At 35.0% G+C, this 56,215-nt stretch overlaps 2 protein-coding genes and 1 pseudogene across 2 annotated transcripts; all 3 read right to left on the minus strand.

The window, feature by feature from the left end:
* Positions 1-8,309: 8,309 nt before the first annotated feature.
* On the minus strand, positions 8,310-23,082 carry LOC120134300 (annotated as a pseudogene).
* A 25,824-nt stretch (positions 23,083-48,906) lies between these two features.
* On the minus strand, positions 48,907-50,785 carry LOC120134153 (2-phytyl-1,4-beta-naphthoquinone methyltransferase, chloroplastic-like). The gene is made up of 8 exons (XM_039150627.1): positions 50,625-50,785; positions 50,467-50,531; positions 50,296-50,386; positions 50,130-50,218; positions 49,817-49,950; positions 49,657-49,718; positions 49,376-49,475; positions 48,907-49,150 (listed from the first exon to the last, which is right to left on the minus strand). The coding sequence occupies exons 1-8, from the start codon at positions 50,775-50,777 to the stop codon at positions 49,050-49,052; spliced, it is 795 nt and encodes a 264-aa protein (XP_039006558.1). The 5' UTR covers positions 50,778-50,785; the 3' UTR covers positions 48,907-49,049.
* Positions 50,786-51,299: 514 nt separating this feature from the next.
* On the minus strand, positions 51,300-53,400 carry LOC120134301 (protein trichome birefringence-like 2). Its single transcript, XM_039150747.1, has 5 exons — positions 52,661-53,400; positions 52,371-52,563; positions 52,080-52,270; positions 51,841-51,999; positions 51,300-51,680 (listed from the first exon to the last, which is right to left on the minus strand). The coding sequence occupies exons 1-5, from the start codon at positions 53,398-53,400 to the stop codon at positions 51,338-51,340; spliced, it is 1,626 nt and encodes a 541-aa protein (XP_039006678.1). The 3' UTR covers positions 51,300-51,337.
* Between the last annotated feature and the right edge of the window lie 2,815 nt (positions 53,401-56,215).

Here is a 56,215-nt window from a genome sequence, read left to right on the forward strand (position 1 = left end):
ACATTGAAATCTATGGATTATTATTGTTGGTACACTGATTTATTGTTGATGATTTATGGACTTTGATGACTGGTATATGGATATTGATTTTGGGATGGATTGAACTACAATTGTATAGCTCTGATCAAGCTAATAAACGGGTCTAATTTGACTCTTGAGGGCCCCAAGATGTTTCATTAGGTCGGCTTTCCTTTGTTGTGTGCTTAGGGTAAGCTATATGGACTTATTGACTTGGGCTTATCCTTAAGTCGGCTTTCTTTTTGCTATGTGCATAAAGTAAGCTATATGGAAAATAATTTTGGGAACTACTGATGGTGTACCAGAAAAGGGTTTAAACTATGATTTTCAAAAGTTAAACTCTTTTACGAATTTGTGAGATTTACTGGACTATGATTTGTTTAATGTACCTATTGTGATTTTATGGTAATGTTGGGACACACTGAGCCTAGCTCACATTTCGAAAATATTTTTCCCCTTTCAGATACTGTTGGTTAGATACCTCGGTTCGAGCACTTGGAGGATCAACATATCTCTTGAAGTATATCTGATTGTAATATTTTAAACTTGCAAGTTGACTTTATTCTAGTGACATGGACCTATTTTAAAGTATTGGATTTTATAATGATGATACTTTTGCTATTACTATTCAGTTTATCGTGGTTTTGATTTTTAAGATATGTTTTAAATTAATTTATTACTGATTGGTTTTATATTTAAGAGTTGAGTTTTAATAGTATAATTTATTATAATTTCATGTCATGAATAATGTGGTTTTACATTGATTGGATAACGGTTTTGGAAAAATGTCTTTGTAATCCACTAGACTTAGTCGAAACGCATAGGCCGGGTCTAGGGGGGTTACATTTATTGGTATCAGAGCCTTAGGTTTTTAACCCTCGGACCGTGTATGAGTCCATATTGAAAATACGGTTTTGAAATATTTTACTAAACAAGTTACAAAGGCCATGTCACAAAATTATTAAGATTTTTAAATTGTGTTCGAGACTCCAAGTGCTTATATAATCCTAAGTTTTATCTTCTGTAGTAAACTTGAGATCCATCAAAATGAGTGCTAGACGTAGTCGTCGAACTAGCCGTGGACGAGGTCGAGTGGCTAGATTTGCATATCCGATTGATGAGATACGGGTAGATCCCCCACCTCCGATAGGTGATCATGCTCCTACGACCCCAACGAATCTGCCTTATGCCACTGGTATTGGCATGACTACACCGATCATAGGAGCGACCAATATTGAGTCAGAGTCTACCGGAGTTGCTTTGGATGAGAATTTTGGTAGACAATTTCTGCAGTTGATACAGGAAGCAGTCAGAGCTATTGGTGTTGTATCATAGGTTCCTATTTCGCAGACTTTGATTGCCAATGGAGTTAGAACTTTTGGGGGACAGATTGGTGGAGCTCCTACTGAAGCTGAGGATTGGCTTCAGGATACAGAGAGACGAATAGATCAGTTGGGTTTAGACTCAACTAAGAGATATCAGGGTGTTGTGGCGATGTTAGATGGCAATGCCTACACTTGGTGGGAGTCAGTGACCAGTAGTGTTCCTACCGATCGTTTGACCTGGAATTTCTTTAAGGATCGATTTCGGAGTCGTTTTCTGGGAGAGCGCTACTTAGCTCAGAGATGTCAGCAGTTTCAAGACCTGGTTCAGGGAGACATGACTGTTTCTGAGTATGAGATCGAGTTCTTTAAGTTGCTGAAGTATGGATTCAGTATGGTACATACTGAGAGAGATCGATGTCGTAAATTTGCCCTTGGACTCAGATACGAGCTGCGTAGGCAAGTTGTAACCCATCAGGATGAGATATTTGATGTGCTGGTGGGCAGAGCCAAAGATGCTGAAGAGGTGGAGGTTTTAGCTTCTGGTAGAGAGCGTGTTGAACTGGAACGATCTAAGAAATTTTCAGGCCCGATGGAGTCATCAGCACAGTCCGGGAAAAGGACTCGTACTTCAGTCCCTCAGAGAAGCAATACACGTTTCAGGCCTGCAGCATCCTCACCGTTAGTTGGCAGTCGAGGCGGTTCCTCGTCGTATTATCATGGGTTCCTCTGTGAGTTTTGTGGTAAACAACACACAGGAGAGTGTCGTAAGAAGATGTGTCTTTGCTATCAGTGTGGATCTAGTGGACATTTTCGGAGGGATTGTCCTCAGCTAGCTTCATTTGAGCAGACCGCTACTCAGACTCCTGTGCGTTCTCAGACTACAGTACAGACTCCAATTAGAGATCGTAGCCAAGTAAAGGCTCATGATTCAGCGTCCAGGACTGACAGTAGAGCCCGACCTCAGCAAAATAGAGGGCCAATAGTTTCTGAGGCTAGACAACCAGCTTTGGTTTATGCCACTAGACGTCGAGATGACAGAGATGAGCCTGAGGTTATTGCAGGTACATTTACTATTTATTCTATCCCATACTTTGCATTACTGGACAATGGCTCCACTCACTCCTATGTATCGAGCTCGGTATCTCGAAACCTTCAGATTCCGATCGAGAACACTGAAAATACTGTTACAGTTACGAGTCTAGTAGGACAAGCGGTATTAGTGAATAAAGTATTTTGGCGTTGTCCTCTCGAGGTTCAGGGAGAAATTTTTCTCGCTGATCTTATGGAACTTCCTTTAGAGGAGTTCGATCTAATTCTTGGGATGGATTGGTTGAATAAACACAAGGTAAATCTGGATTGCGAATACAAGCAGGCTACTCTAAAGACTTCAGATGGTCGGACCGTTGTGTTAATTGGTGAACGGCGTGGCTATCTCTCCAACATAGTTTTAGCGATGGAAATTGATCGTATGATCCGGAAGGGGTATGAGACTTTCATTGCTTGTATTTTGAACACTAAAGGTTCATTGTCCACGATCGAAGAGATCCGTACAGTTAGCGAGTTTCCTGATATCTTTCCAGAGGAGTATCTGGTTTACCTCATGATAGAGAGGTAGAGTTCGAGATAGAGACTTATCCGAGATTTGCACCTATTTCTATGGCACCTTATCGCATGGCTCCAAAATAACTTAAGGAGTTGAAGGTCTAATTGCAAGAATTATTCGATCGAGGATTTATTCGGCATAGTACTTCACCATGGGGAACTCCAGTTCTGTTCGTGAAAAAGAAGGATGGGCCGCTAAGATTATGTATTGACTATCGGAAGTTGAATCAGATGACGGTCAAGAATAAATATCCACTACCCAGGATTGATGACTTATTTGATCAGTTGCGAGGAGCTACTGTATTCTCTAAGATTGATCTTCGTTCGGGTTATTATCAATTGAAAGTTAAAGGATATGATGTTGCCAAGACGGCCATTCGCACTAGATATGGTCATTCTGAATTCTTAGTGATGCCTTTTGGTTTGATGAATGCTCCTGCAGCTTTCATGGATTTGATGAATCGGGTGTTCCGACCATATTTGGATCAATTTGTGGTGGTCTTTATTGATGATATTCTGATCTATTCTCGTACTGAGGCAGAGCATGACGAGCATTTGAAAATCATTCTGCGGACTTTGAGAGAGCATTATGCCAAACTAAGCAAGTGTGAATTTTGGCTTCAAGAAGTGTCGTTTCTGGGGCATATTATTTCTGCGCGAGGTATTCAGGTCGATCCAAGCAAGATCGAGGCTATTGTGAATTGAAAACGACCCAAGAATATCTTTAAAATCCGCAGTTTCTTGGGCTTGGCTGGTTATTATCGATATTTTGTTGAGGGCTTCTCGATCATTGCTTCTCCTTTGATAAATTTATTAAGGAAGAATGTGTCGTTTTACTGGGGTGAGGCACAACAGGAGAGCTTTGAGAAATTAAAGGCAGTATTGACTCAAGCACCAGTGTTTATTCAACCAGAGTCCGAGAAGGATTTTACAGTGTATAGTGATGCGTCACACTCATGACTTGGCTGTGTTCTAATGCATGAAGGTAAGGTAGTGTCTTATGCATCCTGTCAGCTGCGACCGCATGAGTGTAATTATCCTTCTCACGATTTGGAGTTAGCAGCAGTGATTTTTGCCTTGAAGATTTGGAGACACTATCTTTATGGAGAGAAGTTTTACATTTTCACGGATCATAAGAGTTTAAAGTATCTTCTGACCCAGAAGGAGCTTAATTTGAGACAGCGACGCTGGCTAGAGCTTCTAAAGGATTATGATTGCGTGATTGATTATCACCCTGGTAAAGCTAATATTGTAGCGGATGCTTTGAGTCGAAAGACGATAACAAAGTTGAGATCTTTAATGGACAGGATGAATTTATATGACGATGGCACTCTGTTAGCAGAATTACAAGTTAAGCCAACCTTGGTTGATGAGATCAAAGCTAAGCAGCCCCTTGATAGCTCCTTGCTTTCCATCTTTGAGCAAGTAGAGCAAGGGACAAGCTCAGATTACGCCCTTGATCAGGATGAAGTTTTATGCTTCAAAGGTCGGTGTTGTGTGCCGGATGATGTTGAGTTGAGGCAGACTATCCTCACAGAGGCTCATAATAGTCCATATGCTATGCACCCCGGTGGAGATAAGATGTATCGGAATTTGAGAGAGAGGTATCATTGGGTCAGCATGAAGAAGGACATCTTGAATTTTGTGGCGAGGTGTTTGACTTGTCAGTAAGTTAAGGTGGAACATCAACATCCATCAGGTTTGTTACAACCTATCAAGATTCCTGAATGGAAATGGGAGCGTATTACTATGGATTTTGTTACTGGTTTACCTATGACTCCTTCGAAAAAGGACTCAATTTGGGTGATTGTTGACAGACTTACAAAGTCAGCTCACTTCATTCCTGTACGGGTAAATTATACGTTGGACAAGTTGGCGAGGTTGTATATTTCAGAGATTGTTAGATTGCATGGTGTTCCGTTATCTATCATTTCAGATCGAGATCCGAGATTTACTTCGAGATTTTAGAAGGCGCTACATACGGCTTTGGGTACGAGATTGGATTATAGTACCTCCTTCCACCCAAAAACTGATGGTCAATCTGAGAGAGTAATTCATATTCTGGAGGATATGTTACGGGGTTGTGTAATTGATTTTCATGGTAGCTGGGAGAACTTTTTGCCTTTGGCTGAATTCGCTTATAATAACAGTTACCAGACCAGCATTCGTATGGCACCCTATGAAGTACTCTATGGGCGTAGGTGTCGCACCCCGATTTGTTAGACTGAGTTGCGTGATAGGAAGACTTTGGGACCTGAGTTAGTGCGGGAGACAGAGGATACAGTCAGATTGATCCGTGACCGTCTGAAAGAGGCATTTGATAGGCAGAAATCTTTTGCAGATCAGAGAAGGAAAGATATACAGTTTGAGGTTGGAGATCAGGTCTTTTTAAAAGTTTCACCCTGGAAGAAAGTATCGAGATTTGGACGTAAGAGTAAACTGAGTCCGCGATTTATTGGGCCGTATCGTATTCTGAAGAAAGTTGGACCTGTTGCTTATCAGCTCGAGTTGCCTTCCCATCTTAGTCGTATTCATGATGTTTTTCATGTGTCTATGTTAAGGCGATACCGTCCAGATCCAAGTCACATCATTCAGGTTGAGGAAGTAGAGTTGAGACCTGATTTATCATATGAGGAGGAGCCCATTCAAATCTTAGAAAGAGATGAGCGAGTTCTTCGGAATAGGCGTATTCCAATGGTCAAAGTTCAATGGAGTAACCGAGGCCTCTCAGAAGCTATTTGGGAGACATTGGAGTCAATGGAGGCTCAGTTTCCTCAACTGTTCTCATAAGGTAAATTTCGAGGACGAAATTTCTTGTAGAGGGGGAGAATTGTAACAACCCGAATATTTACAAAATAATATTTAATTGAAATTAGAGGTTAATAGTGAAAATTGGTAAATTGTTGGTGACTAAATCAAAATTTATGAGAGTTTATAGGCCATTTTAGAAGTAAAGGAAATCTATGGACCAAGCCTTGAATTTACCCTAAAACTGTCGGCAGCTTTGGGTGATTATAAGCGTGCATTTGGTTCTGATTTTCAGAACCAAAATGCTCCCAATTTTCCTTTCCCATACGCCGTTTCCAACTCCGATTCCGACGCCGTCCAAATTCCGATCGTCGTTTTAAAACCACCGTTGTGTTCATCATCGAGCGTGGAACAAATCCTTCAATTTAATTGAAGCGAAACGCTGCCAAACGTCGGGAATTTACAGTCAAAGTCTCGACGTTTTTGTTAGCTCTATCGTCGGGAAAATCTTAAATTCACCACCGATCGTTGCTCCGTTTACGACACCTCCTGCACCATCGTATTCCTTGTGTCGTTTCGAGTTCGCCGGTGTCAACCTTGTTCACCGTCGACGGCGGCGCGTGAGGAGGTGGAGAAGTCAAAGATTCGACCGAGTTGAAATCGAGCTCTCCGCCGTTCAAAAATTTGAACCGATCTTTGTAAGTATCTCGAAATCGCTTAAAATAATTTTTAGAAATTTTTCCAGAATTTTTAGACCCCCGGAGGAGGCCTCACACGCCGCCGCAGGGAGAGTGGAGGGCTGGAAACCGGTTTGACCGATTTTCAACCGGTTTGACCGATTTTCAACCGGTTTGACCGGTTTCGACCGGTTCGAAACGGTTTGACTAGTCTGAACCGGTTTGACCGGTTTGACCCGACCCGACTGACCCGACCCGACCCGACCGTTGACTTCCTTTGACCAAAACTTAAAATGGCTTTGACCGACCCTTAAACGATCGTAAATCTTTTCTGAGTATACCTATTCTGATAGTTTTCGACGTCCCGAATCCGTTTTCGAAGTCCGTTTCGTCAAATTCGAACCCGAAGGCCTCCAAATTGACGGTCAAAGTGGTTAACTTTGACTTTGACCAAGAATCTGAATTTTCAAAAATTCATACTTTATGTTTTTCGACGTCCTGATTCCGATTCCGCAATCCGTTTGGCCAATTTCAGACTCAAAATACCCCAAAATGATAGTCAAACCCGAAAAATGCTTATATATTTAAGAATTTTAGCTTTGAACAATTAAGTAAGATTTGGGGCTGATGAATTATTATTGTTTGAAGGTACAAGAGACTCTCCGGATTGTTCGACAGCTCGACCCAGCTCTTCTAGATCAGTTAAACCACGTATACCAGTATTCACCCGTTCGAAAACTGTAGCAGAGCGTGGTGAAACCAACAATCAGTAGATCTACTATCTGAACCCATTATCGAGGTGTGTTCCTGTTTACTACATAATGGTTTTATATGTTTTGAAATATGGTACATTGAAATCTATGGATTATTATTGTTGGTACACCGATTTATTGTTGATGATTTATGGACTTTGATGACTGGTATATGGATATTGATTTTGGGATGGATTGAACTACAATTGTATAGCTCTGATCAAGCTAATAAACGGGTCTAATGTGACTCTTGAGGGCCCCAAGATGTTTCATTAGGTCGGCTTTCCTTTGCTGTGTGCTTAGGGTAAGCTATATGGACTTATTGACTTGGGCTTAAGGATACAAGCTTCATAGCCTATCCTTAAGTCGGCTTTCTTTTTGCTATGTGCATAAAGTAAACTATATGGAAAATAATTTTGGGAACTACTGATGGTGTACCAGAAAAGGGTTTAAACTATGATTTTCAAAAGTTAAACTCTTTTACGAATTTGTGAGATTTACTGGACTATGATTTTTTTAATGTACCTATTATGATTTTATGGTAATATTGGGACACACTGAGCCTAGTTCACCTTTCGAAAATGTTTTTTCCCTTTCAGATACTGTTGGTTAGATACCTCGGTTCGAGCACTTGGAGGATCAACATATCTCTTGAAGTATATCTGATTGTAATATTTTAAACTTGCAAGTTGACTTTATTCTGGTGACATGGACCTATTTTAAAGTATTGGATTTTGTAATGATGATACTTTTGCTATTACTATTCAGTTTATCGTGGTTTTAATTTTTAAGATATGTTTTAAATTAATTTATTATTGATTGGTTTTATATTTAAGAGTTGAGTTTTAATAGTATAATTTATTATAATTTCATGTCATGAATAATGTGGTTTTACATTGATTGGATAACGGTTTTGGAAAAATGTCTTTGTGATCCACTAGACTTAGTCGAAATGCATAGGCCGGGTCTAGGGGTTACAATAAATGTTCTACACCCTGTACGATCTTTGGACCATATTCTTCTCCTAAGATGTTCCCCGAGACCCGCTATAGGATAGGAAAACAAAATTGCATTCTACGATAACACTATCCCAAAAATACAATGAATATGCATTCATAAAGAGTAAAGACGAGCTTTTAGTTGAATCATTCAACTATCTTTAATCTTTCTTTCTGCATTTTGTTGTATTTTTATTCGTTTTCAGCCTCTTCTTCAGTGTTGTTTGTTACTTTTGTTCCTTTTGCTCATTTTACAATCTGGGCATAGGCAAAAACACTGCCAAAGGAATATAAATATACTATAAAGAAACAACGGGAAGATCACATCTGAGGTCTTGTCTGGACAACAAAGACCTTCCCCTCCCAGATGACACCTTCAATGTCCTGCGGAGATCCATAGAGTTCCTCGGTAGCATGTCCTGCACGAGCAATACTGGAAAGGATTTCTTGCTGAAACTTGCCATCGTTTATCAATGGGTCGGACGAGTAATCGAGCACCACTTTCTCTTCTTCATCCATGGGCACACTGCATAAAAACGATACTTATTATTAGCATACATGAAAGTTAACAGAGAATTAAGCACACAATCATGAGAGATGATTTCTTGAGATATTTCCTTCAATTAATGCGGTGAAATAGAATAGACCTGTTATCAGATCCGAATTGCAGAACTATCCCGAAACGAAAAACCAACCACATCAAGTTATATGTAACACGGTAGTATTTCTGCGTAAGAGTTCAGAGGAAATTACCTATCATAAAGGCCAGTACCCGCATAACCTTCTAGATTTTCACCATTTGAATCAGATCGAAAGATAATGGAACACCTTATGAAGAGACCAATTGATTTGCTTGGATATCCCAAGACCAGAAATATCATGGAAATTATTAGTGGAGATAATAGTTGCTGTGCGACCAAATCTAATTTTATGTCGATAATTGTTGCGGAAGACGGCTATCGGATAGAGCAAAATCGCAACTGATAATTTGAGAAAATAAAAATTGAAGATAAAAGAGACACAAAATTTACGTGGAAAACCCCTAAATAATATAGGGTAAAAACCACGGGCAACGATAGAAGAATTTCACTATGAGAAAATAATAATTGCAACCTCTCTAGATCTACCAAGGAGAAAACAATGATAATTCTCTCTAGATAAAAAGGAGAAAACAACTCTCAAGAAAACTCTCTAAATTCTCTAGTATTAGAAGAAATCTAGAATGCTTTGGGATGGTTTTAAAGCTAAATGAGCTAGGGTATTTATAGTCGAAGCTTAAGGACTAATCTTGTAAATATCCTAAAAGTACAATTACTAAATGTGTAGTTTTACCATCCATGAATTTCAACCAAAATTGCAGCCATCTTTGAATCAATAGCCGCTGGCTGCTTTGAATTTTAGATTCACCAATTTTGATTTTTCACAATCTCCCACTTGAAGATTTGATTGAAACAATCATATCTTCACACCATTCTTTCTACCTTATACCATCATGTTGCTTATATTTCTGACAGGCCACAAGAGGATCGACACCAGGTAAATTTATCAACGTTGATTGTCTTCGTCATGAAATCTACTATGTTGTCTTTGGTATGGATCTTCTGTATATCTACCGTCCCTTCTTTCACCTTTTCACGAATGAAATGGTATTGAACTCGTATGTGCTTTGTCCTTGAATGAAATGGTGGATTCCTTGCTAGATGCAAGGTGCTTTGACTGTCACAAAATAGAGAGACATACTCTTGATTGTGCCCAAGCTCCTCCAATAGCATCTTCAACCAAATTTCTTCTTTACTGGCTTGTGTAGCTGCTACATATTCTGCCTATGTTGTGGATGTAGCCACAACTGACTGCAATTTTGAAACTCATCTTACAGCTCCACCAGCAACTTTGAACACATATCCTGTAGTAGATTTGCTTTTTTTCCAAATCCCCTGGATAGTCAGAATCTACATACCCATTTATTAGTAAGTTTGATCCTCCATAACATAATGCAACATTTGAGGTCCCTTTGATGTATCTCATGATCCTCTTTACTGTATTTCAATGCTCTTTGCCTGGATTCGCCATGTACCGACTAACCACTCCCACTCCTTGTGCAATGTCTAGTCTTGTGCATATCATAGCGAACATTAAACTTCCCACTGCCGATGCATACGGCACTCGAGACATCTCCATCCTCTCTTCTTTACTGCTAGGACTGATACTGGAGGATAATTTGAAGTTAATAGGAAGAGGGGTAGAAATTGGCTTACAATATTGCATGTTGAATCGTGATAAGATTTTCTTCAAGTAATTCTTTTGTGAAAGCCAAATCTTCCTATTACTTCTGTCTCGGTGAATTTGCATCCCTAGAATCTTGTTTGCTGATCCCAAGTCCTTCATCTCAAATTCCCTAGCCAATTGTGCCTTCAATTCTTCAATATGATCTTTTTTGGGTCCTGCAACCAACATGTCATCCACATACAACAACAATATAACAAAATCGTTATCACCAGACCTCTTGAAATAAGCACAAGGGTCTGCATTAAGTCTGTTGTATCCAAGGCACATAATGAAGGAATCAAATCTCTTATACCAACACCTCGACGCCTGCTTTAGACCGTACAGAGATTTGTTCAACCTACAAACCAAGTTCTTCTTTTCTTTTTCTTCAAAACCTTCAGGCTGGAGCATGTAAATCTCTTCTTCAAGATTTCCATTAAGAAAAGTTGTTTTAACATCTAGCTGCTCTAGTTATAAGTTCAATGTAGCACACATTGCCAAGACTACTCGAACTGTTGTTAGTCGAACCACAGGAGAAAAAATTTCATTGAAATCAATACCTTTTTTTTGAGCATATCCTTTGACTACCAGTCTTGCACAATACCTCTCCACTTGATCATCATCATTTCGCTTAATTTTGAAGACCCATTTGTTACCAATTGGCTTCCTTCTTTGTGGTAGTGTCACAAGGTCCCATGTATTATTTTTATTAAGGGCTTCAATTTCTTCTTGCATTGCCATCATCCACAGTGAAACATCTGAGCTGTTTATTGCCTCCTGGTATATTGATGGCTCACCGTCCTCTGTTAAAAGTCAGTATGCAATATTTCCTTCTATAACATAATCTGAGTGCCAATTGGGACGTCTTCTCACACGATCTGATTGACGAGTTGTTGGAGCTTCAGAACTCTCTGGTTCTTGTTCATCATGTGCTGGTTCTGCTTCAGAAGAATCTCCTTGTTCAACCTCATTTTCCACATCTATCTGTGTAGTCTCTAACTTTTCAGCGCTATCATCGTCTTCTTTTCTTTGTAGTTTATCTTCTACAAAGATAACATCTCTGTTGATGATCACTTTGCGGGCAGTGGGATCCCATAAGCGATACCCCTTTACTCCATCAGCATACCCCAAGAATTTGCATTTCCTGGATTTTGGATCCAACTTTGAAATTTCTTGGGAGTTGTACATCACGTACACAATACTTCCAAATACATGGAGGTTTGAATAATCAACTGGTTTACCATTCCACATCTCCATTGGTGTCTTCAGCTCTATTGCAGTTGATGGAGCTCGATTCACCAAATAACAAGCGGTATTGACTGCTTCTGCCCAGAATGATTTTTCTAGGCCTGCATCCCTCAACATTGCTCTTGTTCTTTCTAACAAGGTTCTGTTCATCCGTTCTGACACTTCATTTTTTTTAGGAGTGTTCGCCACTGTGAATTGTCTTTTGATGCCTTCTTTTCTGCAAAAGTCATCAAATTCTTCGCTTGTGTATTCTCCTCCATTATCTGTTCTGAAACACTTGATTTTATTTCCAGAATCAAGTTCCACCCGCGCCTTGAAGTTTTTGAAAGTTGAAAACACGTCTGACTTTTTCTTAATAGGGTACACCCAATATCTCCTGGAGCAGTCATCAATAAATGAGACAAAGTATTTTGCTCCACTCAGGGATGTAACTGGTTCTTGCCACACGTCAGAGTGAACCAATTCTAGAACACTCTTGCCTCTAGAATTTGATGTGTTGAATTTCAACCGGCGATGCTTACTTGTTATGCAATGCTCACACAAAGGCAATGATACCTTTGTTAAGCCTGGAAGTAGCTTTTGCTCCACAATGACTTTCATTCATTGTTCTAACATGTGTCCAAGTTTATGATGCCGTAGCATTGCAGAATCTGAACTACATGAGGCAACAGAGGCTTCTGCTTCTAGCAAAGTCTCTCCCTTCAGCATGTACAAGTTTGCTGCTATCTTTTCGCCTTTCAGCACCACAAGCGCTCCACGAAACACATTCATGATTCATTTCCGTGTTTTAATCTTGCTTGCATTATTATCCAACAATCCGTAGGATAATAAATTTTTCTTCAGGCCTTTCACGTGCTGCACATCTCGAACAACTTTAATTGTTCTATCATACATCTTTAATTTGATGGTTCCCACACCAACGATCTCTAAGGCATGATCATTGCAACTATACATAGATCCTCCTGAGATAGGTTCATAATAATGGAACCATTCTCTTCTTGAGGTCATTGTACTGATGGTTATCATATTCTGCATTACTTTGTTAATAGCATAATGAATCGCAACTTCGTAATTATCACGCTTTGCTATCCGGTATTGACGCAAGCATGTTTTACCTGAGGAGAGTTGAGATTGTTTTTCTTGCAAACAAAACTCAAAGCACGACCTGGGTAAGCTCCAACAAGAGTTTCTCCGAGTCCCTTCACCGCCTATAATCAAATGGAGAGCAAATGATTCCTTTTTCATCCTCAAGCTGAAACAAATAAATAACACGAGACCATGATGGAAGATGATAAATGCATACCTCGGTATATATCTCTGACAAGTCCCCTGAAGATGGATTAGTAGTATGGATACAAATGCATAATCGTCATTGATTACTTCCTGAACCAGGACAGCCATAGAGGTAGTCGTGATCTAGTTTGACTTTCCTGGTGCTGAAATATGCTCTCTCATTCCATTTCGAAGCCCATACCTAGACCGAATGCAAGAAACAAATAGATCAATGCTATACATCAAAATGGAAATCCGTGACGTCGAGTATGCCAAGAACTTAAATTTAAAACTATGTGAAGAGAGAACAAATTTTGAATGACATGATGTAGAAATTAAAATTTAGAGGGATACGCTCTTCGTTGGAAGAAAAATGGCATACCTTCTTTATAGCAGTCCATGCTTGCTCCCACCTCTGTTCACCTTCATCTCCAGGCCAAGTCATTCCAGAACTTTGCATCTTGGTCTTCAGCTCTTGCACCTGAAGTAATAAGAAATCAAAACAAAACTCGTTGGTTGCCTCTCAAAGAAATATCCGATTCAGGCGCACAGTCATTTTCTTACGCATATGATTGAAGTTAGGGTGGCAAAAAATTCTTGAGAAAATTTATATTCAAATGGAGCTATAGGTAATGGTGGAAGAATGAAAAGGAAAATTTTCTTGGTCGGAAGATTTGGGCATAAGAAAACTTCTGATACAGTGAACAACAAACACTTTTTTGTTTCAACCTATTATCACTGCTTCTAATGATTCTATCAAATAGGGACTGAAAGCATAATAGAAAAGAACATATGAAGCTCAACCAGTAAAATACATACCAATTGGGGCGGTGCCCTCAGCTGTAGGACCGTCTTACGAATCTCCTCAAATGCACCAGTGTCTCCTAACTTTTTCTTCAAAATTTGCAACTTTTCATCCACTTCCTGAGAATTTAATATCATTAAAAATAATATTATAACTAAATATGTACTAAATACTGTAATTGGGATGAACAATTATTATTTGATAATTTGATATTATTAAAAACCAAATAAAATAACATTACTGAATCTAATTTATAATCGCATTGTGGAAAACTGAGATTAGCAAATATATCAAGATGATGAATTTTAATTTATCCTAAAATATATGTTCTAATTATAGTTTACTTATATTTTAAGATTAAGTTTTATCTTCTTAAGAAGATAAAATATGCATTTTTAGGAGATGAAGATTAGGAAAAACTACCTAGTTGTATTCTACTAGTGTAATTTTCAGCCTATAAAAACAGGCTGCTTTCTTCTTTTCAGTAAGCAAATTGGAACAGATTCACTGTTCTTTCTTCACACGATAATATCTGTTTCTTATTCCTTAAAAATTCTACACGCATTAATGGAAATCATTAGAGAATATATAATTTTAAATCGTATTAATGCCTAGCATAATTGAATATATTTTTTACAGTTATAATTGGAGTTATTAAATGGTTGCAAAATTTTTCCCTCCTGTTAAGAAAAATGTTAAATGAGTTCCTGAAAAAACTACATTCAAAAATGGAATTATAACCCAAAAATGAAGTCGCTGTAAACAAATTGCATCAAAGCATGCGCTAGAAAAGCAGGGAGATATTGTTGAAGTTCGGAATTATTATAACCTTTTTTAGTTTATCTGCAATAACCTTCTCAAATACTGCAAATGGAAGGGCAACTGACGTGGGAATCCCAACCCAAGATGGCACTTTTCCTTTTAGATATGAGATATTGCGTGATTTAGCACCAACCTTGGAGACAAAAAATGTCCACATGCATAAATTAGACATACGCCATTCAAAAACATAGGTCAGAGACATGGCAACGCGGAGACGTTTAGAAGGTTTAATACTTGATCTCAGTTGTAACTAAGTAGGTTAAGAAGGAAGAACAAATTAAAGTTTTGGAGATAAAATGAAAATAATTTGAAAGCCTAACCATCTCAGGAGTAAACTCCTCTGCTGATATGGCATATTTACCACCAAATTGCTTTCTGACCAAAGTGATAGATGATGGAACATCTCCCTTCAAGTCGCTTGAACTTGAATCAGGTAGCTCACCTTCCTTAACCTCACTGAATGAATGCATGAAAAGGGAGCAATATTCAAATTATCTTTGCTTATATATAAAAAAGGGGTTTGTTGTTGCGGAATACGACTATCGGATAGAGTAAAATCGTAACTGATAATTTGATAAAATAAAAATGAAGATAAAGAAGACACAAATTTTACGTGGAAAACCTCTAAATAATGTAGGGTAAAAACCACGGGCAACTGTAGAAGAATTTCACTATGAGAAAATATGAATTACAACTTCTCTCGATCTAACAAGGAAAAACAATAACAATTCTCTCTTGATAAAAAGGAGAAAACAACTCTCAATAAAACTCTCTAAATCCTTTAGTATTGGGAGAAAGCTATAATGATTTGGGATGGTTTTGAAGCTAAATGGGTTAGGGTATTTATAGTCGAACCATAAAGATTAATCTTGTAAATACCCTAAAGTACAAGGACTAAATGTGTAATTTTACCATCCATGAATTTCAACAATTTCGGTGTGCATCGAAAGCCACCGAATTGCAGCTTAAATTTGTCAAATTTGGCAGCCACCGATTTTGACTTTAACAATCTCCCACTTGAAGATTTTTGAAGATTTGATTGGAACAATCATATCTTCACACAATTCTTTCTACCTTGTACCTTCATGTTGCTTACATTTCTGACAGACCACAAGAGGATCGACACCAAGTAAATTTATCAGCATTGATCGCCTTCATCATGAAATCTGCTATGTTATCTTTGGTATAGATCTTCTGCATATCTACCGTCTCTTCTTTCACCTTTTCACAAATGAAATGGTACTGAACTCGTATGTGCTTTGTCCTTGAATGAAATGTTGGATTCCTTGCTAGATGCAAGGCGCTTTGACTGTCACAAAACAAAACGACATACTCTTAATTGTGCTCAAGCTCCTTCAATAGCATCTTCAACCAAATTGCTTCTTTACTGGCTTGTATAGCTGCTACATATTATGCTTCTGTTGTGTATGTAGCCACAACTGACTACAATTTTGAAACCCATTGATAAGTAAATTTGATCCTTCGTAACATAATGCAACATTTGAGGTCCCTTTGATGTATCTCATGATCCTCTTTACTGTACTTCAATGCTCTTTGCATGGATTCTCCATGTACCGACTAACCACTCTCATTGTTTGTGCAATGTCTAGTCTTGTACATATCATAGTGAACATTAAACTTCCCACTGCTGATGCATACGGTACTCAAGAAATCTCCATCCTCTCTTTTTCACTGCTATGACTCATATTGGAGGATAATTTGAAGTTAATAGGAAGAGTGTTAGAAATTGACTTACAATCTTGCATGTTGAATCGTGACAAGATCTTCTTCAAGTAATTCTTTTGTGAAAGCCAAATCTTCCTATTACTTCTGTCTCCGTGAATTTGTATCCCTAGAATCTTGTTTGTTGATCCCAAGTCTTTCATTTCAAATTCCCTAGCTAGTTGTGCCTTTAATTCTTCAATATGATCTTTGTTGGATCCTGCAACCAACATGTCATCCACATACAATAATAATATAACAAAATCGTTATCACCAAACCTCTTGAAATAAGCACAAGGGTCTGCATTAAGTCTGTTGTATCCAAGGCATATAATGAAGGAATCAAATCTCTTATACCAACACCTCGGTGCCTGCTTTAGACCGAAAAGAGATTTGTTCAACATGCAAACCAAGTTCTTCTTTTCTTTTTCTTTAAAACCTTCAGGCTGGAGCATGTAAATCTCTTTTTCAAGATTTCCATGAAGAAAAGTTGTTTTAACATCTAGCTGCTCTAGATGTAAGTTCAATGTAGCACACATTGTCAAGACTACTCGAACTGTTGTTAGTTCAACCATAAGAGAATATTTCATTGAAATTAATACTTTCTTTTTGGGCATATCTTTTGACCACCAGTCTTGCACGATACCTCTCCACTTGATCGTCACAATTTCGCTTGATTTTGAAGACACATTTGTTACCAATTGGCTTCATTCCTTGCGGTAGTAACACAAGATTCCATGTATTATTTTTATGAAGGGCTTCAATTTTTCTGATTGACGAGTTGTTAGAGCTTCAGAACTCTCTGGTTCTTGTTCATCATGCGTTGGTTCTGCTTCAGAAGAATCTCCTTGTTCAAACTCATTTTCCATATGTATCTGTGTAGTCTCTGACTTTTCAGCGCTATCATCATCTTCTTTTATTTGTAGTTTCTCTTCTACAAAGATAACATCCCTGCTGATGATCACTTTGCGGGCAGTGGGATCCCACAAGCGATACACATTTACACCATTCTAGTTGTCATATTTGAAATCTACCGACCTTTCATTGATAGCCGCTAGACGACCGTCTTTCCTCAGGATGACATTCATCTTCAATTTTCACAATGAAATATTTCTTCCATTGAACTTTTCAATATCAAATTTCGTTGTCATAGCTTCTATTACGGATAACTCCCACTATTTCACTATCGTGAATAGTTCTCTGGAACCTTCAAAGAATGAGTAATACCTTCTTATTTTCTTATATTGGAGGATCCACCTTTTGGTGGCAACTGCAAAAACAATAAGTATATATTACACACTTTAATCTGACTTTTGATACCAATTGTTGCAGAATACGACTATCGGATAGAGCAAAATCGTAACTGATAATTTAAGAAAATAAAAATGAAGATAAATAAGACATAAATTTTACGTGGAAAACCTCTAAATAATATAAGATAAAAATCACGGGCAACTGTAGAAGAATTTCATTATGAGAAAATATGAATTACAACTTTTCTCTATCTAACAATGAGAAAACAATAACAATTTTCTCTTGATAAAAATGAAAAAACAACTCTCAAGAAAACTCTCTAAATTCTCTAGTATTGGGAGAAAACTAGAATGATTTGGTCTTGTAAATACCCTAAAATACAATGACTAAATGTGTAATTTTACCATCCATGAATTTCAACAATTTCGGTGTGCACCGAAAGCCACCGAATTGCAGCTTAAATTTGTCAAATTTAGCTGCCACCGATTTTGACTTTAACATTTGTTTATCTTCACCTCATGGTTTCATGATGTTTTAGACATGTTCAGAATTTAAGGTGCAGATTGCACTACCTATAAACTACATCTGCAGAAGAAGGTTTTAGGCGCAACAGTTTCCCTTTCTTTGCTTGGAGGTCAGCCAGAATATTCGGATCAAAGCATGTAGCAAAGCAAACCTGCAGTTGGAATTATGTCCACCTTAAAACACAACCAATTATCAGCTACAGAGAAATCTCAAAGAACCAGGTAATCACCTTGCAATTTTTTGCTCGGACAGAAACATGAGACAAAACATCAGGCATGTCAGGTGTCAACACAGCAACTGCACCATCTGGAATTTCTTCCTCTCCTTTTATACTTTTTGCCACTAAAATAGTAGGTCGGTCATAAGATTTATTCTGTACAGAAAGCAGCTCGTCCACAACATCAACATATCCAACAACTTCAACTGGACTGATAACCTGCCAACTGTTACAGGACATGAAACGTTATATTAATTTACAATAAATGACAGGCTCAAGATGGGAAGACATTTTTGCTCAAGTCTGTTGCCTAAAAATTTTTGCACTGCAAACTTTTTATGGTAATGAATCCGCAGACAAATGATTATATACCAACCTGCCAAGATGAGCAGTTTCCCGAAGAACAGGATCAAGTCTGTTGACTAGCGTGGATAAAGTTGCAGCTGACCCAGCACGGATAATTTCTTCAGTAAATATGCTGATCTGGAAGCAAAATCAACCAATGTGCTTTATCTTTCAATTTTATAATGTGACCAACATCAAGTAACTGCAAAAATTTTAAGTGGCAAAGTTTGAGATTTGAACGGAGTAATAACATACCGCCCACTGATCTACTCCAAGCAACGATCCAAGATAGTCTGTTGATGGTTGCAAAATTCGCTGGTACAACTCAACCTTGCTAGCCAGTGCAAGGCGAGTTCTGTCTAGTACTGATTTTGCATACAGTGCCCAGTGAGCACTTTGACTCTTGCACATGCTTATGGAATGATGCCATCCCTGCATAAGTGATGAAGTAGAAGTTATTATCCACAATTTACAAACACAGGGACATCTCTATGATTACATGCCATAGTCAGCATTTTTCATGGAATTCTTGAACTCTCTCTTTCTGGAAGAGGAACATTGGACTAGTAAATTCAACATCTGTCCGGCACTGTATTAATAGTTGACTGAATTTTTCAAGTTTCTAAGGTTATTCTGCAACTTCAAGCAACGGGCTGTCAAATTCCTCAGAAAAAAACTGCATGAAAGAATTCCAACTAGAATACGGTGTTTAACATTCTCAGCAAGCTTTCGTTTTCTGCTACACTGTTTCACCATGCTCTCTTCTGAATCTTCCGTGCTCGCAAAAAGAGACTATTGTACTACTTAACACCAGATAAAAGAAATGTTATCTTGTAACGTAGGCATTTTACAAAGATTCACCTTGAAGTCTAACTTCAAAGGTCAGTATCATATTCCCTATCATCTTCTACCACAATTTGACATGCATTTTGACAGAATCTTTGGCAGAGATGAGTAAATGTTTGTCAACAATCAAATTTGCCTCAAAAAGGTTGATAACTTTAGAATCAGTTGATGCTCTTAAGAAATAAAACACAACCATACCTTCAAACAATAGACCAGATCCTCATTGTCATCTGATGAAAGTGCAAGGTTTTTTAGAACAAGACTGATGAAATACATGATTTTCTGCACAATGCAAAGCCTAATCAGGAATTCATATACATGATAGATAGAACAAATATTATCCACCACGCCATGTGATAAATATGCAAAATCAGTGAACAGCATCTCACAGAAATACTGAATGTAAGATACATAGTTCAAGGTGAAGGTGCAAGATTTACCTCAGGTCTAGCGTTATTTAGCTACTCGTAACCTCTTTCAATAGCTGTCCTAACAGTAGAGTCAAGGGCAATGTCTAAAAACAACATATCTTTTAAACGATCGCTAGACTTGAATGACAATGGTCTAAGCTCTTGACGAGCCTCAAGCGAGCCCTGTCAAAGGGGGTTTGAAAATGGTATATCAGAGAAAATAAATGGGCATAGTTATTATAGATTTCCAATCAAATGTTCATACCTCTAGCAAGGCTTCTACATTTCTCTCTTCGACGTGTTCAAGAACAAATCGAAGCAATTCCTGTTATGAGTGTATCTTGAATATTTGATCAACAATTTCAGGGAATACAGAGAGAGAGACAAGGGGAGAGAGAACTTGAAACCAAACTGAAGATAAAGTTAAACTTACTGGAAATCCTGATGGCAAGCCAGGTATAGGATTTATTTGCACCCCAACCATGAAACCTTGACCCTGAACACAGAGAAAGCTCCTGTCAAATGCTGACAATAATAATTTGTCAGGCAAATTTCACCTTATTTATAATATTACCTCCGCTTTGTAGCCCATGCAATTTGCAATAGCAGACTCGAGATCTGCACCAGAATGAACCGCCTATGCATAAATCATAATTAGATATAAATTATCAATGAAATGCGACATCATGTAAGCCAAGGGAAATAAATTGAAGAAAATTAATTCAACAGAATGGAGAGAAGATTAAACATAAACCCATAAGCCCATGCCTTAAAAAAAGGGATCTCTATGACAATTAAATAAAAATACAGCTAAGGAACAGAATGATAAGTCTTTAGAAGCTGTGTGAGAACGGATGCCTATTAGAAAATCCTGTTAACACATTAAGGTGCCAATGACAGAAGGAACACTATAATGGAAACAACCATGAAGGTTAAACCAACAGACCTTCAAGGTTCTCATATAATGTCCAAGATCACGCAAAAGACCATCCTTCTGATCTCCCCTAAAACTTGGCTCAGAATGGATAGCACGGTCATAACTTAAGAGGCGCTCCTTTGTTATTCCGTTATCATTTAGGGTCTTCAATAGACACTGATGTGAAAGTCACTTTTAATATAATCCATTAACGCCTGCAAGCATATGGTCTATCAGCTGATGGAAACTACAAAAGAATTTTCACTAAATTCAGGACTCTGACACCTGACAGATTACAACATCATCCGGACTGGTATTATTGTGTAACTCTGGTGCCATTCCTCCATCATTCCTCCTTGCAATCATTATTTCTCTGAAAGAGATGTAACTTTTATATATATATTCACATGAGTTTAATAAAAAAAATATTCACACGAGTGGTAGGAATTTAAAGGTGAGAATTGGTAAATTTTGATTTTATAATTGACAGATTTAATGGTGGGAAAATTTTTGAGGGGATTTTGGTAATTTGATTTTATAATTCTGAAATTTTTGGGGGAAATTTTCAGGCCGGGTGGGAAGGATTTAATGCCCAATGAAATGGTTTGGGTTAATTAGGTCCGCAATCCTCCAACAATCAACACCTTTTATTTTGTTATTTTTTTTATTTTTTTCATTTCAGTCATGGTTTAATTATAACCACTTATTGAATTTTTTAATTCAATGCAATTTAGTCCTGTATACATTTTAATTACTTTTAATTTTCCCTTCTTTCTTTAATGTGCATAATTATTAAATGTCAATGTTAATTTTAAAATATTTTATTTTAGTCACTTATGTTTCATGATATACTTGTATATATATATATGCGTGTGTGTACATACATCATACATATATATACTTATATATATAATTATGTATATACTTTTATATATATACACACACATTAGTATATATGTATGATGTACGTACGTAATTATATATATATATATATATATATATATATATATATATATATATATATATATATATATGCATATGTATATATACATATATACTAATGTATATACTTATATATACTTTATAATTTATATACTTTATATATATATATATATATATATATTATATAGTTTATAGTTTATATATTTATACTATATAATTTATATATTTATACTTTATACTATATATACACTTATATTATATATATAGTATAAGTATAATGTATACTTATATTATATACTTATATAAATATATATTTATATTGTATGTATAAATATAATGTGCATTATGATATATATACATGCATCATATTATCATAACATTCATCATATATATTATATTATAATTGTTTCAATTTTTTTCTTCAATTTTTGAAATGAATGCAATTCAATCCATAACATTCATCATACATTATATTTTTATAATGTAATGTACATTATATATAGATGTATGATGTATCATAACATTCATTATACATATAATATATATATATTATAATTGTTTCAATTTGATCCTTGCATGTTGTTTAATTTATATAAATTATAGTTTGTAATTTCATGTTTAATCAATTTAATCCTTCAAATTATATTATAAAATCTAAAAATTTATAAACTTTTGTTCCTCAACTTTTTAAATGAAAGCAATGCAGTCCATTTTTATATTAATTTCAACTTCATATTTTACAATTATTTCGATTTGATCCCTATGTGTTGTTTAATTTGTTTAAATATTAACTTGTAATTTCATAGTTGTCCAATTTAGTCCTTAAAATTATATTTGTATATGAAATTGGCACATACTTATTTAAATTTTTATAATTTCCTTCAAACTCAATAGATCAAATAATAAACTTCATTTTGAACTCTATAAATTATATCATAATCTCCTAACCCTTAAACTTTTTTCACCAACTTTTTAAATGGATTCAATTTTGTCCATTTTTATATTAATTTCAACTTAACATTTTATAATTATTTCGATTTGATCCCTCATCCATGTGTGTTGTTTAATTCATTTAAATTATAGTTTGTAATTTCATGTTTGTTCAATTTAGTTCTTAAAATTACATTTTTATTAAAATTTAACTATAATTATTTATATTTTTTGTAATTTACTCCAAATCATATACAATTATAAATTATAATTCGTCGTTTATGAAAAACGAAAGATAATTAACCCAAAAATAAACCGACCTGAATTTTGTATGTCAATGATGTGACTAGATCTGAACGAGAGCTGCCTGAAGTCCATCCGAATATGAATTAACCTGGTATTTAATTGCTTCAGACATCAATTGTTTTGACCTGAATCGACATCGATCTGAACTGAAATTAACCAGATTCGAACCCGATTTGAATACGATGTCAAATCAACCTGAAAGTGACCTAAACTGATTTGACCCGGACCCGACCTAATCCGAGTCGAACAATAAAATTAACCTGACACGACTTGTATCCGATTTGACATGACCTTACAAGATCCGACCGAAACCTGAACGATTACATGATTTTACATCCCTAATTAAATTAAATTTTATTTGAATTGGAGATTTTTTATTTGAATTTTGATTTAATTTTTAAGGTAAAAGATATATATTTATTTTGATTCGACATAAATATACATACTTTTTGTTTTATTAAATAAAATAAGAATCTAATTGAAAATAATATAGAGAATATTATTATATCATTTATACCTAAATATATAATTATCATATTTTCATTCTTATTCATTGAATATATGTTTTATTTCCTTGCTTATATTTATGATTATATGAACGGTTTGAAATAATACACGTAAAGTTCAGTATTCGATTTTGTTTACTCTTTTTTATACTAGTAGGTTTGTTGGTAAAGGGAGCACTGTAAGCAAGCAATTCAAACATCACAATTTCAAAGTAAAATAATGTTCTTTTAGACCTTATTTATGTACAGCTCTAATTTTGAATTTATAAAAACATATAATTTATTTTGTTTAAACATGGTGACTCAGAGTTTCATATTTATAATGAGAAAATTTTATATTGGATGTCAAACACTGAAACACACCGCTAATTAAATTATCTTTATTAAATAAAGATTAAAAATTCTAATGACATATTGACAATTAATATTAAAATTTAATTTTAATTATAATAAGCATATAACTAAATCATATTTTTTTATTAAAAATATAATTAATTTAGAATTTTATTTGTTTAAGATTCAAACACTTAATTTATATAAATTTAAAGATTCATTACCAACAACATCAAGAACTCTAGAAAATCGTTTTCTTGAAAAACATCTTTGATGTTCACTTCATGATCGTCTCGAAAACTCTAGAAAGAAGCATTTCGACAAAGATCCACCCGACAATCATTGATATGAACAATCCTCTCCATCAGCAGCCCAGTCACAGGACTTGAAGGGTACTGCTCTGCAATTTTCAAGTTGCAGAATGGATGAACCAACCATGCTTTCATTATCCTACGGCATTCCATAATATCATCCTACACTCCCACTCTGAATATTTTAGTCATATAATCAATGGAACAATATATATTTCAAGATAAGGAACCTTGTGATATTGGTTTATGAGCTTCATAATTTTGGTGAGATGGAGATTATAAGACGATGGGATTAACTCTTCTAGATTACATATTATAAGAAAATAGTTCTCCGACAATGAAAACGGTTGTTTGACGATGAACCATGGTCGGTGACGATTAGTTATTGATGTTATTATCGGTGATAAATTAAGTGTCTGAATCTCAAACAAATAAAATTTTAAATTAATTATATTTTTTAATTAAAACAACCATGTTCTTATTAAAATTAAAACTAAATTTTAATAAAAGATTAATTGTAGATATGTAATTAGGATTTTTAATATTTTTGGACAATTTAATTAGTAGTGTGCTTCAATGTATCACATTAGTGGTGTATTTCGGTGTGCATATTCGAGCTAGACTCATCCTTAATAATGATTATTTTATGTTAAACATTTTATGGAACTGAAGTCTTTTGGAATGATTGTCTGAATTGTTTTACCGAAAGATTTTAGGGGTCGCTCAAAAGGCTCGAGTGTGACATCATACATTTTATGTATGAGAGTTAACGATGATGATGTAAGGGGGTATTGTGTTGATGCAATAGTATATATAACCATACAACCGTATCGATTGATGTTGGACCATAAAAATGTCCAAATCTGTTACATTGTCCAAAGGATTCCGTATCTATGGGTTTTATAATTTATTTGTGGTGAGCATCCGCCTCCGCTATGTTATTGCACGTGGAACCCAATAATTTATATAGGAAACTGTTGAAAATTAATTGTGCAAGTGGCACCGAAAGGTTCCACTATCTCCACCGAAAATAATAAATCAAAAAAATGAGTTGTAATTGTTGAAAATGTGCAAGAATAAAATATTTAATTTAGTCACTTTACTTTTAGGTATTTATAAGATTAGTCATTAAGCTTCAACTATAAATACCCTAGTTCATTTAACTTTAAAGTCATCTCAAATCATTCTAGCTTTCTTCCAATACTAGAGAATTTAAAGAGTTTTTTGAGAGTTGTTTTTCTCCTATTTATCAAGAGAGAATTGTCATTGTTTTCTCCTTGGTAGATAGAGAGAAGTTGTAATTCCTATTTTCTCATAGTGAAATTTTTCAACCGTTGCCTGTGATTTTTACCCTATATTATTTAGGAGTTTTCCACGTAAATTTTGTGTCTATTTTATCTTCAATTTTTTTATTTTCTCAAATTATCAATTGCATTTTTACTTTATCCGATAGCTGTTTTCCGCAACAGAAACGTGACAGGAGAATTTTGGGGGGGGTGTATTTTTGGTTATCTTTGCTTTGGTTTTGTTCTCCAAATTTCTAAATTAAGAAGATTAAATTTAGATATGGATCATTTAAAATGTAATTGAAATTAAGAACGGAAATGGAACGAGTCAGATAGAGTTTTTGATAAATTTGAATTTGAATTCAATTTAAATATTATATTCCTCACCCGTTTCTTAATTTGGATTTAGGGAATTTCCACCTAATCTGTAATTTAACTCAATCTTAGGATAAAATCTTGAACCTGCATCCAATTCAACTTCATTTTTATTTGGTAAAATATGTATTTAATTGAAAAAAATAGAATATATATTAGTACAATTAGCCCTAAATATATAAGGGATAACTATACTATTATTTCAAGTCAAAACGGATCGAAAATATTTCACCCTAAACTTGAACATATCCTTTAGAAAAATTGACCAGATCAAATCTGAATTAAAACCCCCTACACTATAAGGGCAGGTCGAAACAAAATTCGATAGGCTCGAATCTCATGTTCATTCATAGTTGAAAATTTTCTTTCACTGCGTATAAATATTTATTTGAGTCAATTGCATCATCATCCTCAAACGATAACCCTCATTTAAGAGTGATAAATAAATTTTTTAACATTTTAGTTTCATCTTCAAACTATGATTTTCATTTTAAATCATGCCTCAAACTTTTGAACATCACAATTCAATCCAAAAACTCTAACCATTCTAAATTTATCTAAAATATTTGAATGTTTTAATTTCATTAAAAAAATTGAACGTTTTAACTTCATCCATAAACAATGAATATATATTAATCATTGAACGTTTTGATTTCATTCATAAACTATGGATATATATTAGTTAATGTTAATAATACCGTTAAAACTTTGTTAACTAATCTATCATGTATACACACTTTGTTTGTAACATCATCAATACCGGGTTAGTGACTAAATTGTAAAATTTTAGAATTTGGTGATAAAAGTAGAATAGTTGAATAGTTCAATGATTTATGTGGAGATATTTCCTGAAAGTTGTTAGTAATTATTAAAGGAATTAAAGGGTAAAATGTTCATTTGACTTAGAAATGAATAAGATAATGATATATATGGGGATAAGGTTGAGAGATTTCTCCAGAAATCTCTTCACTCTTCATTTTTCATTCTTCTTCTTCTCCAACGTGAGACATCAAAGCAAAGGTGAGTTTTCTGATTTCTTGGTTGTTTGTTAATTTTAAGAGTGGGTTTTGATCATTAGATGATAACTAAGCTTAAGGAAAGTTTAAGTTATCTTATAATCAAAAGATGAAGAAGTTATGAAAGATTAAAGAAAATGAGTTTTTAAGTGAGTTTTTGAAATAGAGTTGATAAGTTGAATTTGAAACTAAATTTGACTCGTCATAGGTGTGAATAAGAAATTATAAGTGTTAAATCAAAGTTTGGATAACATGGAAAATTGGTATGATTCTTAGCCTTGAGAATTTGGATGAAATATGGAAGATTATAAGGTGTTGGAATTATAAGAATTGGTTAAAGTTGTTATAGATGAATTTAGTAGCATAATAAGGATTTTATACATGAAAATTTGGGTGAAGTGCTGATGATTTTCGGATGAAATAGTCTATTCTGGGCAGGTGCATCGATGCACTATGAGTATGTACCGATGCACTAAGATAAATTTTGAAGGTGCATCGATGCATGGATATTTCGAAGCTATTTTGTGTACCGATACACTCATAGTGCATCGATACACTCCTAAAGGAAAAGTGAATTTTTGGTTCATTAAATTAGCCTGAGTTATTAATATCAAGTTATAAGGTTTAGGTTTCTGACAATCGTCTCAGAAATTATGTTTATGTAGATATTGAGACTAAACAAGTTCTGGAACAATCAAAGAATTATGATCAAATCAAAGCAAGGCTAAGGTGAGTGCAATTTAAATTGTATGTATGTTATTGAACATACATTGGCTTGCGATGAGCCAGTGACAGAGTTACTATGGTAAGAAGTAACTTCTAAAATGTTATGTGATTATTATGTGTGCATTAGTACATAGAAATGAATGTATGTTCTTATATGTTACATGATTTACATGCTTATGTGAAAATGCAACATGTGATATAGGTTACATGATATGACATGCGAGTTTACATGAACAAATAAGAAATGATATAAGCCATATGAAACGATCTACGTGAATACATGCACTTGTGATATATGTGATATTGATATAAGTAATTATAGGAATATGTAATATAAGTATAATATGAAATGTGACCATGTGATATGAATGTGATATGTGAACATAAGTGACTAATTGACATGAGCTATGAGACTATATGAAAGCAAGAACATGTGACATGAAATACATGATAAGAAAATATGATACTCTGTAAGGGTATTAAATGATATGAAATAAAAGGGTTATGAGTTATATGCATATGAGATATATGTTTACACATATGTGGTATGTGACAGAAGAGAAGGAACATGTGATTATAAGATCAATGATTACACGTACATATGATACGTGACTGAAAAGAAACGATATGTGTTTATAAGAGAAAGGATATGAATAAGTAATGTGAACTGTTATAAATGATAATGCCCATGCTATGGGATATGAGAGCTAGGGGTATAGTTGGTATGCCAAGGGTCGAGGGATTACCTATGTTCTTCGGGACATATGGACTGTTTACCTATGTTCTTCGGGACATATGGATTGTTTACCTATGTTCTTCGAGACATATGGATTGATTACCTAGGTTCTTCAGAATCTATGGACTGGTCATTCGGGATATTTATACGAGCTGTGGTGACAGCATAATTATGCACAACATCCATGTACTCACATACCTTAAGTTCTCAAAAGTATACATGGGCTAATACATAGATGTTGAGTTAATCGATCGATGGAGTTGGCTAAGAGGGGGGTGAATTGGCAAATAAAAATTTCGGTGGAAGCTTTACAGAAAATTGAAAAGATTTGTACAGCGATTTAGAGTGGTTCGACTTTCTCAACCAAAGTCTACGTCCACTACCTTAGCTATCCACACTAAGGATTTTCCACAAATTCACTAATTTGTCTTTCTTTTGAGGACAAAGAGTAACCTTACAAATCCCTCAAGAATTATACCCCAAATTCTTGAGAACACTCTCTCCCAAAGAGAATAATACAAATTTTACAAACTTACAAGAAAATCCTCACAAGGCAAGATGTTTGCACAATTCTAGAATAAAGAAAGAACACTCAAGAATAATACAATTGAGCACAATAAGTGTTCTTGAAAGCAAAAATTAATATTGAATGAAATAGGCTTGAAAATGCCTAAACTTGAGGTTTGATGCTTTCTCTTTGATTCTCTCTTGATTCTTGTTGATTGTTGTTTCTTGTTGTTGATCAATGGCTTCTAAGCTTGTTTAAATACACTTTCAAATGATTCTGAAAGTTGGGGATGATTAGTGGAGTCAATAGAGTCGTTTTAGTGTGAAATCAATTAATAAAACAGCTTGGAGCGTGGGGGAATCGGTACCCCCTCATGGGGAATCGGTTCCCTAAGTGTAAAATTTAAATATTTCGACCGTTAAACATGGGGAATCGATACCCCCTTGGGGGGGAATCGGTTCCCTCCGAGCATTCTGTTTTTCTCAGAGCCAAATCATTCAGGGGGGAATTGGTACCCCATTGGGGGGGAATCGGTTCCCTCTGAGCAATCTGGAATTTTTGGCTTTGAAATGGTTTGAAATATTTTGTAAAATTGTTTTGAAATTATTTTGATATTAAAACTTAATTTTACACTTGAGTAAGGATAAAAAATGACATTTGAAAGATTTGGAGTAATATTTTGATATTCGAATAATTATATCGAATATACTTAGAAAATCTTTTGGAAAATCTTAAAATTTATTTAACTTAATTTGTTATATCGAAATATCAAAATGTTTTCAACAATCTCTCCCTTTTTATATAACAAAACATTTTAGTAATTTTAAGATTTTGAAATCAAGTTTTGAAATTACTCCCCCTTATTCTAACACTTCTCCCCTTAAAAATACTTTAACATTTATCCCCCTTTTTGTTAAATCAAAAAGACTTTTAAAAGATTTTAAACAAGTGTTTGAAAAAACATTTAGCCAATTGATTATAAATAAATATAGCGTAAGCTGCTAAGATCACAATCAAGAGAAACGTTAGCCATTAGTTTCATAATCAATATTCATAAACAATGTGATATGGCGAAATTGGTCATATATCTAACATGATGTAAATGATGCAATAATGAATAAATTTAACCAAACCAAATATATAAGTTCAAACATCCATAAAACATCAACCAAATTCAAACATCCAACAATCAAAATTAAAAACAATCCAAAGTCATTCAAAATGTTGAAACAATAAACTCCATGTTCTATTTCAAAGTACTAAAGCGTGACAAATACTCAAGCATCCGTATGAGGATCGGGAAGAGGAAAATGAGCTCGCATAGCGGCCATCTCGTGCGAGAGTGCATTAATGTGTTTATTCATAGAAGCGTTGTTCGCACGCATCTCCCGGAGAATCTCTAATTGTTGAGCTCTTATTGTGGATAAATGAGACTCTATGGAAGTGAAGCGAGAATCCATGGATGCATACCGGAAATCAAATGTCTACATAAAGGATTGAAAGTATGGAGGCATTTGATCTTCTGGTCGTGTTTGTTCCTCTGGTGGAGCTTGTTCCTCGTGCTGTTCTTGTTCATCGTCGGAGTCATCGGCTTCCGGAGGTTGTTCATGAATACGAACCCAAAGACCAGTCTCTTCATTGAACTTCCATCCCGATTTGGTTAAAGAAAAGAGGTTGATTTGGATTTTTAGGGGAAATAAAGCATCAAGACCAACTCTAACCCCAGCCTTTTTAAATAGATTACTAAGAATACAACCGTAAACTAAATAAGAACATAATTTTTTTATTGGGAACAAGATTTACGGTTTCGGAAAGTTCAGAAAAGATAATCTGTGGAAGGTTGATTTTGAGATTATTTTGGACACAATGTAGCCAAAATAAATCTAAGGCTCGAAGAGTATAGTAACGACCTCCGGATGGTCGAAACCACCAAGAGATCATAAGGTGAAGAAAACAGTCGTGAAGATCTAAAACACTTGCACTATCCATTCGTTTATACTGAGATCCTACCGTTAGTTTTTCATTATCTAACCCGTTATTATCTAATCCTAATGCTTTGGCTATGTATTCCGAGTCAAGATGAAGGAATCGTCCTAGAAGATAGGATCAGATTCCTATGGTTAAGGTTTTATCTTGGTTTTGAATGCAAACAACATTAGAGTAGAAGATATGAATGAGTTGATGGTAGACTATTGGTTCAAGCTCGAAGAGTTTATCAAATTTCCACTCTTGAAGAGTAGGAAGATGTCGAAAATTGATGTCTAACATGGCTTGAAGAGATGGGATTCGTTCGTCCCGGATTTTGTAGGACTCAAAGTATTGACAAAACCTAAAGTAGAGATTTTGTCTACGACCGGGTTCATTGAAGCAAGAATTGTGAATGGTCATGTTTGGATCATCGGGATTAGGAATAGGAATTTGTTGGATAGGTGGAGGATTTGGAGGTGAGTTTGGAGGTTGGGTAGAACGATTAGAGGAAGGTCTAGAACGTTTGTGAGACATAATTTAAGGTAATCAGAATGGAAGAAATAACCTGCAATTTTAAGAACACATGTATGCAATATAATCAATCCCAAAACTCAATTGAGTCCTCAATATTTCAAGGTTCTCTAAACCAAATCTAATGGGTAAAGTTTTTGAAAACTATTGAAAAATAAGGGTTTGAAAATCAATTTACACATAGTTTTCATAATAACAACATAATTAAATCAAAACACAACAATTTGAAAACTATTTTTTTTAATTTCAAAAATTTTAAAAATTCTTGTGTTTTTGATAAAATTAGTTGTATAATCTAGTTTCTAATCACTAAACAATCAATTCCCGATCTAAAGTTCAACCTAGAACTAATTAAAACTAGTTTTATGTTCAAAAATTGATGAAATAGAAGTTTTAGAAAAATACCTTGAAGAATTTTGGATTTGAGTGAGATTAGATGAAGTTTGCACATTTTTTATGATTCCAACAGGTTTAGGAGATGATATTTGAAGAGAATTCCGATTAAAAACGTTGCTTTGATGAAGTATGGAGATAGGGTGAGAGTAGAGAGGAAAATGACTAAGAGAGAAGAAGAGAGGGTTTAAGAGTTTAGGATGTTCTGCCCGTGTCAAAATCCATAACCCCAGGGGGTATCGATTCCCCTAAAGGGGGTATCGATTCCCCTACAGGAGGTATCGATTCCCCTAAAAGGGGAATCGGTTCCCCTTCAAGGGTTATCGATTCCCTCTGCACCAAAACTGATAAAATCTGATTTTAAACACTCAAGATGCTAAATTAATTTTCTCTAGTGGTATTGGCAACTAATATATTGAAAATTAATCATGTTCAATCCATCAAATTAATCTTTAAATTACATTTGAACATAAAGTTAATTTTCACCAAGAATCATAAACTCCCCCTAACTAAAAGCAATGAATGCAATCAAAAATTACTATTATAAGCATTTTTCATTTATTCTTAAAAGTACTAAAATTATTTTAAACACTAAGAGAAGATAGGTCAGTTAAACCTAATTCTCTCCTAAGTGTCCAAAATCTTTCCTTATCTAAAGGCTTTGTAAAGATATCCGCTAATTGATGCAAAGTATCAACAAATTCTAGAACTATATCTTCCTTAGCGATATGGTCTCTAATGAAGTGATGTCTTATTTCAATGTGCTTAGTTCTAGAGTGTTGGATGGGATTTTTAGTGAGACAAATAGAACTAGTATTGTCACACTTGATAGGAATTGTACCTACTTCAATTCCATAATAAAAAAGTTGTTGTTTCATCCATAAAACTTGTGCACAACAACTACCGACTGAAATGTATTCTGCTTCAGTGGTAGATAATGCAACACAATTTTGTTTCTTTGAAAACCAAGAAATCAGAATATTTCCAAGGAATTGGCAAGTACCGAAGGTGCTTTTCCTATCTAATTTGCATCTTCTGTAATCCGCATCAGAAAAGGCATGCAAGCTAAAGCTAGAGTCTCTAGGATACCAAAGTCATAAACTAGGAGTGTCCTTAAGGTATCTAGAGATTCTCTTAACAGCTAGTAAATGTGATTCCTTAGGGCATGATTGAAATCTAGCACATAAGCAAACACTAAACATAATGTATGGTCTACTTGCAGTTAGATAGAGCAAAAAGCCAATCATTGACCTATATAATTTAACATCCACACATTTACCTCCTTCATCCAAGTCAAGCTTTGTAGAAGAGCTCATTGGAGTGTCATGAGGTTTCCCATTTTCCAGTCCAAACTTTTTGAGCATGTCTTTGATGTATTTAGCTTGATTGATGAAGATGCCATCTTTTCTTTGCTTGATTTGAAGTCCCAAGAAAAATGAGAGCTCCCCCATCATGCTCATCTCGAATTCACTTTTCATTAGCTTAGAAAATTCTTGGCAAAGAACATCATTAGTAGAACCAAATATTATATCATCAACATAAATTTGAACTACTAATAAATCTTTACCTTTATGCTTTAAAAACAATGTAGTTGTTGAGTTAATCGATCGACGGAATCGGCCAAGAGGGGGGTGAATTGGCAATTAAAAATTTCGTGGAAGCTTTTGCAGAAAAATTGAAAGTAATTGCACAGCGATTTACAGTGGTTCGACTTTCTCAAACAAAGTCTACGTCCACTACCTTAGCTATCCACACTAAGGATTTTCCAACAAATTCACTAATTTGTTCTTTCTTTTGAGGCCAAAGAGATAACCTTACAAAATCCCTCAAGAGTATACCCCAACTCTTGAGAACACTCTTTTCCCAAAGAGAAGATTACAAATTTGCAAACTTACAAGAAAACCTCACAAGGTAAGATGTTTGCACAATTCTAGAACAAGAAAAGAACACTCAAAGATAATTACAAATGAGCACAAATGGTGTTCTTGAAAGCAATATGAATATTGAAAGGAAAATTGGCTTGATTTGCACAAACTTGGTGTTTGATGCTTTCTCTCTTGTTTGTCTATGATTTCTTGTTGATCAAGGGCTTCAGAACTTGTTTAAATACACCTTGAATCTCTTCTGAACATTGGGGATGATTAGTGAAGATCATATAGCCGTTTTAGTGTGAAAACAATTAATAAAACAGTTTGGAGCGTGGGGGGAATCGGTACCCCCTATGGGGAATCGGTTCCCTAAGTGTAAAATTCAAATATTTCGACCGTTGAACAGGGGGGAATCGGTACCCCCTATGGGGGAATCGGTTCCCTCCCAGCATTCTGGAAATCTCGGAGCCAAACCATTAAGGGGGGAATCGGTACCCCCTTGGGGGGAATCGGTTCCCTCTGAGCAATCTGGAATTTTTGGCTTTGAAATGGTTCGAAATACTTTGAAAGATTATTTTGAAATTGTTTTAAGATTAAAACTTAATTTTACACTTAAGTAAGGATTAAAAATGATTTTGAAATATTTTGAGTAATGTTTTGATATTCGAATAATTATATCGAATATACTTAGAAAATCATTTTGGAAAATCTTAAAATTCATTTAACTTAATTTGTTATATCGAAATATCAAAATGTTTTCAACAATCTCCCCCTTTTTTGATATAACAAAACATTTTAGTAATTTTAAGATTTTGAAATCAAGTTTTAAAATTACTCCCCCTTACTTTAACACTTCTCCCATTTATCATTTAAAAACACTTTAACACTTCTCCCCCTTTTTGTTAAATCAAAAAGACATTTTAAAGAATTTAAACAAGGTTTTGAAATCATTTAGCCAATTGATTATATAATATAAGCTGCTAAAATCACAAGCAAGAGAAACGTTAGCCATTAGTTTCATAATCAATATTCATAATTAATGTGAAATGGAAAAATTGGTCATAATGCAACTAATATGTAAATGATGCAAAAATAAACATTAAGCTCAAAATGAAAGTGAAAATCAAACCAAATATATAAGCATATAAGTTCAAATATCCATTTATCCAACAAATTCAAACAACCCATAATAAAACAATCCATGAACATCAAAATGTTTCACAATTAAAAGTTCTGAGTTCGGGACGATAAACCCATTGACCCAAATACCGAGTTTGATAAACAAATTACTAAGGAGACAACCATAAACCAAGGTTTCTATTCTTGGAAGGAACAATGTTTATGGAAACTCACTAAAAATGATCTGTGGCAGATAAATCTTCTTTTTATGTTGGATACAATATATCCACCATATATCTATGTTCCTAAGGGAGGAGTACCTACCTCCGGATGGTCTAAACCACCAAGAGATCAAATAATGAAGGAATCTATCACGATGAGTTCTTAGGGTACTCTCACTATCCTTAGACTTATAGGGTGAATCCACAGTCTCTTTTTTCATTAAACCTGAGGTATCTAGTCCAAAATGGGTAGCGATTGTGCCGGAGTCAATAAAAATGAATTGTCCTAAAATAGGATCAAATTCCTATAGTTTCAGATCGGAGCTCGTTTTGGACACATACCACATTGGAATAGAAAAATACGGACTAATTGATGATAAACCAAAGGTTTGAGTTTAAAGAGTTTATCAAACTTCTAGGATTTAAGAGTAGGAAGATATTAGAAGTCCATATCTTCTATAGCTTGGATCGAAGGGATACACTCTTCCTAGATTTTATATGACTCAAAACAAGTATGGTACATATGGTATAGATCTTGTCCATAACCAGGTACGTTGAAACAAGAGTTCATAATGGTCATATTTGGTTTATTTGGATTGGGTGGAGGAATAAGAGGTCGGTTTTGACTTGAGCGACTAGACAATGTCCTAGGTCGTTTAGGATTTGACATGGTTTAAGAATCGGAATAGAATATGTAACCTGCAAATTTAAAAAACACATGTATGTAATTCAATCAATCCCAAAACTCAATTGAGTCCTCAATATTTCAAGGTTCTCTAAATCAATCCTAATGGGCAAAGTTTTTGAAAACTTTTAAAAAATACGGTTTTGAGAAACAATATAGTTTTCATAACAACAACATAATTCAAGTAAAACACAATTAATGCCCGATCTAAAGTTTATCCTAGAACTAATTAAAACTAGTTCTATGTTTATAAATTGATGAAATAGAAGTTTTGGAAAAATACCTTGAAGGATTTCGGATTTGAGTGAGATTAGATGAAGTTTGCACATTTTTGATGATTCCAACAGGTTTAGAAGATGATATTTGAAGTGAATTCCGATTAAGAATGTTGATTTGAGGCAAGAATGGAGATAGGGAGAGAGTTTAGAGGAAACGGCGGCAAGGAAGAAAAGGGTTTTGAATAAAAATAAGGGTTCTGCCCGTGTTTAACTAGAACCCCAGGGGGGTATCGATTCTCCTGTGGAGGGAATCAGTTCCCCTTTAAAGGGGGAATCGGTTCCCTCAAGGGGGGATCGATTCCCTTTGCACCAAAATGCTAAAATCCGATTTTAAACACCCAAAATGCTAAATTAATTTCCTCTAGTGGTATTGGCAACTCATATATTGAAAATTAATCATGTTCAAACAATTCAATTAATCTTTCAACGATATTTGAACATAAAATTAATTTTTCATCAAGAATCATAAACTCCCCCTAACTAATAGCAATGAATGCAATCAAAAATTGTTATTATAAGCATTTTTCATTTATTATAAAAAGTGCTAAAATTATTTTAAACACTCAGTGAAGATAGATTGGTCAAACCTAATTCTCTCCTAAGTGTCCAAAATCGTTCCTTGTCTAAAGGTTTTGTAAAGATATCCGCTAATTGGTGCAAAGTATCAACAAATTCTAGAACTAAATCTTCCTTAGTGACATGGTCTCTAATGAAATGATGTCTTATTTCAATGTGCTTAGTTCTAGAGTGTTGGATGGGATTTTTAGTGAGACAAATAGCACTAGTATTATCACACTTGATAGGAATGGTACATACTTCAATTCCATAATCAAAAAGTTGTTGTTTCATCCATAAAACTTGTGCACAACAACTACCGGCTGAAATGTATTCCGCTTCAGTGGTAGATAATGCAACACAATTTTGCTTCTTTGAAAACCAAGAAATCAGCATATTTCCAAGGAATTGACAAGTACCGGAGGTGCTTTTCCTATCTAATTTGCATCCTCCATAATCCGCATCAGAAAAGGCATGCAAGCTAAAGCTAGAGTCTCTAGGATACCAAAGTCCTAAACTAGGAGTGTCCTTAAGGTATCTAAAGATTCTCTTAACAGCTAGTAAATGTGATTCCTTAGGACATGATTGAAACCTAGCACACAAGCAAACACTAAACATAATATACGGTCTACTTGCGGTTAGATAAAGCAAAGAGCCAATCATTGACCTATATAATTTAACATCTACACATTTACCTCATGCATCTAAGTCAAGCTTTGTTGAAGAGCTCATTGGAGTGTTATGAGGTTTCCCATTTTCCAGTCCAAACTTCTTGAGCATATCTTTGACGTACTTAGCTTGATTAATGAAGATGTCATCTTTTCTTTGCTTGATTTGGAGTCCCAAGAAAAATGAGAGCTCTCCCATCATGCTCATCTCAAACTCACTTTGCATTAGCTTAGAAAATTCTTGGCAAAGAACATCATTAGTAGAACCAAATATTATATCATCAACATAAATTTGAACTACTAATAAATCTTTACCTTTTCTCTTTAAAAACAATGTAGTGTCAACCTTTCCTTTTAAAAAACCTTTTTCAATTAAAAAATTTGACAATATTTCATACCAAGCTCTAGGAGCTTGTTTTAAACCATAAAGAGCTTTTGTCAATTTTAAAACATGATCCGGAAAATTTGAATCTTCAAAACCTGGAGGTTGTTCCACGTACACTTCTTCTTTTATAAAACCATTTAAAAATGCACTTTTAACTTCCATTTGATATAATTTAAATTCATTGAAACATGCAAATGCTAATAACATTCTAATTGCTTCCATCCTAGCTACGGGAGCGTATGTTTCATCATAGTCTATGCCCTCTTCTTGATTATAGCCTTGAGCAACAAGTCTAGCCTTGTTCCTCACTATATTACCACTTTCATCAAGTTTATTTCTAAAAACCCATCTAGTACCTACAGTAGATTTATTACTAGGCCTTTCAACTAATGTCCATACTTTACTTCTCTCAAATTGATTTAATTCTTCTTGCATAGCCATAATCCAATGTTCATCTTTTAATGCTTCTTTGATGTTGTTAGGCTCTATGCATGAAATAAATGCAACATAATTACAGATATTTCTAAGAGAAGATCGAGTAGTTACCCCTTTTGATGGATCACCTATAATTTCACCATCCTTGACATAGTTGTACTCTCTTGGAAAAGATACTTCCCTTTCTTCACTGGTTGGATTCTCGAGGGGATCATGAGTTTCCTCATCTTTTGTTTCTTCCTTTGATGATGATTCTCCAACGTCATATCTAACGTCATTTACTTGTACAATACCTACATCATCATTAACAGAAGAATCCTTCCTCGGAAGGGGATTATCATCGAAAACAACATGTATAGACTCTTCTACAACTAAAGTTGTTTTATTAAATACACGATAAGCTTTAGAATTTAAGGAATAACCCAGAAAAATTCCTTCATCACTTTTAGCATCAAATTTGCCAGGGTTTTCTTTACCGTTGTTTAAAACAAAACATTTACATCCAAAAGGAAAATAGCTAATGTTAGGCTTTTTATTTTTGAGAATTTCATATGGAGTTTTCTTTAAAATTGGCCTAATCATTACTCGATTTACAACTAACAAGCGGTATTTGTGGCTTCCGCCCAAAAATATTTTGGCAATTATTTCACAAAGCATGGTTCTAGCCATTTCTTCTAAAGTTCGATTTTTCCTCTCAACAACTCCATTTTGTTGAGGGGTTCTAGGTGCTGAAAAATTATGGCTAATACCATTAGAATTACAAAACTCAATAAATCCAAGATTTTCAAATTCAGTTCCATGATCACTTCTAAAACTAGTGATAGAGTAACCTTTTTCATTTTGAATTATTTTTTAAAATGTGATGAAATTTTCTAATGCTTCATCTTTAGTAATTAAGAATAGAACCCAAGTGTATCTAGAATAGTCATCTACCAAGACAAATGCATATTGTTTTCCTCCCAAGCTAGTAGTTCTAGTTGGCCCAAAAAGATCTAAATGGATCAATTGTAATACTCTACTAGTTGATACATCATTAATAGATTTAAAAGAAACTCGTTTTTGTTTTCCTTTAGCACAAGCATCACAGATTTTATCATTATCAAATTTAAGCTTAGGCAACCTTCTTACTAAGTCTCCTTGAATTAACCGTTGCAAAACACTCATACTAGCATGACCTAGTCTCCTATGCCATAACCAACTATCATGCTCATCCTTAGCAACTAGGCATAAATTAGTCATATCAATAGAATCTAAATGCACCATGTAAATGTTTCCTATTCTATGACCAACAAGCATAATCTGATTAGATGCAATGTCAATGACTTTACAACCATTAATTTCAAATAAGACATTGAATCCTTTATCGCATAATTGACTAATACTCAATAGATTATGCTTTAATCCATTCACATATAAAACATTCTTAATTTGTATGCAAGAGGTATTACCTATTGTACCAATACCTTCAATGTGACCTTTTGAATTGTCTCCAAAAGTCACTTCTCCTCCATTTTTGGCGTTAAGCTCAATGAACCGGCTTTTGTCTCCGGTCATATGTCTTGAGCATCCACTATCAAGGTACCATGAATTTGAATTTGTTTCTCGTGCCTTGTAGCAATGCTCCTTTCCCTACAAACATAGATTAATTTTTGATTTTTGGTACCCAAATTCTTTTGGGTCCATATTCATTAGTTTCCAAAATCCTAGTCCCCTTAGGTATCCATTTGTGTAGGATATTTTTCTTTAGTAGTAATGAGTTCTTTAGGAACCCACATACTTCTAATGATTTTCCATTAGAGGTTCTTTGGGGACCTCTATGATTGTAGTTTCTAAAACTTTTTCTAACAAAGTTGGATTTTGAATTTCCACCTTTTTCAAAATGTTTTGTTCCAACTTTATCAAAAGAAGTTTAAGATCATCAATTTTCTTTTGATGATCATCATTGATCTTTGAAAGTAATTTTGCAAATCTAAATTTTTCTTTTCAAACTCTTCTAGTTTGATTTGCAAATCTTTGATTTTACTTTCAAGATCGTTGTTGGTTTTGGATATGAGTTTGTTTTCATTTTTCAATTTTGAAACATCATTTTTATATTTTAAAAACAATTTCTCATAATCCGAAGCCAACCCATTGTACTCCTCAAATAACACATCATAAGATAAATCATCAAAATCGGATGAGTTAGAGGTTACCTTAGAATCTTCCTCGAATGCCATCAAGCACAAGTTTGCTACTTCTTGTTCCTCTTCATCGGAACTTTCTTCATCGCTCCATGTAGCCACATGAGCCTTGTGCTTATTCTTTGATTGACCCTTTTTCTTCAATTGTGGCCAATCATATTTGACATGCCCCGGCTTTTTACATTCATAGCAAATGATTGGGTCCTTCTCTTTTGGTTCATTTTGAGGCCTTCGTTTCTTTTGAATTTTCTTCCTTGGTAAGGTCTCATCATTTTTCTGAACCGTTTGGCAAACAATGCCATTTCCTCGTCATCATCATCATTATTAGAATCACTCTCATCTTTTGTGGATTTGAGAACAACTCCAATATTTTTCTTCTTCTCCTTTTCCTTTGGTGTCTCTTCAACTTTATCAAGGTCCACCTCATCTTCAAGCATCATCTCATGAGTGAGGAGTGAACCGATAAGTTCTTCAAGAGTTAAGGACGATAGGTCCTTAGACTCGATGATTGACGTCTTCTTTGATTGTCATGATTTTGGGAGGGAGTAGACTAACTTCCTCACAAGCTTTTCATTTGAGATGATCTCTCCATATGATTGAGACCATTGACAATCGTTGAAAATCTATCCGTCATAGCTTTGATGTCTTCATTTGGTTTCATCCTGAAATTTTCATAGCTATGCGTTAGAATACTAATTTTTGATTTCTTTACCTCATCTGTACCTTCATGTGTGACTTGAAGCTGTCCCATTTCTTTGGCGGTTGTACTCGATGAACTCTTCCGTATTCATCTGGTCCAAGAGCACAAATAATATGGATGGCTTTGGAGTTGAGCTGGAACATTCTTGTCTCTCCTTCACTCCACAACCTTGGATGAGTGAGAGGTTTGATGTATCCTTCTTCTACAGTATTCCATGCTCCCGTGTCACTTGCTTGAATGAAGTACATCATTCTATTCTTCCAATAGGCATAGTTAGCTCCATTGAAGAAAGGAGGCTTGTTGACGGGCATCGAATCGAGACCGGAGTCGAAGTTTGAAGCGGAGGCCATTGATGACTTTAATAACGATATACTCTTCCCGAATCGACTCAAGAGGCGATTAAACCTTTAAATGAGTTAGGCTCTGATACCAATTGTTGAGTTAATCGATCGACGGAATCGGCCAAGAGGGGGGTGAATTGGCAATTAAAAATTTCGTGGAAGCTTTTGCAGAAAAATTGAAAGTAATTGAACAGCGATTTACAGTGGTTCGACTTTCTCAAATAAAGTCTACGTCCACTACCTTAGCTATCCACACTAAGGATTTTCCAACAAATTCACTAATTTGTTCTTCTTTGAGGCCAAAGAGATAACCTTACAAAATCCCTCAAGAGTATACCCCAACTCTTGAGAACACTCTTTTTCCTAAAGAGAAGATTACAAATTTGCAAACTTACAAGAAAACCTCACAAGGTAAGATGTTTTCACAATTCTAGAACAAGAAAAGAACACTCAAAGATAATTACAAATGAGCACAAATGGTGTTCTTGAAAACAAAATGAATATTAAGGAAAATTGGCTTGATTTGCACAAACTTGGTGTTTGATGCTTTCTCTCTTGTTTCTCTATGATTTCTTGTTGATCAAGAGCTTCAGAACTTGTTTAAATACACCTTGAATCTCTTCTAAACGTTGGGGATGATTAGTGAAGATCATATAGCCGTTTTAGTGTGAAAACAATTAATAAAACAGTTTGGAGCGTAGGGGGAATCAGTACCCCCTATGGGGAATCGATTCCCTAAGTGTAAAATTCAAATATTTCGACCGTTGAACAGGGGGGAATCGGTACCCCCTATGGGGGAATCGGTTCCCTCCCAGCATTCTGGAAATCTCGGAGCCAAACCATTAAGGGGGAAATCGGTACCCCCTTGGGGGGGAATCGGTTCCCTCTGAGCAATCTGGAATTTTTGGCTTTGAAATGGTTCGAAATACCTTGAAAGATTATTTTGAAATTGTTTTAAGATTAAAACTTAATTTTACACTTAAGTAAGGATTAAAAATGATTTTTGAAATATTTTGAGTAATGTTTTGATATTCGAATAATTATATCGAATATACTTAGAAAATCATTTTGGAAAATCTTAAAATTCATTTAACTTAATTTGTTATATCGAAATATCAAAATGTTTTCAACAATAGTGTCAACCTTCCCTTTTGAAAAACCTTTTTCAATTAAAAAGTTTGAAAATCTTTCATACCAAGCTCTAGGAGCTTGTGTTAAACCATAAAGTGCTTTTGTCAATTTAAGAACATGATCCGGAAATTTTGAATCTTCAAAACCTGGAGGTTGTTCCACATACACTTCTTCTTTAATAAAAACCATTTAAAAATGCACTTTTAACATCCATTTGATATAATTTAAATTCATGAAAACATGCAAATGCTAATAACATTCTAATTGCTTTCATCCTAGCTACGGGAACATATGTTTCATCATAGTCTATGCCCTCTTCTTGAGTATACCCTTGAACAATAAGTCTAGCCTTGTTTCTCACTATATTATCACTCTCATCAAGCTTATTCCTAAATACCCATCTAGTACCTATAGTATATTTATTACTAGGCCTTTCAACTAATGTCCATACTTTACTTCTCTCAAATTGATTTAACTCTTCTTGCATAGCAATAATCCAATGTTCATCATTTAATGCTTCTTTAATATTCTTAGGCTCTATGCATGAGATAAATGCAACATAATTACAAATATTTCTAAGGCTTGGTTTGTTTTCACTGTGCAACCTCTTCAAACCTCTTATGTCTGCGCCGCGTAGACCACGCGCAGACATTAGACTTCGCAGACCGTTTGTTTTTTAGAAGACAGAAGGTCTTCAAATGTCTGCACGAGCTCTTCTTGGTGCAGACATGGTTTTATGTCTTCAAAGGTCTTCAAAGGTCTGCGGGAAAATTAAAATCATTTAAATCTATTTTAAAATTTATTTTAAAATATAGATTGATTTATTTTAAAACATGGATTGATTTATTTTAAAATATGGATTGATTTATTTTAAAATATGGAAAAATTATTTTAAAATATGGATTGATTTATTTTAAAATATGGAGTGATTTATTTTAAAATATGAATTGATTTATTTTAAAAAATTTATTATTGTAGTTATATGGATTATTTAAATTTCAGTATTATAAAACTAAAATTATTTAAATTTCAATATTCCAAAACTCTTTTAAGTTTAAAAAATTAGTTTATTTTATATTTCAGTTTATTTTAGCAGTCTGCAGACGTTAAAAAACAAACAATCTTCTTCTTGTAGACTTTTAGTCCACCTCTTCTGCTGCAGATGTCTGCAGATGTGGTCCGCAGACTGCAGACCTTTTACCTCTTTAAAAACAAACACCACCTAAGAGAAGATCGAGTTGTTACCCCTTTGGATGGATCACCTATGATTTCATCATCCTTGACATAGTTGTACTCTCTTGGGTAAGATACTTCCCTTTCTTCAATGGTTGGATTCTCGAGAGGATCATGAGTTTCCTCATATTTCGTTTCTTCCTTTGATGATGGTTCTACATCGTCATGTCTAACGTCATTTGTATTTATAATACATACACCATCATTCAAACAAGAATCCTTCGTCGGAAGGAGATTATCATCGAAAACAACATGTATAGACTCTTCTACAACTAAAGTTCTTTTATTAAATACTCGATAAGCTTTAAAACTTAAGGAATAACCCAGAAAATTCCTTCATCACTTTTAGCATCAAATTTTTCAAGATTGTCTTTGTCGTTGTTTAAAACAAAACATTTACATCCAAAATGATAAAAATAGCTAATGTTAGGCTTTTTATTTTTAAAAAGTTCATATGGAGTTTTCTTCAAAATAGGCCTAATCATTACTCGATTAATAACATAACAAGCAGTATTTGTGGCTTCCGCCCAAAAATATTTTGGCAAATTATTTTCACAAAGCATGGTTCTAGCCATTTCTTCTAAAGTTCGATTTTTTCTTTCAACAACTCCATTTTGTTGAGGGGTTCTAGGTGCTGAAAAATTATGACTAATACCATTAGAATTACAAAATTCAGTAAATCTAAGATTTTCAAATTCAGTTCCATGATCACTCCTAACACTAGTTATAGAGTAACCTTTTTCGTTTTGGATTACTTTTGAAAACGTGATGAATTTTTCTAATGCTTCATCTTTAGTACTTAAGAATAGAACCCAAGTATATCTAGAATAGTCATCTACCAAGACAAATGCATATTGTTTTCCACCCAAGCTAGTAGTTCTAGATGGCTCAAAGAGATCTAAATGGATCAATTGCAATACTCTACTAGTTGATACATCATTAATGGATTTAAAAGAAACTCTCTTTTGTTTTCCTTTAGCACAAGCATCACATATTTTATCATTATCAAATTTTATTTTAGGCAGCCCTCAAACCAAATATCCTTGAATTAACCATTGCAAGACACTCATACTAGCATGTCCTAGTCTCATATGCCATAACCAACTATCATGCTCATCCTTAGCAACTAGGAATAAATTAGTCACATCTATAGAGTCTAAATGCACCATGTATATGTTTCCTATTCTATGACCAACAAGCATAATCCGATTAGATGCAATGTCAATAACTTTACAACCATTAGTTTCAAATATGACATTGAATCCTTTATCACAAAATTGACTAATGCTCAAAAGATTATGCTTTTATCCATTCACATATAAAACATTTCTAATTTGTATGGAAGAGGTATTATCTATTGTACCTATACCTTCGATGTAACCTTTTGAATTATCACCAAGAGTCACTTCTCCTCCATTTTTGGCGTTAAGCTCTATGAACCGGCTTTTGTCTCTGGTCATGTGTCTTGAGCATCCACTATCAAGGTACCATGAGTTTGAATTTGTTTCCCGTGCCTTATAGCAATGCTCCTTTTCCTACAAACATAGATTAATTTCTAAGTTTTGGTACCCAAATTCTTTTGGGTCCATATTCATTAGTTTCCAAAATCCTAGTCCCCTTAGGTATCCATTTGTATAGGATATCTTTATCTTTAGTAGTAATGAGTCCTTTAGGATCCCATATATTTCTAATGATTTTTCCATTAGAGGTTCTTCGGGGACCTCTATGATTGTAGTTTTTAAAACTTTTTCTAACAAAGTTTGATTTTGAATTTTCTCCATTTTCAAAACGTTTTGTTCCAACTTTATCAAAAGAAGCTTTAAGATCATCAATTTTCTTTTGATGATCATCATTGACCTTTGAAAGTAAATTTTGCAAATTTAAATTTTTCTTTTCAAACTCTTCTAGTTTGATTTGCAAATCACTAATTTTACTTTCAAAATCATTGTTGGTCTTGGATATGAGTTTATTTTCATTTTTCAATTTTGAAACATCATTTTTATATTTTAAAAACAATTTCTCATAATCCGAAGCCAACCCATTATATTCCTCTAATAACTCATCATAAGATAAATCATCTAATTCAAATGAGTTAGAGGTTACCTTAGAATCTTCCACGAATGCCATCAAGCACAAGTTTGCTACTTCTTGTTCCTCTTCATCAGAACATTCTTCATCGCTCCATGTAGCCACATGAGCCTTGTTCTTATTCTTTGATTGACCCTTTCTCTTCAATTGTGGGCAATCATATTTGACATGCCCCAGCTTTTTGCATTCATAGTAAATGATAGGGTCATTCTCTTTTGGTTCATTTTTAGGCCTTCATTTCGTTTGAATTTTCTTCCTCAGTAAGGTCTCATCATTTTTCTGAACCGTTTGACAAACAATGTCATTTCCTCGTCATCGTCATCTTCATCCGAATCACTCTCATCTTTTGTGGATTTGAGAGCAACTCCAATGTTTTTCTTCTTCTCCTTCTCCTTTGGTGTCTCGTCAATCTTATCAAGGTCCATCTTATCTTCAAGCATCATTTTATGAGTAAGGAGGGGACCGATTAGCTCTTCAAGAGTTAAGGACTTTAGGTTCTTAGCCTCGATGATTGCAGTCTTCTTGAATTGCCACGATTTTGGAATTGAGTAAACTAACTTCCTCACAAGCTTTTCATTTGGAATGATCTCTCCATATGATTTGAGACCATTGACAATCGTTGAGAATCTATCCGTCATAGCTTTGATATCTTCATTTGGTTTCATCCTGAAATTTTCATAGCTATGTGTTAGAAGACTAATTTTAGATTCTTTTACCTCGTCGGTGCCTTCATGAGTGGCTTGTAGTTTATCACATATTTCTTTGGCGGTTGTACAAGATGAAACTCTTCCATATTCATCTGGTCCAAGAGCACAAAATATGATATGGATGGTTTTGGAGTTGAGCTGGAACATTATTGTCTCTCATTCACTCCACAATCTTAGATGAGTGAGAGGCTTGATATATCCGTCTTCTACAACGTTCCATGCTCCCATGTCACTTGCTTGAATGAAATACATCATCATATTCTTCCAATAGGCATAGTTACCTCCATTGAAGAAAAGAGGCTTGTTGACGGGCATCGAATCGAGACCGAAGTCGGATTTTGAAGCACCGACCATTGATGACTTGAAAATCGATGTAACTCTCCCTGAATCAACTCAAGAGGTGATTAAACCTTCAAATGAGTGAGGCTCTAGTACCAATTGTTGAGTTAATCGATCGATGGAGTTGGCCAAGAGGGGGTGAATTGGCAAATAAAAATTTCGATGGAAGCTTTGCAGAAAATTGAAAAGATTTGCACAGCGATTTAGAGTGGTTCGACTTTCTCAACCAAAGTCTACGTCCACTACCTTAGCTATCCACACTAAGGATTTTCCATAAATTCACTAATTTGTCTTTCTTTTGAGGACAAAGAGTAACCTTACAAATCCCTCAAGAATTATACCCCAAATTCTTGAGAACACTCTCTCCCAAAGAGAATAATACAAATTTTGCAAACTTACAAGAAAATCCTCACAAGGCAAGATGTTTGCACAATTCTAGAACAAAGAAAGAACACTCAAGAATAATACAATTGAGCACAATAAGTGTTCTTGAAAGCAAAAATTAATATTGAATGAAATAGGCTTGAAAATGCCCCAAACTTGAGGTTTGATGCTTTCTATTTGATTCTCTCTTGATTCTTGTTGATTGTTGTTTCTTGTTGTTGATCAATGGCTTCTAAGCTTTTTTAAATACACCTTCAAATGATTCTGAACATTGGGGATGATTAGTGGAGTTAATAGAGTCGTTTTAGTGTGAAATCAATTAATAAAACAACTTGGAGCGTGGGGGAATCGGTACCCCCTCATGGGGAATCGGTTCCCTAAGTGTAAAATTCAAATATTTCGACCATTAAACAGGGTGGAATCGGTATCCCCTTGGGGGGGAATCGGTTCCCTCCGAGCATTCTGTTTTTCTCGGAGCCAAACCATTCAGGGGGGAATCGGTTCTCTCTGAGCAATCTGGAATTTTTGGCTTTGAAATAGTTCAAAATATTTTGTAAAATTGTTTTGAAATTATTTTAAGATTAAAACTTAATTTTACACTTGAGTAAGGATTAAAAATGACATTTGAAAGATTTGGAGTAATATTTTGATATTCGAATAATTATATTGAATATACTTAGAAAATCTTTTAGAAAATCTTAAAATTCATTTAACTTAATTTGTTATATCGAAATATCAAAATATTTTCAACAATAGACTTTAAAGAGAGTAAATAAATCAATTGATATGATACGATATGTGTTCTGTTGTGAAATGATATATGTGATATGTATATTTGGTAATATGAAATATGTTATAGAAATTACATGATGATATGTTTATTCCTTGGTATAGTGATATATGTGTTATATGATGAATATATTGTAAGTAAAAGGGATTAATGATAGTATTTACAGATGTATGCCTTTTGTTTATATGAAATGTTATATGGTTATATTATATGTTTTATATGCCTCACTAAGTCAACGACTTAGCGTGTGATTGTTTCACACGTAGGTTCCGGAGAAGAGGAAAAATGATAAAAGCTAAGCAAGACAGATCAGTCTCCTTTCCAAAGATCAGATCAGAAAAAATTTAAATAGTATGTATTTTGTAATAAGGATAGTGGTTGGCATATAAATAAAGGTTTGAATACGATATGTTTTAATCGGTTTTGTTAAAATCATATGATAGAGTTTTGTAATGTTTTTAAATGTGTATATGTACATGGTAATTTTATACAAACGAAAACTTGGATTTTTATGAATTTTATACGTATTTTACTAAAGTTACTGTAGCAGTGCATCGATACATAATTGATATTAAAAATATTTCATTGTTCATGGTACTGTTCATACGTATAGTACTGTTCACAAATACGTATTTTTTTCTTAGATTTTTATAATGAAACATAATTTAATAGTATTTTATTTTATTTTCTTATTATAAGTTTAAATGTTCAGTTATTTTGTAAGAAAATTATTTTAAAAAGTCAATGTGACATCTCGGACTCGTATTCGGGTCGGATACGGGTTGGGGTGTTACATTGTTAACTAGTTCACCATGTAAATTTGATGTGAATTATGTTATAATATGACGTGACATAAATAATAGTTGGTGTTATCACATCCCCTAAAATCATTATTTAAATTGAAAATGAAAAGGTCCTTTGGTTGTTACTTTTGTTCTCTTAAATTGAAATTGGAACATTCAAAAGTTTAGGAACCAATTCAAAACGAAAGTCATAGTTTGGGGATGAAATAAAAATGTGCAAAAGTTTAGGACCAATTTAAAATAAGGGACATATTTTGATGATGAAGTTAAAATATTCAAAAAATTAAGAACCAATTTAAAATGATGGTCATAATATGAGATAATGCAACCATAAGGATTATGGTTTTTATAGATTAGTCAACCATACATGATAGGTATCAGTAAGGATTCAATCCAACAACATCTGCTCTTAGAAAATGTTTGGAATTCATAGACAACAGGATGCTATCTTCATCAACAAACCAAAAACCGAAAATGGAAAGAAAAGAAAAGGCATGCATCTACTTTAACGTGTGGCTACTAAGTTCCCCATGAGGCCTCCACCGATCTCATAATGTCTGGCATAAGAAAACCCTGCGTCCAAAGTGAGTTTCTCCGATTCCTTCCCTACAACCGAGCACGGAATATTCAGTCGAATGCGGTACTACATCCTCCCTAGACATGAGATGACCATCATTGCATAGTTTCGTGATACGAATTTCATTTTCGTAAATGAAATCCAATATCTAATAGGCACCTCAGTCAGGAGACTCAACATACTAAACAAATTTGGTGGCAACTAGAACATGAACAATCACCGAAAAGAAAATGATTCAGTACGAAGAGACGAACCTGTTAAAAATTCATCAATGGAACTTTTCAAATACTGGTATTCCTTGGCAAGGCCATAAATTGTTGCTGTTGGTACTACTACATTATCAATCATCCATTCCTTTCCAAAAGAAGATTTTTTTGATGTCAACAGAGTACTTCAGTATCGAACTTGATGTGCAATAAGAGGAAGGTGACATTCGTCGCCGATTAACAACTCTTTACGACATTCAAAAACCTATAAAGTCAAGGAAGTGGTGTAGAACTGAAAAACAAAATGAATGCACAATGACCGGGAATACCTGAAAGAAGGCTGTCAATGGCTGCACGCTTTTATTGAAATCGAGGATTGACACCCTCGAGCCTGAAAAATGAAGCAAAATTTAGAACATTTTCAAGTTTTCATTTGGTGAAACAAGAAATCTACTTAACAATAAGAGAAAAATGAACAAAAGGATAGACCTGGCTTTAAAACTCGAAATATCTCCCGCATGGCTCGACGTTTATCAACCACATTACGCAACCCATATCCCATAGTAATGGCATCGAAGTAACCATTAGAAAACGGCAAATCAAGTGCATCACCTTCAATCCATCTACACTCAATTCCAAACACAAATTTATGACATGATAAGACAACTTATAATTGTTTCATGTGCATTAAAACATAACCTTCTAATACTTCACCTATGACCTCCGTGATCGCAAGAGCATGTGCATTTTCATAAACATGGAAATTACTGGCTAGTTAACATCAAGAATTACCAGTGCTCACTCAATGTTATTGTAGCAAGGCTTTGAAAGCAAGTATTGGCGTGATGAAGCGATCGATAGTTGCTCTTTCGAGAAATCGAGGCCAATTACCTTACAGAAAACCCAGCCAAAATTAGCAAAACCCTGGAAATGAAACAATGGCGAAAAACAGTTCAAACAAAACATACTTTGCCCCTTTCACCAGCTTTCTCAGACATGAGGAACGTTAAATCTCCACTTCCACAGCACAAATCCAACAGGTAATCTCCCGATTTTGCTCTGTTTTTCCATAACCAAGTAAATTAAAATTCCACGAAACAAAGCAGAAAAGAAAAAAAAGGGATAAATTTGAATACGACCCGCTCCAGGATACCGCCATGCGTTTCCATATACGGTGCTGACCCAAACTCAGCAAATCATTTAACTGTAAAATTTTATCAAACCCAGAGTCAAAAACGACAACAAGAAGAAGAAGAATCGATGAAAAAACTGATAAGAGAGGGGAAAGATGGCTGACGTTATCGTAAACAGGGGCAATGCGGTTAAAAAGCTCCTGGCGGTCACTAGCGCAACGAACCGTAGTGAGTTTGGGACGTGATCCGGCTAGCAGTGGAACTGAGAGTTGAAGGCAAGCCATTTTTTCTCTGCTCGGCTCAACTTCTGGATTCATTTATGCCTTTTTATCTTTAAATATCGTACATTCTGATTAGATGATAATTACTGCCGATTAAAACCGGGCCATTATCGCTTGGGGCTTAACTCTTAAGTTGAAACATACCCCAATCATCTTCACCCATACATAAAAAAAAAATCTTCACCCATACTTGAATTTTTGTCTCTACACAAATAATTTCATTATATATTTCATCCTTTGCAAATGTAAAAGTTAATTTCTTTAATTTATTAAAAGTCTTATATATTAATTTAATTAAGTAAAATTAGTAAACATTTTTTAAACAATGAATATTTTTTTATCCAATTAAATTCTTAAATAATATTAATATATATGATGATTACGTGACAGTTTATATCATTATAAAAAACTATATGACTTAAAAATTTAATTGAAATTTAATTGAAAATTATGTTATAGATTTATGAATCAAACGGGTCTTTGAAAACATACATATGGCGCATTTAGCTTTGTAGTTACATAAATCATTCTTGTTTAAACAACCTGCTTAGCTTTGTAGTTACATATAGAACTCGATCAAGGGCCGTAGGTTTTGCTCAGTTTCCCCAAATTCCCTTTCCAGCCTTCAGCAATGAAGCATACAGTAGTTCGTTCCATGTATCGGGTACGCCGGGCAAGCACCAATGACTGCAATCTTGAACCGCCACTGCACGATTCCTTTCTTCTTCGGTCTTGTACTCGCTTCTATATATAGAGGGATGCGCATCTTTTCGGTAATCGGTGAGCCTGCTTACGTTGAAGTATATGACTGGAGTTTTGGTCTGTTGAAGAACATGTTCCAGGGCTCTCATTTTGGATGGGTAATTGGTCAAGTATGTTTCGTTGGTGATCGGCTCGGTTTCCTGGTGACAATTTCCTCCGGAGTTCCATTGGCCTCCCCTGTAGCCAATACCCGGATATGGATCAGACTCGAGTATTTAAGACGAAGAGTCCGGAACATAGCAATGTAGCATACATTACTATATCTGCACACTCATGTATCATGTATGATATACGTAATATGTTAACCTATGTGCCAATAATGAAAAGAGGTTCATACCAGAAATGGGCAACAGAGTATCCCCTGAAGAAAACCTGAGTTCGACTGCTGTCGACATTCGAGTCAACCCATCTCGACCAGGTTGTTAGTGCCTTCTGATAAGCTTTCAGGACTTTGAGCCGCTGGTACACGTGGTCGCCTTCTTGGTAATAATCTTCGCTGCATGATCACAAAAGAAGTTAATGGCATCATAATGGTAATGTAACAAGAAAAACACAAGGTTTTACTGGTGTACTCACCCTTTGGAAGTTTTATCATGAGTCCACCAATGACCCGTATTGAACACCAGGAGGTCCGCATCATGATACGTTGAAGTTGCCGGATCCATGAGATCCAACCTAAGTGTCTCTATTGATCCGTTTTCTCGCTTGAAATATGATTCTCGGACGAGAAACGGAGCAGAAACAAAGTCCACCGAGCAATTGTAGTCCTACAAGGACATCAAATACATGTTCTCATAAGATGCAGATACAGATAGTATAGCTTTTGTAACACAAACAACATTAATATCTCAAAAAAAAAAAACTTACCTCAAACCTGAATGCAAAAACTCCCCGTTTCTTAAAATCAGTTCTACCGGAAATTTCATAAACTCTCTTCTTTTTCTTGACGCTATGGCGGAGAATACACACCATCGACTCCCACATGTTCCGGTTCAAGGAATCTCCGATATAAACCAGCCTTTTTCCTCTCAGTTTCTCCAGAAAATCAGTTGCATTCAGCCTGTATGATCAAGAAAGATTTGAAAGCGCTTTTCATGCATAAGAACAACACTGAAAACTATATCTTCATGTTCCTTGCATGAAGATGGAGACCTTACCGTGGTATGTCGCATCCATTTGGTTGCCATCTCCACTTAATGTAGCCATCATCAGGCCGGCCATTGCGCTGACAATCGAAGTCTTTATCAATGAAAGGACAAGATCCTGGCCGATAATATGGCATCCAACGATCATTCCTCACCCACTTACCGTCAAAGAAATCACATGTCTTGAAAGTATCATTATGCCTTGGATCATTCAATTCCATAGCCTTATCTTCTCCGATAACTTCCTCTTTGCTCGACGAATTGCCCTCATTGTTTGCATTCGCATTTCCACCAACCAAAGTTCCATTATTTGCTGCCTCAGATAAATTTCCCAACCGGGGGTTCCCCAGAAACGGCCGATTATCCTCAATCTGCTTCAAAATGTCTTGCTTTTCTGTAACGTTTGACGCATCAGGTTCAATCTTTTTCTCGGTGCCAACAGGCCCTTGCTGCGGTCCGTCGGCAACAGGTGTCTGCTGCGGTCCGTCGGCAACAGGCGTCTGCTGCGGTCCCTCGACAACAGGCAGTTGCTGCGGTGCCTCGGCAACCGAGGAACGAAGTGAGACGGCGGTGGTATTGTTCGGACTATAAGACCCTTGGAAGAAAGACCCCACGATAATAGGACCTTTAAGAGAGTTGAGCAAGAGGGCGGTGAGTACTACAAGAGACGCCACCAACCCCCAGACAAGCCTCGAAACCACCTTTCCGCCCGGGGACAATATCTCCGACAAACCATGTTTCATTACATCCATCGTACTGGAACAAAAAGTACAGGAACCGTAAATGAGAAGAAAAAAAAGACAAGGAAGATTGAAGAACCAAAAAAACAAGTGAACAAGTTGTGGGGACGAAGATCTGGTCCGGAAATAAGTAAATAACAAAAAAAATGGAGAATAAGGGTTTATAAGCATGTGAAACAATGTTTGCTGCAAATGGTTGTTAGTGAGTTACTCTCCTCATGTTTGTTTCCAACGAGTTTTGAAGGAAAACGAGTTAAAAAGGGTATACAGACTGGGTAAAAGGGTTTCACTGGCAACCGTTGAGCGAAATGGTGAACCTCATATTTTGAACTCATTTTCGAGTATTCAATGGTTTTCTAAACAGAATCATATACCTTTTTTTTAAACAGAACTAATGGGGAACTTAATAGAGAAATCTGTCGGATGAACTAACCAGTGGCTTTGATGTAAATAATGCGATGAAGACAAGGATATTTCTGTCCTAATGCTGGAAAAAGTAACCGCCAAAAACATCGTACCTTTCCCGCCGACCAAAGTGCGGGCGTGTGGCAGAAGATGAAGCTTACATCAGTTTGATGATGATGGCCGTGAAGATGGTTGCATAGCAGACCTCACGAGCTGATGTTCCTCGCCTGAACAAAGCACCGGCAGCCGCATACCACTGAAATGATCACACGTGTCAAACTTCCTGACGGGTGTATACGCATTGGTGAGAAATTCATCACTATGCATGCAGACTTGCGTTCCCACCCAAATTTGTATTATATATTGGGTAAACTATATGATTAGTACCTAAATTATTATTTTTGTTCCATTTTGGTACTCAAACTTTATATTTTTTAAAATCATACCTAACATTTAGTTTAGGTTTCATTTTGGTATCTCATTGTTAAAAATTTAATGGTGATGTTTATATGTCATCATAAGATAATGTCACACCAACATTGAAAAAAATTAAAATAAATGACATGTCAGCAGTTTTGTTAATTTTAAAAATATATATAACTGATGTGTTGATTTTTACATTGAAATTGTTAAAAGTTCACGAGAAAAACAAATAAAAAATTTACTGAAAAAATTGCAATTAGAGGAACAAATACAAGAACAGCCTCTTTAATAGAGAGCAATTCTGCAAAACAAAAATCAAAATAATTTGCTCATATGATCCTAATAATTTCCACTAAAAAACATTATTTTTATCCGTTAACAATATCATATTTCAAAATAAATATATAAAACAAATACCATTAAGAAAGAAAAGAGACTATTACAGAAGAAATGTTCAACGATAACAACAACTCACCTGAAGTATCGACGCCGGCGCAATAGAGAAAATTGTCGGTGATAATTTAAAGAACAAGAACGTTATAAATCGAAATAAAAACACGTGTTACAAGTTACGAATCGTAAGGCATTGTACGTGAAAGAAAATACTTTTCCTTTGATTGAAAAACCTTTTACTTTGATTAGATCTTTTTCGGGCAAATAAGGAAATTGGTTCCGTAAAATATTCTACGTCAAACGGACGGACTCTAAATTATAACTTGATACCGTACATGATTATATTAACATTCAAATAACACATATTCTACCATTTCTATGAAAAAAAGGAGTAAATTTATATTTCTAAAATATAAATTTTAGAAATGAGTAATTAAAGATAATTAATTATAATATTTATGTTCAATAATTTTATAAAATTTTAATTGATATAATAATAAATTTAACGTTTAACGTTTATACTTTATGTCAATTTAATTGATATTTTTATATAATTTTATCCTAAATTTATATATTATAGTATCATTCGTCAATGATCCTGAAGTTGCTATCTCCATCACGAATATTGCTTACATCGATTAGTTCTTAATTTGTTGTCATTGGTTTTTTCTCAATCGCTTGTTTCCTTCATCTGTTGTCGATCTAAATGAGTTTGACTGTTGCTGCTTCTTCCATCGGATTATCACTGCCTTTCATATTCTCGATTCATCTTTTGAGAGTGATTTGTTGATACTCCGATCGTCGAAGATTGAAATTTTGTTCGTCTATTTTGGTTCGGTTTTTAATACGTACAAGCATGACGACGAAAAACTCCTCTCACGTGGTGTGCAGTCTCATTGTTGATTTTAATATTATCTCATAATATGTAGGTTCGTTTACTTTAAAAATATAATATCTCTATTTAAAAAAAACATTTTTAACTAGTAGTTAGTATACACAGTACACTTATCATATGTATATATATATATGGATTCTGGCAAAATCCACGAGATAATGTTCTCGAACTTTTTATTTCACGAGATAATACTTTGGACATATTATTTGTTGAGATAGGGTGAATTCTACAGTGATAAAAGGAGGTCGACATGCACTCCGGGTGACCAAGGAGGTCGCCATGCACTCCGGGCAACCAAGGAGGTCGCCATGCACTCTGGGCGACCAAGGAGGTCGCCATACAATCCGGGCGACCAAGGAGTGATGCATGTGGGAGCTGTGGGACCAAGGAGTGATGCATGTGGGAGTTGTGGGATGCATGTGGGAGCTGTGCATGGGCCATACACGTCGAATGGTGTAGGTCGGGATGCATGTGGGAGCTGTGCATGGGCCATGCACCTCGAATGGTGTAGGTCGCCATGGAGTCCCGGCGACATGGTAGGTCGCCATGGAGTCCCAGCGACCAAGCTCCTGGGAGATTCTGCACCACGACCAAGCTTTAACCCTCAGCATCCCTCATGCGTTGCATCCATAGCCTCATGCATGCGTTTCATCCATAGCTGGGAGATTCATGCATACGTAGCTACATGCGTTGCATCCATAGCTGGGAGAT

The sequence above is a fragment of the Hibiscus syriacus genome, unplaced genomic scaffold, assembly GCF_006381635.1.
Source record: "Hibiscus syriacus cultivar Baekdansim isolate YM2019G1 unplaced genomic scaffold, ASM638163v2 tig00110597_pilon, whole genome shotgun sequence".
In the NCBI taxonomy this organism is placed as follows: Eukaryota; Viridiplantae; Streptophyta; class Magnoliopsida; order Malvales; family Malvaceae; genus Hibiscus; species Hibiscus syriacus.

What these genes read in the sequence shown, in the direction of transcription:
- LOC120134153 (XM_039150627.1), bottom strand. Translation starts at nt 50,777, where the DNA reads ATGAATCCAGAAGTTGAGCCGAGCAGAGAAAAAATGGCTTGCCTTCAA. An exon ending in TTGCCCCTGTTTACGATAAC is followed by an intron (nt 50,532 to 50,624) that starts GTCAGCCATCTT and finishes AAAATTTTACAG; the next exon opens with TTAAATGATTTGCTGAGTTT. An exon ending in AAGCTGGTGAAAGGGGCAAA is followed by an intron (nt 50,219 to 50,295) that starts GTATGTTTTGTT and finishes GTTTTCTGTAAG; the next exon opens with GTAATTGGCCTCGATTTCTC.
- LOC120134301 (XM_039150747.1), bottom strand. Translation starts at nt 53,400, where the DNA reads ATGGATGTAATGAAACATGGTTTGTCGGAGATATTGTCCCCGGGCGGA. An exon ending in AATGGATGCGACATACCACG is followed by an intron (nt 52,564 to 52,660) that starts GTAAGGTCTCCA and finishes TTGATCATACAG; the next exon opens with GCTGAATGCAACTGATTTTC. An exon ending in CATGATAAAACTTCCAAAGG is followed by an intron (nt 52,000 to 52,079) that starts GTGAGTACACCA and finishes GTGATCATGCAG; the next exon opens with CGAAGATTATTACCAAGAAG.